Here is a 72089-nt window from a genome sequence, read left to right as displayed (position 1 = left end):
ACGTTTTTGATCAGATTGTAAGAAAAAGATACAGTGCAACTTAAATACGGTAACACAGATTAGATTCTCACCATTCATTACATTTCCTAGTTATCATCCTGTCTTTTTTTAACACTGCATTACTCAATACACTGAACCAAACTTCTAAGTGTTCACCTAACATTTTTTAAGTTTTGAAAAACAAATGCATACAATAAATAATTTCTTTAATTCATGGTTAATGATGCATATTTCAGTTCGATGTTGCGTAAATTTCGTGTAAGTATCTCGTCAGAATTTTAAGCAAAGTGTCAAGGACATGATGTACCCTCAAAATGAAAATTCGCATAAAACAATCTCTAAGGAATAAGACCACCACTCGCTTAAATTACTGCAAGGCATATTCTTTTCTCATGGATACCATGTACCCCTGAATAGGATATTGACCCATCTGCTGCCACACCTACTGCATGGATCTTTCTAAACCGTTGAAATTGTGTGGAGGGGGGGGGGGGTGCCTTGACATTCCTTACAAAAATCCCAAATGTATTCAATATGATTCAGATCCGGGAATTTGACAGTGCATCATCACAGATACCTTTTGGTCAATATTCTTGGGCGTTTCGCACGTAAGTGTACCTCTTTAAGGATGATTCAGACTGATTGAGATGATATTAGACTGCCACCAGCACCAATTTCTTATCATTTTCTTACCATTTAAGTCGTTTGTTTTAATGTTTCTAAAATTGTTTCAGGACAATGTAACAAACTATTAACCTAGTTGTGATGCGAAACTTAGACCTCAGACGAAGATCCAGATCACTTCCGGTTTGATGAAATTTTGTCCAAAACTTTCAAATTGTGACAAGCTGGTGATGAAAATGACGCAGAACTTATAGAAAAATGTGTTTAAATGGGTTTTTATACTTGTTGTTAATTTTTAAAAGTAATATCAAGGACAAATAAACACTAAAATAAAAGTGAGTAAAACATGGTGCAAGGATGATCCGGATAACAACATTCCAACGGCTCTCCCTCCTTTCTCAATGGTCATTTTGCCAATGTTTTGTGATTTTTAGTTAAACCAGTTTTCAAAAATTGAAAATGGTCACAAAAAGATGCTGATCTCACAAAACACTTGCCGCAAAGTACAGATTTATTGTTTTTACGCTTCGTCACGGTTCATTGGTTTTCATCGGTGATAATTGATTTTCTTTCAACAATAGTTGAGAAGACTCATTGGTATAATAATTTGAAAATATCATACCATTCTATCTTGTAGTTTTTAAATAAATACTTTTATTAGAGTGAACACTTAGAAGTTTTGTTAAGTGTATGTCGAAACGATCAGAGTTTACTTTAAATAAAAACGTGATTCGATTGCAGAAAAATACTGACACAAATAAATGCCTCGTTTAATGGTATACGTAAAATGATCGCTTTAAAACAACGGTGAAGAAACCCATCATACTCATAACCAGTTCATTTAGATGTTGATTTAAAAAAGTTAAGAAGCTTTAGCTTAGAAAAACGCATACTGCATACTGAGTAATTTTTCATATATTTCCCTTTCCGCCCATATGCTTTCAATACTTTGAATTTGCCCACAGTATCTTAACAAGTTATGAAAATGTAAATATGTTCTTTTTTTCGAATGCGATTAAGACGATGGAGGTATAAATATGTGAATAATAAAACACCATCATGGCAAAATTTCTTTGATAATAGTATTTTGTCTGCATAGTGCATTGAAATCTGAACAAATGAGAACAAGAATGTATGAAATCAAGCAGCTTCATGTGCCACAAATATACAGACAGCCAATACATCTAACGTATAAATTATTTTTTTTTATATATATAATCACATCCAACAGTAAGATAATTTCGTTTGTATAAAGTAGGTTTTTATAAAATTCTTGCAATCATTTGCAAGGCGATTTCCTAGCTAGGTGCTTCAAATACGTCATCTAAGTCTTCCTCTTTCTTCATGTGGTCATAAAGAGACGTATCATCGTTACCTTCAACAAAGTTCATGTCTAGATCATGATAATTTTCATCATTCTCTTTGTTTTTCTTAATCTTCTCCTTTTCCCAAAGGGCATTGTAGATATTCTGAGAATCTCTTGAAGAAGATTGTGGAAACGGTTTTGCTTCCGAATACACAGTTAATCCTCCAAACTATTACAAAAAAGTAATCCGTTTTATATAGTGTATGTTATTTTATACTATTAAAAATCAGTCTTTTGCAGCATAGAATGCTTGTTTGCAAAAATAAATAAATTAAAAAAATAACAATAATAATTTTAAATCATCAAATCTTCAAATTATCCAATATCGTTGATAATTAAAACTGCCTTGCTGCATAATTGACATTACTTATTTCATCAAATCAAATGAAAAAAGAGAAACTGTCTGAAATATTACCCCGCTGTCTACAGCCGAAAACTCCACAAAAGTGTCCTTTCTTGATTTTCCTTTCCTTCTGCATTTTGGTGCAAAAATGAGGCAAAGAACGATAACTACAGCCAGCATCAGGGCCCCAATAACACTAACGACGACAACAGGCATTTTAACTGAAGATTAGATGAAAAAATCATTTTAGTTATTATGTATTTATATTATTATGATTATCAATTATTATGATTATGTAGGTACTTGAACAAATATTACATGACGTGTTAAAAGTGACTTAAAAGCTTGCAGATACATTCTACTTGAATATGGCACTTCACCACCCAAATACATAGAAGTTTTATTTTCCCCTCTTCAATATTAAATTAATGTTTTATTTTTCCCCTTTTCAATATTAGATTAATGTTAATAAATGGCAACATTCAAGTTGTGGTAAATATTTCAGTGACTATATGTTTCTCGATCTTTTGCCACAGTTCAATATTTATTTTTACTGATTGCGTTTGCCGTTATATGTATTTGTCTTTAATCATTAGTAATCTTTTTGATAATAAAAGAGTATATTGTACCATATGCGCTGACATGATGTCAGTAAATAAACATTTAACCATGCTTCGACCAGAAAATCTTTTAAAACATCAATAATCGTATGGATATACCTTGAGAGGCTGTCGTAGGTATCGCAGGTGTGTGCGAGGTTGATCTTAGACAGCTATTATTCTTCATATAGCCCAAAGCTGTAAAAAGCAAATAATTCTGGATTTAAGACAGAAACTATTGATATGTATAAGAACCTTATCATAAAATATCTTAAAAACATAGTGTATCCATACAATTTCCAAAACGGAAATTTAAAATTATATCTACTTAGAATATTTGTCTTAAACTATTTTTGAACAGGTCGGTATAATATTACACAGCTATTTCCTAGCCCTCAGTCTCTCTTTTGTTTAACACGAAGCCAGATCTTTATTAAAGTCAGGAACAGATCTGTTGAAGTGTCACACAAAGAAACAGTTGTCCAAGAACCCAGTCGATAACTGTAAGAAACACATGCAGCTTCATTTTTTTTTTTTCAAATTTGCTTTACAAGATGACTTGGGACTTATAAACAGTAATACTGCATAAATTTATCATCATACACCAGTTTAAAAAAGGATTTTTTTTTTAAATTATCTTTTTTACTTCTTTTCTGATATTTGTAAAATGAATAACGTTCTTGCATATCCAATGCAAATAGGACAATAAGTCAACACTTCATTGATCGTAGTCAACAGATCGAAGACTATTGACCGAGGTCATGAATAAAGAAAAAAAATATTTAAAAGTCAAAATAATTACGTTTTGTTTTTTGAAAGGAAAAAAAAATTGTGTATGAAAAACGATACTGTGATATTCGCAAGCGCGGATCCAGGAATTGAAGTTAGGGGAGGCACAGAAAATTAGGCAGGGAGTCTGGGGATGATAAGGTATATGATAACATTAATTTATACATACGATTACACGCATGCCTCTCCAATTCCAATCCAATATTTGAAATGTCGGATGTATCATTTACAGCTCTATACTGCCGATGACAAGAATTATTAGGACTGGTTTTCGTTCCTTTTCCAACACTTACGAAATATATAAAAGGTTCTTGTTCCTCATCTGGCAAATCACCTAAAGAATTGAACATATCAGGTGTGTCTGATAAAATCAACGCCATGCCTGCTTCTCCATCTATAGGTTGGTATTTTGAATTCAAAGATTTTAATTCTTTTTGAAGAAAAGTTTCATTGACACTTTCATGACTGTTTGCAATAGAGGAACAGTTTTTGTATTTATTGCTGCCAGTCAGAATTTCTGCTGTTATGTTGGTTCCGTTGAGATATGAATATAATTGTTTACAAAAACAGTACAATCCGTTCCTCCATAGAAGATTGACACCGTTCTTTGAACTGTTATTCTCCATTATTATCAACAATTCACCAGCAAGTTCAATGTTACATCCTGTGCATTAAAAAGAAAAGAAAAAAAACAAACTGGAAATGATGACTTAAAACAATCTCTATGTTGTAATACATGTAAAGGTCCAATAAACCATTCTAGTATTTAAAATGCTCAACATTTTGAATAACAATTAAATAGCAGGAGTACATTATTTACTGTATATGTCACGACTAAATCACTTTCTCAATGAAACACCTCTTTAGATAGCAAATATACTTAAAACTCTAGATAAAATGAGAATTTCTTGCAAATTAAAGCATCTTAATCCGAATGCTGAATATATTTCATTGTGTCAACAATTGGATCTACATGAACATGTATTCCCATATCACCCATATCCAATGAACTTCAGAATAAGCAGAATAAGTTACATGTATCAATTATAAATATACCTCTGTTTTTTCATTATAGAGATATGACGAATAAACCTGCATTTTTTTTTTCGAAATAGCCCCTACCGTGGAATATTTTTTGTGCTATTAGCCCATTGTAAAATAGTCATCGGACTATTCACGGCAATATTCCATTTCCCTCGTGTTCCACCTCGGAACTCTTTTGGTTTTATCCGGATCGTGTCGTGACAGAAGTAAAGTCTGCTTCGGTATAATAAGACAACTATTTACAGACTATTCGGACAGTTGCAAGTTTATTGTCCCCCTCGACAGCAACTATTTCCATCGGCTGCGCCGCGTGAAATAGTTACTGTCTTGGGGGACAATAAACTTGCTATTGTCCTCATAGCCAGTAAATAGGTATGTACAATATATCATTACTTTGAGCAGTGGCTTCATAGAAAAAAAAGCTAAAAATCGCTGAAACAGAATCTACATTAGAGGGATTTTTCATATTTCTGAACTTTATTTCCGTGAGTTCAGTTATGGGAAAAAAACATAACGGTATGAAGACCAAACCGAGAGAAAATCATCAGAATTCTTGGAAGAATTTACAGCAATTATCTCAAAAAGAAGTATTTTTACTGGAAAAAAAGCTACACTGTGCAAATTTCATGCATTTTTACCAGTTGCATTGAAATTGTAGACGCTGCAATCCACTTCGGAGGAAGCCGTGGTTGTAGCTTTGCTATCTGTTTCTTTAAAAAATATATTGTAATTAGAAAATAAACCAAAAACCATCTTCATTTTAATAAACTAGTACTATTATATCAAGGAAATATAACAAAAGTATTATATTACTGTAATCACATTAATAGGTCCAACTTTCTACATTGCCATTTTTCCTTATCAATTATTATAATGAATATATTAATTAATGCTTCCTTTTAGACTGGATCCTATTCATTAGATTTAATTTACAGGTTTGCGTTCATAAACCTTGATTGTTATTGTCATCCGGTGGTAAGCAATGAATCATCAATTCAGGTCACTATCATTAAAAGTTTTAATCTTATATTGTTGATCCTTTATTTAAGATTTAAAACTTGGTGAAAGTAGCATTAATGATAAAATTATGAGTTGTATTAATGATCATTGAAGAAAAAGAATCTTTATGATTTTCTTTCAAAACAATATATTTTTTACCTTGTGTCTCGCTTTTTTGATTGCCTCCGGAGGTTTTTGCTTTTCTTCCACACATCCTTCCAGTAGTATTCTATTCTCTTTTGATTTCTCCTTTTAAAGAGTGTTATCTTGCTCTTGAATGATACACTATCACATGGGGCCTTCAAATCTTTCAATTCATGAAAGCACACCCTTTATGTAGCGATACGACGAGTGCTCAAACATCCCTGTTGTATGTACAATTGGAAGTTTCCGGTGTGCAACATCTACAAATTTGTTGTCGTATATATTTTTTTTTACTTCCTGGGAGTACCCCGTCAAAAGAAAAAAAAGAATTTAGAGAAGGAGTGTTATTTGTTAAAAGGACCTCTTTAGACACTTCTGCTATGAAAGAATCGATTTTCAAGATAATATTTTTAAATACATAAAATATTTTTCTAGGAATGTATTCAGGGTTTTCAGCGAGTATAACATTTCCATCTGTGCTCTTACAAATGACATTGTGAACAGCATGTTTTCTTCAATATACAATTCATTGTAGATATCCAAATGCAAATATAGAACAATAAAAAAGAGATTGTCTAGAAGGACTCTAATAACTCTCTGATAGGATAAGAAGTCTTGATCTCATGATAAATATATATGTGGTGCAATTAAGCTTCATGTACAAGAAAGTGTTTGAACAGAAAAGTAATTCTATATTATAGGCCATAAATTCCCCCCGTGTAAATCGGAAGTACGAAACCTCATTACTCCTGCTGTTACATGCCTGTGGTTATTATTGTAATATTTATATGTTTATGAAGTGCACTGGGGTTTTTCAAGTACTGTATATTTTAAAACTATGTTATTATAAACAATCGACGCAGAAATCGATGATTTTCTAGACAATAATGGTGTATTCTCGGAGATCATTTTGAAAGGACCACATTTGAAATTTTATGTTTTAACATTTACTACAAACGATAAATTTGATGCAGAAATCGAAGAAAGCTTTTGTTAAGACAACAACAATTTGTTCCTGGAAATCAGTTTTGAAAGGACATTATATTTAAAAAAAATCAAAGTTTTAGCATACCTTAACGATCAACGTCCGATATCTTTTGGGAATTCGAGGTATCTGCATTGCCTTCAATGCTATTTCTGTTTGATCATGGTGTTTGACATGTTATTTTCCTACTAGAAAGTCACTTCATGTAAAAATACACTTACACTTTAGAACGTTTGTTTTCACTTGATATACCAGTATAGTATATAGTTCAAACAGGTGATAAAATAAAAAATGATAAAATTTATATTAAATTTTGCCGGCCTACATCAAATCTGAAAAATAAAAACAAATATTTCAACCAAATTCATATTCTTTTAAATTGGATTGACTTTACCGCAGCAAACTGCCATGAGGGACACCAAAATGTCACATGTCCCCTATGATGGCTGCCTTAAACTACTGCTACATTTTCAAAATGGTCATTATATCGCTACATGCTTATTACACGTACCGCTAAGAAATAGGATACATTACAGCTACATTTACGAGGTTTATTCGGAAAGTTCGCAAACTCATACCATTTTTGAACTTAATGTCATATTATGTCAAAATTTAGTAGAAATTTTTAACAAGAAATTTGACTGACTGATTGATTGTATGTTGTTTTACGTCCCATTCGAGAATAATACCATTTACTGGTGAAGAGATTCACATTTAGACCTTTATTCGGCATTCAGGGCCATTGAGTAGTGAGGTTTCTTTATCGTGCCAACGCCTGCCGTGACACAGGGCCTAGGTTTTTAAGGTCTCATCCGAAGGACCCGCAACTTTCTTTCAAAGTGCCTAGCGCTTGGCGAAGGAACAGTTGCTACCTGTTGTTTATCAACTTAGGTCAGTCGCGGCCGAGATTCGAACCTTCTGATCACGGAGCGAGCGGTCCTACCGCTGAGCTACCGTGAAGGTCAACAATAAATTTGAGAGATGTGTACTAATTTTGTTTGTGAAAATCCTTATGTAAATAATTATTCAGAATTAGAAACTACGAAGAATATATATATATATATATATATATATATATATATATATATATATATATATATATATATATATATATATATATATATATATGAAACAACGACTGTCAAGGGGGAAAAAATGGAAAAAATAACTTTTCTTGATCATTATAAGTGTATTGAAATACAAAAAAATAATAATAAATAAATAATAAAAATACAAAGCTTGTTTCTGTGACACTCTTTATTAAAAGTTAAATCATAATTATTGAATGTTGTATGTAGTTTTCTTTTTTTCACTATCAATGTTTTTTTTAAATATAAAATGTGCATTCAAAAAAATTGTAATCAATGGGTCATTCTGAAAAAAAAAATCAGTTATTCCTAGGTAAACACACGAGTGACGGGGCAATGGCTAACGACTTTAATTTACAAAATGATAAACACATTTATTCAATTTTCCAGAAAACTTTTTGATTCTCCTTGATAGAAACAATGATGTTGTTCAATAGACTCTTTAATAATTATGGAAAAAGGTGAAGATAACGAAAAGTGATCGATCTAAAAAAAAATCTATAAAAAATACAATTCTTTGAAGAGGGCATAAAACACAAACCCCTAGAAATTCCAGAGGTGGGATCAGGTGTCTAGAAGAAAGCGAATTAATTGACCCTGTTGACCGGTCACAGCCGGTGTGAACCCTATGTATTTATCGGGTATACGGAATATTCCGTAGTCGAATTCAGATTAAAAACAAAGGCCTATCAATTGGTATGAAACAAGTCATGCAAAATACAACCCAATTATAGGATATATTTGCTAAAAGGGTCATTATAAAACCATAAAATTTACAAAATTTACGCTGACTTTAAACGAGGTTGTTGCCAATCCCTGTAACATCAACTAATCACTAATTAAGGTATTTCTTATGGCAAGTTTGATAAAAATTGGCCCTGTGGTTCTTGAGACGAATTTGAAAATGTGAAAAGACAGACGAAGGGGCGGATGCTAGACAAAATGTGATCAGAAAAGCTCACTTGAGCTTTCAGCTGAGGTGAGCTTAAAAGGCATCTGTTGATAATACTCAGCTATTTATATATAACACAAATAATTTTTGAAACAGTTGACAGGTATATTAAACCATGACAATTTGATCGTGTAATATAACTGTAAATTTTGCTTTGTTTGATTGTTTTGTTTATTTTTAAACCATTCTTGCTTTTAAAAAAGAAATGGAGAACATGACGTTTGTTCCCAGCACAAACTGATTGCAGCGTAAAAAGAGGTCAATTTTTGCATTATATTTAGTTTCTAAAGCTATTTTTATCGATATGAAAAGTTTTAAGTTTGGCGTGAAGTAATTTGAGCATAAATTCACGTAAAAAGAAAGAAACCCAGATTGCTAGACAGTTTCATCATCTCCATTACAGTGGCAATGTGTTGTACCGGAAGTTTCAAGTGACGGGAAGTGTTGCTGACTTTACAGTTAAGACTTCTAGTAACTATTGCTCGTCAAGATCGCTACATAATGATTTTGCATTTTAAGAAATCTGGATTTCTAGGACTCGAGCAGTTATTCGTGTAAATGGTGTTGATACGTTGTGTAAAGTTTCTCCATTAATGTCATTTAAGAAATAAATGACAAGTTTAAAAACTTCAATGGGAATTGAAGTGGGTCGGTCACGTGATCAAATCCTGTGAAGGCCGAAGGCCTTCTCAGAAGATTTGATCACGTACCGACCCACTTCAATTCCCATTGAAGTTTTTAAACTTGTTATTTATTACTTATATATACATTTGAGATGGACAATCGAATGTAATCGAATATAAATATAGCACTAACTGTGCGTCGTAGATTTTGACAAATTACGTTAGGTGTAAATCGGCTTGAAAAGCGGTTACGCTTCAAATTCATCTGGCAAAGGATTCTGTTTTGAAGGGAATATTCTGTGAAAGGCTACTTGTGATCAATTATAGTGAGCATATTGGTGTCTGGTATTTTTGTATTCATGAGAACCCATATTCGATGTTAAAAAACACAAGAAACACGTCCGATGTTTGATAATAAAAAATTGGAGGAATTTCGGTCGGAAAGGGATGGATGGAGACACTTGTCCGGACCAGATAACTTGAAATCAAGTACAAAATTTGATCAAAAACATAAAATCTACGATTTCAGTAAGGCATATTTATTAATTTATGATGTTGGGAGACACTGGCGACAGCTTACATTGTTAAGACAACGTCACAAAGATCTCGATGATAGAGGTGTGCCTACCGAACTTCCAAAGTGCAGTGTTTGTCAGCTGTTTGTGGCGTGATTGCATTACATTGATATTTTTCAACAGATTTTCAAATTTATTGTGAGTAAAGTTTAATGAAAAAAAAATATATAGCATTCAGAGGTCTGCGAGAAAAATAAGGGTAAACGTTGAGACTATGCAGCTAGACATGAAACCAGAGACATGGTTTTTATATGTCTCTGATGAAACTTATAACACGTAATTTTCCATTCTCTATGTAAAATCGATCAAGAACTGTATTAAATACTCGTTTACATTGTAAATGAAATGATTATTATTTTACTTGCGTATTTTGTACATTTTTATGCATGAAAAACATGCTATATTGCTTAGTGGAGTAAGTCTTTTTATGTAGATATTACTGCGCTGTGTGATTAGGTCACGTAATGACCTATGACCTTCGAAAAACTTCATACAGGTATGAAGATATTTGCTCTCTGCATGTTTATATAATAGAGAGATACCACAAATGTATATATTAGTAAATAAATTAATATCAATTAACAATAAAATAAATCATTTTAACAAATGCAAAATTCGTATAAATTGCTTTAAACAATTTTAGGATGTGACTGCTAACTAGAATCGCAAAATCAAAGCTGCACTGGTGCATGTACCTGTGCTGGTTAGAATACTTTAATATCACATTTGACGCAGATAAGTTAGTAGGCAAAAGTAATTTCTGTTAACTAAAATTTCACTTTTTGATTTTTTTTTTTTTTTTTTTTGAGGAATATGAAAGGTATCCAAAATTCAAGATGAAGTAGATAAACTTCATTTTAATACCTTTACCTGACAGAGTCCAATGAAATCTTTTATTAAAGTTTAGAGCATATATTTGATTGCTTTGTGTATGCACTACGACAGAATATCAAATTCAATTTTTTACAACATGAAATACACTAACTTTTTATAAAGTAAATCTTTTATTGACTATATGACGTCATTTCCGACATTGGCACATTACTTCCTGTAATAATTGCTACTACTCTCTTTCCTCCATTAATTTTTTATTACTTAAAATGACTGCCATCTTGGCACATCCTGATGGTTCAGATACCATTCTTAAATCAAACAGCCTCGACATGCAATCCAAAATTTCCCTATTTGACACGAGAATCACATCCTCCACATATTTCCGGCAACACTAATAAGTTAATTTCCCTGATATATGAGTGTAGAATTTTTTTCAAAGACTAGATTTACTGACGTGCGCGGGTATGTTAAGGAAGCATACAAACCGTTGCTCGGAAAATTTAGAATTTTTTAAGAAAATTAAGTTTGATAATTTATCAAAGTCGCCGATAAAACATAAACTTATATTAACTATTGCATAAAGACAACAGAGTATCTGAGGCCTAGAAGTGCACCACCACAACGTCATCACGTGATTGCTATTAATAGCAAAATATTCCTTAATAAAAACGTTAACAGAACAACAATACCCCGGAGTTTGATAATTTCTTTGACTAAATAATATAGTTGAAAAACATCTTTTATGCCTTAAAAGTGCTGCTAGAATCCCACTGTCTGGTCGAGAAAATAATTACTCCACATATCCGCACGAAACCCTACCCAATGTTTTGCATTTTATACATATAACCCGAGATATTTCTTCAAAGTTTACCTCACGATTCTAGCAGCACTTTCGAATTATTATATAACGCAAGCTTTCGATTTGTACAAATATTATATTTTGAAGTATCCAGCTTAGTGTTCTTCTTTTGCATTATTGTTGTCACGAATGACAGAGGGAAGGCCGACCGGGATACGTAAATAGCCGACTGTCTTCAATAGAAGATATAATAGATGAAAATGAATTAGCACACCTGTTTAACAAACTTTAACTTCAAATGAATCACACACAATATTCATTGTATTTGCTTCTAAACCACCTTTTCCGTATCTTTTTACATGCCGTTTTAGCCAAATTCTCGTTACACAACACGATCAATTCTGAAGTTACTTGTTGAGCAGATATGACGTCATCGGTCGGTGTTTTTAATTGAAGCGACAGATACAGAATAACAAAATTAAAACATTTTATTTTTGTTAATATTTGCAAGTTTCTATTCATTTTCATGAGTTAAATTATATCTCTAAATAACAATAATTTAATTTTGTTTGTATTCTAGCCTTTGATTGGTTAATATCCAAAAAGGAACACAAATTATTTCTGTATAACCTGGTTTGGTATGGGACCCCCCCCCCCCCCACGACAACCAGCTGTATCATCTTTATCCATACAATCCTCTCATTTCCAGTCCTCGAGATTCAGGGAAAATTCCATATTTAATAAATGTACCTTTAACTTCAATCAATAATTCGATCTTACCACATGTAAACAAACAACAAGGCTGCTAGGCCTATGTATCAGTTTTTACGTCCCCTCGCTTCCCATCACTTCCGTTACTTCCGTTACTACGGTTGTGTAATGGAGCGGCAAATTTGAACTAATAAAAAGCAACGAAACTTTACACCCATAGTTATTTAATGATTTTAAAATTAAATTATAAGGATTCTTGGCCAAATTATTCGAGTATAACCTGGTTTGGGTCAGTTTACGCTGTAAACTGACCCAAACCAGGTTATACTCGAATATTTACATTTGCAAATGTTTTCTTTTATATAACACTATTAAAAGCAACGCGTATCTATATCCCTATAAACACGGGTTCCTAGCGTCATAAACGTTCGACGTAATTTCTCAGTGACGTCATAAAGTGTCGACGCGCAATCAGTGGATCAAACACGTGCCGTTAAGTTTGAAAAATAAAACGTTTCACGCGCTAAAGAATATAATCAGGCAAATATAAACTATGAATAAGTCACAAATGTAAATATAAGTAATAAGGTATCATTTTAAAACATCTATCAGGCTATAAATACGGGTTGGTACGAGATCAAATTTACCATAAAGCCCTTCGGGCTTTATGGAATTTGATCTCGTGACCAACTCGTATTTATATCCCGATAGATGTTTTAAAATGATACCTTATTTCTTAAATAATTTGGCCAAGAATTAGAGTCATTCCTGAAATATTTAGAAAACTTGTGTTGTAAAATTGACGTCATCTTGCCTACTATGACGTCATATTGTATCACTGATAGTCAAGTCAGATTATCTTAGTGCTTTCTTAACACCCCTGCGTGATTTTTACATTGTATCAAATTTAAAAAAAACATGAATGCAAATAATATTACATGTAACACCAAGACGATTAAGATATAAAGAATTTAGAATGACCTAAGGAAGAGATAACCCAGAAGCTACAGATTTAACTGCCATCGTGACAGATTCTCCTTTTCGGAAGCTTTCGTACATTGTTCTCGCTGAATATATCAAATATATAATGTATTGTCAAACAATTAAGAAACTTTTCACATAGTAATATAAACGAATTACATAAGAATGGTATGTTTAACAGAAAACGATAGCCTTACATCCCTCGGGCTCTTCTGCATTTTATCCTTCAGCCTGCAAGTCCAGACTGTTTAATTCGATTCTTGCTGCAATCCCCGAAACCAGTCCCTCGCCACCAAGCACACTACAATTACGTCAGACCCGACGTCGTCTGCCAGAATTTCCAAAGCAATACTGTCCAAAGATAAATCAAATTCTTAACATGAAATATAGCAAAGAAACTTAACTCTTGAAAATGATTTAAATGTATATTTTTACTGTAAAAAACTAATATATATATATATTTTTTATCTGAATCGTAGAAAAAGATTTGATTTTAAATAATGGATCCAGTTTTTTATAAATTGATAAAGGATAGTAGATTTTGATTCCCATTATCCTTTTATGCATATTGTAAGCTCCCTATGGATGGCCAAACTGGAATAGGGCTATACAATGCACTTCTTCAGCATGTTTCAAGGTCACTCCTTAATTCTTGATTTATGTTACTCAGTAAGGACAAGGCTTGGTATCAGTTAAAGTATAGGTTTATTTATTGATCTTTCAACAGGATATGACAGTATGGTAAGCAAACACTTATATCGGATTTATGTTATAAATATTTGTTTTAGTGTCAACATACTTTTAAGAGTAAAAGGTAGAAAAGTTGATTTGGAATTATAAAAGCTCAAAAGATGTAATATCAGGTTCCAATGTGTTGGGAGATAAATGGCAGTTTTCCTCACTTAGTATTTAATACTTACAACTGATCTGCAACTTATTTGCCATAAACTGGCAAAGCGCTATTATGTATAAGTCTCTTAAGTAGTCATATGACACAAATTAACTAATGAAAAAGCTGTACGGTGATGCTCGACCAATCGCAGCATTGTACGGCGCCGTCCAAACAGATTTGTCAAACAATGTCAAACAAGTCTGCCGTACACTGTGGAATTTAGCTACAAAACAGAATAAGATTGACAAATACCATTATAAATAATATGACATGGATCTGGAAGATTTTCATCAACTGTAAATTAGCATTTCATGTGAATTAAACGTGTATTTATTGAAAGAAAACTACAATCGTACAGCAGAAGATATTCAAATAACCCTGACATAATAATATCGTGTATAACTACCATTAAATCCCATTTACTATAAAACTTCATAAATTTTAGTAAACATGTTCAAACATAAATTTTATGGATTTCACAAACAATTATAACATCGAGTTGCATAAAAAATATACCAGTTCAAATACGAAACTATCGTTAATACAGATACGATGTCGAAGGGAAATAAACAACTTCCATGACTCCAGCAATCTTGTGCAATTGTAACAATGTTAGGCACTTATCTGATTCAAATATAGTTATTCGAAATACAATTACATCGAAATGTTTTAAAGATATGTACTTTCATTTCATAGAATGTATGATTTCCTGTATAAATGCAAGCAACAAGTATGTCAAATGTGCTTTAAATAGACAATGGCATATTCAGTAAGTACTAAAAGGAATTAAGTGTAGCAGTGCACCCGGCCTGTGAATATTAAAATCAAACCCGCTAATAATCTCAATAAATGTTAACATATTTATATTTCAATCACATAAAAAATAAAATAATTAAGTATATTCTACTCTAAGTCCATTAAAATATTAAACAAATATGATTGATGGCATACAAATGTAAAATAAAATGAGCTTTTTAAACCTTTCTAATCTGAATATAACTGAGTATTCATAAAATAAACATTGTTCAGAAAATTAAATATGTACATAAATGTGAAGTTAAATTGTATGAAATATTGCATCTCTTTGTCGTGAATATTTAAATGAATACATATACGTATGTCATACCATTTAATTTTTCTGGCTTGCTTTATCTAGTTCGGTAAATATACATGTGCATATATGACTTTTCAATACAATAAAACAACTTTAAATGTTCGGTTGGCCAGAGTATATAAAATGTTTAAAACATAAAAACTTAAAAAAAAAAAGAATATTCAGGATAGATGTTATAAACAAACGTTTTTATCGAGAAAATGAAAATAAACATTAAATGAATGTTTCTATAAATAAAATTAATAAGTTTAGTCACATGGTTTCATTTTTCATTCAGAATTTCTCTATTACATGTATGTCCTATAACATGATAAAAATGTATAGATTTATCAGGATGGTGGCAAAAAGAAGAAATTTTAACATCATAGACAATCTACATTTTTTTAGTATTATAGTAGTTTGATGTAAGCATCATTTAAAACAAATTTGGTCCAAAAATTTATACCAAACCATGCTTCCATTGTTTTTTTTTTTATTGTAGCATCTAAATCCAAAGCATTATCTGTATCTGTTACATTGAGATTAATTACCACTTCTTCCATGCTGTCTGCAAATGAAGTTTGTTTTGAAGTTAAGTCAATTTGGAATGCTATGAACAATCTGAAATGTGGATTTAAATATAAATGTTTATAATTTATTTTTGTTAAAATACCCTACACAATGAATTATGATTTCATTGAATTCTAAAAACAAGAAATAGATTAATAAGTTTAGTCACATGGTCTCATTTTTCATTCAGAATTTCTCTATAACATGTATGTCCTATAACATGATAAAAAATGTATAGATTTATCAGGATGGTGGCAAAAAGAAGAAATTTTAACATCTACATCAGTCTACATTTTTTAGTATTATAGTAGTTTGATGTAAGCATCATTTAAAACAAAATAAGTCCAAAAATTTATACCAAACCATGCTTCCATTGTTTTGTTTTTTTTTATTGTAGCATCTAATGATATGTCCTTAAAAGCGTATTCAGCACGACTTTATCAAACGTTTCACAATCGTAACAACTTTTAAATCCAACAAAATGGCCAGAAAAAGGCAACGATGTAAGAACTACCAAGTAACAGGTCGCCCGCGTGCCGCAGTGGTTAGAGCGTTTGCTCTAGAGTCGCGGAGTAAGGAGTTAATCCTTATGTCGGGGGTTCGAATCCCATTGCGGGAAGTGGAGACCGGTCCTTCGGATAAGACCGTATAAACCGAGGTCCCGTGTCGCAGAAGATGCTGGCACGAAAAAGATCCCTCACTGCTCAATGTCCCTGATTGCCGAGTAAAGGTCAACATTTGCAGCTCTTCATGGTGGTGGCGTCTCCATATGAGTGAAAAATTCTCGAGAGGGACGGTAAACAATAAACAAACAAACAAACAGACTTTTTGCATTATAATCCAAAATCATAAAAAAAACAAGACATTAATGAAGTGTAGCAGTATATTGATGAAAATGGCAGGGTCAAAACTCGTAATTTATTTTTTCATATTAATTTTCACTGTGTTCTTGTGTAATCTAGATTCTTACGTTTAAAGAATTTTGAAAAACTCTTTTTTAATGTTGTAAATGAAGCCAAATGCAAGTTTATATCTGAAAATGAAGGGAAAAATTGAAATCCAAGCATTTTTGTACTAGGCAAACGCTGGGACAAATCCTTACGAAGACGTTTTAATTTTGTAACAGAAATTCTGTAAACCAGCTTTCGTGATTTACTTGAACACGGAAGCTCAATCCATGTGCGAACAAAACATTTTATCATTTTCATGCATTTTTATGTTTTATTCGTCTCAAGTGGCCAAACACTTACATTTATCCTTATAACATTTAAATTATTCAACAACAATCTTTGAATAACAATTTACAACTGTACAGTTTGATGCAATGAATAAAATTATCTATTAGTCAGCGGTGGTATAAATGAATATTGATTACCAAGCTGTGTGAGATTGCGTGAGATTTCGTGAGATTCTTACGTTCTGCAGCCTGTTTTAAATGACTGGTCGTCATATGTAAGAAAGACAGAAAAAATCTCTGCCGTTTGAAGTATGACTTCATCTTCCAGAATCTCCAATGCAAAACGTACCACAGATGCACTGAAATCCAGTAGCAAAGAACAGTAACTCTTTAAATTAATATTTAACCTTTGAGGAAACTCACATATTATTTATAATTCATATCTGAGTCGTTGAAATTGACTTAAAATAACGGATCCACAATGGGAATTTTTGATTAATTGGTAATTGATTGTTGATTGTAGTCCCATAGAAGGCACTACATATTTGGCGCTACTCTAACCTGGGAGTCGATAATTTGAAAAAAATAAATCTGAATCAAAATAAAAAAAATCTTTAATGAAATATGAAGATAACGAACAATCTCGAAAGTCTAATGAAACGATGCGAGTTTGGAGCAGAGCAAACACGGAAATCAAAATTTAGAGGTGGTGGGAGTGAGCATTCCCTGCCGACCGGTCACACCCGCCGTGTGCTCCTTGTCATGATCGGGAAACAAAAACCAGAAATATCCCTAGACAGTACAGTGTATAAATAATGGCCTAACAATCAGTATGAAAAACATCAGTCAGCATTTGACTTAATTGTTTTCCTTTTCTCATGTAGAAATTCTTGAATAAATTCTGCTCCATATGAATACAAAAATAGGTCTGCTAATAAGGGGGCGCAATTGGTACCTATGGGAATTTCAACAGATTTTTGGAAGACCTGATCTCCAAAAACTACATAGATATTGTCAATCAGAAACTCAAACATCTTTTTAATATCAACTTCAGAGTACTTGTGTGTACAATCAGAGTATGCCTTTTAACAAAATAATTTTGTAAATGACCAATGACAAGGTAAGTATTTTACGAGTTCCATTTTTATTGAAAAAGCAGCTGTCTATGATGTCAAAAAGCCTGGACTTCAATTTATCGTGGGGAATGGTTGTATAAAATGTGTTGAAAAGTCATACGTTTTGTTGCTATTGATTTTGGTAAAATTTTGTGATTTCAAATTTTCCAAAAGTTCTTTGGAGTTATTCAGTATCCAATATCTTTGTATACAATTATGATTTAATGTGATCTGAGGTAGAAGATACGTCTTAGATATTTCGGAAATTTTTTTTTCTATGCATTCACATGTAAAATTCTTCTTGCCTTCTGTAGTCACCCCCCCCCCCTTCTAATTATAGAAACAATGATTTGAAAAAATAAAACGAATCTGCACTATCTATGGATACGTACGTATTAAAAAAGGAATATTAGTCCTGCATATTTTGAGAGATAGATTTAAAATATTTCTTTATTTATATTCCCATTTAAAAATTTGATTCCCATTTTAGGCCTAACCCTATATATACTCCAACACAATTTTGAACAAATTTGAATCTACACTATCTCAGAAGCTTTCACTAAAGTTTAATTATTTTGAGCATTGATTCATACGAAGATGTCTAAACGACCCACCAAGTTTTCACTTTTTCCTGATTATTTCCCCTTTAAAAAAGACGTGGCCCTTCATTTGAACAAACTTGATTTTTTTCCACCCAAGAGTACTTTTTGGCCCTGGGTTTGTTTGAATTTGGTCCAGTTTTTCTTGGGAAGAGGTCAAACAAGTGAAAAGTTTAAACACGATACACAACACATAATAACAGGAAAGACAGATAGACACAGATACAGTACCAACCAGACCCAACCTGACACAAAGCAGTCCCAGAGCAGTCCTGGGGACTGCTTTCTGGGACTACTCTGGGACTGCTAAAGCAGTCCCAGAGCAGTCCCGCAGCGGTCCCAGAGCAGTCCCACAGCGGCCCCAGAGCAGTCCCAGCGGTCCCAGAAAGCAGTCCCAGTGGGCGGGGTTAATTAATTTAATGGGCGGAGCTTACTCAGAAATGAGATTACCAATAAACAATGTAACTATAAAAGGCAGTTGAAATTGATGATCCATTTCTTTCTGAGCAGTATCAATTCTCATGCAACAGTCATTTTTGAACTGTTAAGAAAATCACACTACGCGTATAGAAACAAATAATAGATATTGAACAAAAAAGACGTTCACACCTACTAATAACATGAATATTTAAACACAGTTTTGTGGTATATTAATTTTTCACCAAAATAAATCAATTTCTAAATTACTGTGATTGATATTGGTTTCCATATTTATTTTTTTTTTATATAGAAAATTAAACTTGATTTTTTTTTTTTAAATTTTCTATCAAAACTAGCTTTAAATAGGCCTTATAATTATAGAGCAAGGCCGATTTCCATACTATACTCTGAATGCAGTTTTCTTAAGTACTGGAGCTTTTGAAAAATTCTTTGTGTATTATATTTCAGTCACAATTATTTTCACTGACTTGCCAATTTAATTATCGTTAGATTATCTATGTAATAGAAAACAATAATACTTTTATTATAGAAACGTTTGAGTGTACATGTGTAAATCACGCGAATGGAACCCTCAGATTATGTTCAAAATTAATTAATCCCGAAATAAATTTATGCACATTTATTGAAACGAAGATTATTTGCAGTACATAGATTGAAATTAGTGTCATTGTTGACCAGCATGTTCAGTGATGTGTAACACTGATACCCAAATAACATGCATTGACTTTCTGCTAATCATGCCCGAAGGCGATTGAAACCTCAGGTGTTGACACCATTTTATACATTTGTATTGCTTTTTATTAATCGGCCAGGAAAACACAAACAAAACAAATAAGAAATAAGTCACAATTCCCAATATTTTAAATGTTTATAAATTTACTCCTTTAATAACCTGTTTATAAATCAAAAACAAATTCATAAATAAATCCCCCAATAATTGTTCACAAATATAATTGTTTAAATGACTGAAGAATGGTAGAATAACTTATTTCATGGTCATTTAATAAATTATTAGGTTTTATTTGAGGGCGGTAAAAATAGCATGGAATGCTCTTTTTTAGCCTGCATATGGTTTTAGCTTTTTCAATTTAAAAAAAAATCCAGTACAGTACGTCCCTCTGAATGTCTTATTGTAATGACAAGTTTGTTTGTTTGTTTTTTTAAATAGTGCTAATGCAGACTTTGAGTAATTCCGTAACTTGACAGCATTAATTAATTAAATAGGCCTCGATATTTTTTTTTCAACATCTGTATTAAAGTTTTAATTAGCATTAATTAATTAAATAGGCCTAGATATATATTTTTTTCAAACACCTGTATTAAAGTTTAATTTAAAAGATAAAAGTCATCTCCTGACTTCCCTTTTAACTACTTTCATATTTTAGAATTAATTCTAGACTACAATTGTGTAAATTTACAGCCCCTGAAGACATTTAGTAATTACATGTATATCTATCTCTACTTATTAAAATGTTGTAAAAAATCCTTGGTTTTTTTTATTCTTTATCTTAAACACCTCTCTGCTGAAAGTAAACAAAACAACAACAGGGAGCCTGCAAATTTAGAATACACAAGGGGCGGAGCTATCATGTCACTCAGAACCTTTTTCATGCATGAGTGAACAAAGCAGTCCCAGAAAGCAGTCCCAGGGACTGCTGGGACTGCTGGGTCTGCTTTCTAGAGCAGTCCCACAGCAGTCCCAGAGCAGTCCCACAGCGGTCCCAGAGCAGTCCCACAGCAGTCCCGGGGACTGCTTTCTGGGACTGCTTAGGTGTCAGGTTGGGTCTGGTTGGTACTGTAGATCTTCGATCAGAAAAGCTCACTTAAACATTTGGTTCATGCTCTAACAAAAAATACTATAGTTAACTATAGTTATTATAGTATCAAAGTTTTTACTATAGGAAATAAAACTTTTCACTATAGTTAATCAAAGGATTTTTACTATGGATTTCAGATTTTTATATTTTATGTCTCCAATTCATACCTGCACATATTTTATATTAAATGGAACTATTACTTGTATATTCATATATAATATCTAAATTTTACATCACTGTTATCGAATTTAAAGGTGCTTAGACAAAGATTTGAACTTTATATTTTGTCAAATTTTCTGTATAATATCACGACTTATATATTGCAATAGCATTTCACACGAAAATATAATTAAAAACTTATTTTATCTGGAAATTATTGGAACTACGAATTCCGGGACGCGTTTGATTAACACATCTTTGCACTTACACAAATTTTAACTTTATCCTTAATATTTAAGAAAAGAAGCGATTTTGTTATGTATTAATGAAAAATATTACATCTATAATCCAGAAATTTCAGAGTAGAAATGTTTAAAAGCAAAACCAAATCACTAGTATTGTCAGTCCGTGCTCTGTGATGTGGACAGAGTTTAACAAATTGAACACACCCGTGAAACGTAAACTGTTTTTGTAAACAGGGCACGAGCTCTGTTATCGTTAATGTTTACTATTCACCAGGTGTGTTCAATTGTTAAACTCTGCACACACCACTGAGCACGGACTAACAAAATACTGTGAGTGGGTTTTGCTTTCGAACATTTCTACTCTGAAATTTCTGGGTTATAGTTTTACTATTTTTCATTAATACACAACAAAATTGCCACTTTTCTTAAGTATTAAGAATAAAATTAAAATATGTCAAAGCGCAAAGATGTGTCAATCCAAAGCGTCCAGAAATTCGAAGTTTTAATAACTTCGAGATGAAATAAGATTTTTATTATATTTTAGTATGAAATGCTACAGCAACATATAAGTCATGAAATTATACAGAAAATTTGAGAAAATATTAACTTCAAATCTGTGTCCAAGCACCTTTAAGAGATTGTAAGCATTGAAATTCAAAACAAAAGGCCAAGGGGCCACAACGCTCACCTGAGTAACTGTGGCCCATCTTGTTCATCATCAGATTCTTTTTTCTATAAATTCCCATGTAAAATTTGATCACCCATTGATATGTCCCAGCCTTTTACCAGAGGTTATTATTTGAACAAACTTGAATCTACTTTATCCGAGGATTTTTTTATTACTATGATATATAATCATGACTTTGCTGGGAAAAAGATTTTTAAAATTATTCCTATGTTGAACTTTGATTGCCCATTGTAGCTACACCGTAACCACAGAGGTCAGAAACTTTAAACTACACTACCTGAGGACGATTTCATATAAATATGACTGATCAGCTTTGCTGTTCTTGAGTAGAAGATTTTCAAAAATATTTCCTATTACACAACTTGAGGATACTCTGTATCAATATGACTAATAATGGCTTTGCTGTTCTTGAGAAGAAGATTTAAGACGTTTCCTATATATTCCTATGTAAAACTTTGAATCCCCGATTTGAACAAACCTGGGTCTACACCACCTGAGGATGCATCTTTATAAATATGACTAAAAACGGCGTTGCTGTTCTTGAAAAGATTTTTAAATATTTTCACTATATATTTCTATGTAAAACTTTGACCCCCCGTTGTGGACTCGCCCTACTCCCGGGGGTCATGATTTGTACAAACTTAAATCTACACTACATGAGGATGTTTCTTCATTTCTATGACTAGTAGTAGCTTTGTTGTTCTTGGGAAGATTTTTAAAAGACATTTCTAATATATTCCTATGTAAAAATTTGACCCCTGTTGTGGCTCCGCCCTACCCCAGGGGTCATGATATGAGCAAACTTGAGTCTAGAGGTGTGTAATGAAACTCTCACATAAGTTTTATCCTCTCTGGCCCAGTGCCTCTTGAGAAGCGGATTAAAAAAAAATACCACCAAATTTTCACGAATTCTTAATTATCTCCGAGGGCGTGAATAACCTTGAATCTCCTTAACTCAAGGATGCTTTGTGGCAAGTTTGGTTGAAATTGGCTCAGTGGTTCTGAAGTGAAAGATGAAATTGTAAAATGTTTGCGACGACGACAATGCCAACGAGGACAACCACAGACAACAGACAATTTTTTTTATCTGAGCCTTCGGCTCAGCTGAACTAAAATATTCTAAAGTACATGTTAAGTTTCATAGTAAATCAAACTATCAAAGTATATACTATAATTAACTAAAGTAAACTATAGTTATCTATGGTTTTTGTTAGGGCAGTTAAGCTAAAATGCTACGATGAAAACTGTTTTATTTATCGAGTCACTACAAAAGTGATCAGTCGCCTGCGTGTCGCAGTGGTTAGATTGTTTGCTCTAACGCCGCGGAGTTAGTGTCCCAATAGGTGCTGACACGAAAAAGATCTCTCACTTCTCAAAAGCCGTGAGTGCCGAGTACAGGTCTAAATTTACAGCCTTCCACCGGCAAGTGGCGGCGTCTCAATATAAGTGAAAAATTCTCGAGGGGACTTGAAACAAATAAACAAACAAAAGTGTCGATTAACAGACGGACAGAGAGACGGAAAATGTTATGCCTATGTAGCTCCCGCATTTTATGTGTCTTACATGAATCTGCATTAGAGTGTATCCCCCAGTCTGACCATTTGCAGTTGAATTAAATAAATGAAATAATGAAATGAAATGAAATAATGCATTTCTCTCGTATAGATATTAAAATGAGATATCGCAAAAAAAGACCATGGCCACAACTCTCATCTGAATCACCTTGGTCCTTAGAATAATATGTTTACATGATTTTCCTCTTTTAATAACGAGGAATATTTTAACCCGAATTTTTACCCTAAACTAATCTCTAGAGATTGTATATCGAGCTTAAATCTATACAACATGGGGAAACTATAATATCAATATGACTAACATGACCTCTTTATCTGAAGAAAAAGATTGATATTTTTTTTCCTTATCTATTCCTATGTTAAACTTTGATCTATTGTACCTCCACCCTACATGACATTGCTATTCTATAGAAAAAAAAGATTAATAAAGTTTTCCCTATCTATTCCTATGTAAAACTTTGATCTCCTACTGTGGCCCCACCTTGGCCTAGGGGGCATTATTTATACAAACTTGACACTACAAAGAAGGTCTGCATTTACAATGGCTTTGCTGTTCTTACAAGAAGATTTTAAAAGATTTTTTTTCTATACATGCATACACTACACAAAATCTAAACTCCTATTGTAGTCCCACAATATCCAAGGATGTTATGGTTTGAAGAGTTTTGGACAATAATAAGTCTACAGTACATACCTGAGGATGCTTTCATATTAGTTTGACTAATCATTACCTTGTTTTTCCTAAGAATTGTTTTTTTAAAAGATTTATTTTATATCTATACAATGTATATTCCAATTCAAAACTTTGAATTCCAATTGTGTCCAACCCAAGGTCCAGTGCCATATTTTGAACAAACCTGAATCTAATTCACTCGATGGTGCTTGCACTTTAATATGACTATTCACTGTCATTTTCAAAAATGTTTTCCCATATATTTCCATATAAAAATGTGGTCTCCTATCATGAAGCAACGTTTCAGTGTGGTCTATAATTTTAAACAAAATTAAGTTCACATTCTATTAGGAAACTTTTACTTAAATTAATCTTTTCTTTTCCAGGTATACTTTCCCTAACAAAAATACTATAGTTAACTATCGTTAACTACAGTTAACTATAGTGATAACTTTGACACTATGAAAACTAAAGTTAACTATGTCCTAAACTAAAATAATAACACAGAAATTGAAAGCAACTTTAAAAAATATTTATCAGTGCTAAAAAAAATCATACATGCACCATATGTACGCTAAAAAATACAATTATATGATTCGTATGCATGAGTCTATAAATTTCCAGTTGCATACAATCCGTTCATCGTGTTTTTCTCTTGATAAAATGACACTTGTAATGTTTAAAAATACCCTAACATAGACATAATTGAAGTTTAATTCTAATAACCAGGAAGGAAGCTGTTTCAAGTCCTTTGATGATACATTTCCACTAAAAATGCAACAAAAAATGACATAGCTTAATAATGATGCGTTTTCGATAAAATGATTAAATGTTCTTTCATATTTGTGTTTAATTTTACCATTCTTTAAGCCTCAAACTTTCCTAGCCGGTTTCTTCAGTTGCTTCATCTGAGTCTTTCTTTCTCTCCATGCATTCCCTGACTGACGAATCAATGCTATCCTCAACAAAGTTCATGTGCAGATGACAATTTTCCTCTTTCTCTTTGTTTTTCTTAGTCTTCTTTTCCCACAAGGCGCTGCAGTTGTCTTGTGAATCTCTTGAAAAAGTTGGCTGAAACGTTCTGGCTTCAGAATACAGGAACTCAGATAATCCCCCACACTAATTTAAAAAAGTAGCCCGTTTCATCTACTGAATGATATATTATTTGACACAATTGCTTATAGATCTAGATAGAGTTCCTTACTTTCAACTTACGAAATACTGTTTAAATATTATTAGAATAATCCCATCTTACCTTACTGTTAGATTTACAACTGAATTTTGATTTTATTTTATTAAATAAAAACGCAGAGTAAAACTTTAATTTTACAAACAAAAACGATTGTAATCTTACTCTGCTGTCCACAGCTGAAAACTCTACAGATGTTTCCTTTCTTGATTTTCCATTCCTTTTGTATTTTGGAGAGAAGATGAAGCAAAGAACGATAACTACTGTCAGAATCAGGGCCCCAATAACACTGACGATGACAACAGACATTTTCACTGAAGATTAAATGAAAAAAGTCATTTTTTGTTTCACTGATTATGTAAGTACTTCAATAAATATGACCTTTCTTGTTAAAAGTTACTTGAAGGCCGGCTTGAATATACATTTTACTTAAATATGACCCCCTTCATCCCAGTACCCAAAAGTTTTATTTTTCCCCATTATCGATAATACCTTAATGGACTACAACCTTGAAGATGTGGTAAATATTTCAGTGACTACATGTATCTCAATCTTTTCCCACAGTTCAATTTTATTTTGATGTTGCTATTGCCATGCATAATATGTATTTCTTTTTAATAATTAGTCGTCTTTAAATAATAAAAGAGTATATTGTATCAAAGGCACTTCTGGCAATAAATATATATTAAGCATACTTAGACCAGAAAATCTTTTAAAACATCAATAATCGTATGGAAATACCTTGAGAGGCTGTTGTAGATATTGTAGGTGTGTGCCAGGTTGAACTTAGACAGCTATTATTTTTCAATAACCCATAGCTGTAAAAGGCGAACAATACTGTTTTTAAAACAGTAACTACTGATTTGGATTGTTTTCTTATCAAAAAATATCTCAAGAACGAATGGAAGAATCTACACAATTTTATAAAAAGTCCAAAAGGGGAATATAAAATTATATCTAATAATGATATGTGTCTCTCATCGATCATACTAAAACTTTTTTGAATATGTACATGTATGTTATACATTTATTCCTGGGTCCTCAGATTATTCTTTTTTTTTTTTTTTTTGTTTTTTTTTTTTTTTTTTTTGTTTTTTTTTTCAGATTTGCTTTATAAGATTTAAAGGTGTTGTTGACTTGGAACTTTTAATCAGTTATACTGCATACATTTTTCATTGTATGCCAGATTAAAGAAAAGAATCTTTGTAAAATAATCTTATTTACTGTTTTTAGAATATTTGTTGTACATGTATGAATAACGTTATTTGCATATCAAATAAGAGTAGGATAATAAGTTAAAACTTCTCAAGTCGTGGCCAACTGATCGAAGACTGTTGACTGAGGGCAGGGCAAGAGATAAGGAATAAAGGAAAATAGATTTTTTTAAATTTAAAAGTCAAAACGATTGCGTTTAGATTTTTGAATGAAAAAAATGAAGGTGTATAATAAAGATACTGTAATATTCGGATATAAAGGTTTGCTATGAAGTATTTAAGCTTTCATTCGAAGCTTGGTATTTGATATGATTATAACATTTCTAATACACATTGTACATATCAATTTAATGTATGAATAACTGATAATTTAAATAGGAAATAGTTACATGTATATTAGAGATAGTCACATTCTTTTCTTTTTTTCATGATAAAAACACTTTAATTCAAGCATCATTTCTAATGAAAAGGTGTATGATAACATTAATTTATACATACGATTACACGCATTTCTCTCCAATTCCAATCCAATTTTTGAAATTTCGGAAGCATCATTTATAGATCTATATTGCCGAAGACAAGAATCTTCAGGTTTGGTGTCCATTCCTTTTCCAACACTTACGAAATATATAAAAGGTTCTTGTTTCTCATCTGGCAAATCACCTAAGGAATCGAACATATCAGGTCTGTCTGATAAAATCAACGCCATGCCTGCTTGTCCATCTATTGGTTGGTATTCTGAATTCAAAGATTTTAATTCATCTTGAAGAAAGGTTTCATTGGCACGTTCATTCACAATAGGGCAGTTCTTGTATTTACTGGTTCCAGTCAAAATTTCTGCTGTTATATTGGTTCCGTTAAGAAACGAATACAATTGTTTACACAAACAATACAATTCCCTCCTCCACGGTTCATCTTTGAAACTATCCGTTATTATCAACAATTTACCAGCAAGTTCAATGTTACATCCTGTGCATTAAAAAATTGAATTGAAAATGATGATTCAAAAAAAGTTGTAATAAAGGGCAAATAAACAACACTAGTATTCAAATACAGCAGTATATCTCTTTAAATAGCGAATATACTCTTGACTCTTGATATTTTGAGAATTTCTTGCAATTAAAGCATCTAAATCCAATTAATGAGTATATTTCATCAACAACTGGATCTACATGAATATTCCCACATCACCCATATCCCATGAACTTTACAATAAGCACAATTACATATATCTACTATTATGCTTTATTATACCTATGTGAATTTTTCTTTATAAAGATATGACAAAGAAACCTGCTATTTTATTCTTAGCAACCCATGGAGGAATTGCGATCGAAACATTCCCTAGGGTTTCACCTCTGAACTCTTCTAATTTTATCCGGATCATGACATGACAGAAGAAAAGTCTGCTTCGGTATGATAAAACATCTATTTACTGACTATTCAGACAATAGCAAGTTTATTGTCTCCTTCGACAGCAACTATTTCCCTCGGCTGCGTCTTGGGAAATAGTTGCTGTCTTGGGAACAATAAACTTCCCATTGTCCAGGCAGTAAATATGTGTATAATATACCACGCAAAGTGGCTTCACTGAAAAGAAATGCAACTCTCGCAGAAAAAAAATCTACATTAGAGGTCTTTTTTCATATTTCAATGCAAAAATGTAAATAAATACATACACTTTACATCCTATTTCCGTGAGTTCAGTTAGCATAAGGAACATATGGAGATCAAAACGAGAATAAATTATAGCAATTCTTGTAAGCATTTACAGCAAATAGCCGAAAAGGAAGCATTGTACTGCCAGTGCTACTTTGTGCAAAATAAATGCATTTGTACCAGTTGCTTTGAAACTGTTGTCGCTGCAATCCACTTCGGAGGAAGTAGTGGTTGTAGTTTTGCCACTTGTTTCTGTAAAAAGATATTTCATTTAGAAAATAAATCATGAAGTTAAAAAAGAAGCATCTTCATTTAAACTTACTAGAATGAAATATGGAGATAACGAACAGAAATCAAACTTAAAAGCCCATAGAAAACATAGAAACTTGGAGCAGAGCAAACACAGACTATTAAAAAGATTAGAGGTGTAATCAGATGCCATGGAGGAGTAAGCATCCCCTGTCGATTATTCTATGAAGGAAATGTAACAATCTTATTATATTAATCATATTAAAAGGTCCTATTTTTTACGTTTCTCTTTTTCTTTATTAATTATCGTGGAGAATATTATTCCTTTTAGAGTGGATTCTATTCATTAGGTTTCATTTACAGGTTTATGTACAGTTCACTATCATTACAAACGTTAATGGGTGAATTAAAAAAAATGACCAAACACATATTTTTCAATCTGCATTAAAAGTACAGGCAATGAAAATAAATTTATATGTCTCAGCGTATGTTTAAGATAGTGTCTAGATACCTGCCAAATATCTCATTGATATCTCAATTCACAAAAAATGTACGCACAAAAATGATACTAAAAATGTCAGGAGTGCAACACCTTTTTGTGATATTTTTAAAATTCAATATTTTTTGAAGATCTGTGAAATAAATATTAATGGTTTATGGTGGAAATACTTTCCTGATAATATTCAAAGTATTGAGCTTTAAATGTAGACTTTAGCAACTTTTGTTTGACCAAGTTGTGGCCATGGCTGATGTTGAAAAAAAAGCGTTATACCATGTCAGGAGTGCAACAGAAAAAAATGTAGTGTTGCCAAAACAAAATCGATTTTAAATATTTGAAAGACAATTAAGTCAAAAAAGAATTTTTGAAGTGTAAAACAATAACTCATGCACAATTTAAAACTTCAAATGTTATATAAATCACAAGTAGCATTAATGAGAGTCAAGTATCTGTGCATACCCAATAATGTCAGGAGTGTAATATTTGATGTTTTGTTCCCCAGCATGAAAAAACTTTAATAGTATATGATTCTCTGATTTTTATTTTGGAAAATAAAGACATAAAGAACAGTTTTTACCAAATAGATTTATCAGTCACAGGGTCTGTCTGTGTTTCAGATATATATTTCTTTTGTCAGGAGTGCAACACATTGTTTTAAAGATTCAAGTTATATGATGAAAAGACTACTGCTCATGCTAAGGAATATTCTTTAATTAATAATGATCTATTTGACTAATTTGGTACTAAATTATTGACAGTTTTTTTTTAAATTAAAATCTCTCTCTTTTTCAATTTTATCAATTCAGATGTGTTTAAAGCTTTTCTTTGATTTTTTTAAGAATGTGAAAAATAAACAGTGAAAAATTGTTATAAAATTCAAGTAGTTCCATCTCAACTTCACTGAAACAACAGAACAAGTTCTGATATGATTTTCGCTTCAAAATTCTACTTTTAAGACTCCCATGGTCTTGGTCAGTAGTGCCACAAATATGTTATAATTTTTGCTGATCAAATATGAATAAATATAAAGAAAATATTGAAGAGTAGAATGTTTTAGTTGACCTCAGTTGCTTACAGTGTTTGTCCTGTGAAGGAAAATATACTATAAAATATATTTATCTTCTCAATATATATTTTAGCTAGTTTTTTTTTTGACATAAATAGGGAATAATTCAAGATATAAAGCCAAGTTTAAATACGTTCTTTTAATTATGAGTATTGGACTATAAATATGGCACAATTTCGTTACCACTAAATAGCCATTCTCTGTAACCACTTCAACTTTTGTGGCACGCATAGTCACAGATTTTTTTTCAAATTTTGCTGGAATTTACCACTTCAGAAACTACTCCAAAAAATATTGTTAGATCATATGAATGTTGAGTAGTTACCATGGAAACGGTGTCTAAAGTTGATTTTTTCTGAAAAAATGCAATTTTTGGGAATGTCATTTAATGAAATGTGGCTACTTCAATTCACGTTCTTCACAGAAATAAAAAATATGTTATCTAATTTTAAAAAACATTTAAAAACATTGTTGGTATTCAGTCTATAAATATGAGAAATCTATGATTAAAATAGCAGACATTCATTTAAAAATTGAATTATCTCCCTTTGATAACTGTGAGCTCTTTAGTGTGAGAGATAAAAAAATCATTGGACAAAACTGACTGGAAGTTGTTTACAAATGTCAACAAATATCCTTGATTTCAAGTAAAATCAAGTATTTTTTCTGTTTATTTAATGTGCATACAAATTTTAACCTCTTTGTTTATTTCCTGCATGCAAAAGAGTGACTTTGATGTGTGAACAATGGCGAAATGTACAAGACCACATGGTACAGAAAATCAGCTCTGTACACATTCATGATATTGAAGCCTAAGCCTCAAGGTTTTAGGAGTTTCAAAATGGGGAAAAAAGATAAACTTCAGATATCAGAATTACTTTGAATTGGTTGTAAGAAGAGGTACAGTGTCTCAGTCAGAGTGATATATTATATAATGAATACAGCCTTGGAAAGCCATTGTTTTTTTTTTTAAAACGAATGTAAAAAAAAAAGTGTGAAAAAAAACAACTGAATTATAATGTGAGAGAACTAGGCTGTTGATTTTACCTAAATAATTAAAGTCAAGCTACATTTACATGATCATACAAAACTGGAAGTTGAAAGTTGGATAACAAATAGACTTGGCAACAACAAAGTACAGGTGTATCATATTCGTATTGAATGATATGTTAGAAGTTGATACCTGTCATTAAAGGGATGACCATTTGATTCGAGGGTGGGGAGAGGGTTACAGATTTTAGAAACTAATAGTCTGTTCTTGAAAATGCTGAAAATAAATAATCTGTCCTCGACTAACAGGAAAATAAATAATCGATCCTTGATACATGCTACAACCCCCACCTTATTATACTATGGGTTAAAATTTTATAACCGGAACTAGCCCCCCCCCCCCCCCCACACACACACACACACACATACACAAACACGAAAGCATTTAGGCGTTTTCCTTTGGAGGGGGGGGGGCTCTTCAGACTTTTTTCAGTGAAGCTGATAATAAATAATCTGTCCTGGATCATCTTGGAAATAAATAATCTGTCTTTCACTACTATGAAAATAAATAATCTGACTTGGAAAAATTTGCCCCCCCCCCCCTTCTGAATCAAATGGTTGTCCCTTAAACCAAAGTCAAAGCAGTCATATTACGCAGTTTTAAACAGGATTTATGTCATTCATAACATAATTTTTATATGATAAATGTTTTAACTTAATAGGTTTTTCTATAAATATAAACTTACTCTCTTTACACCCCAATCCTAAAATTAAAAAAACGGAAAAGTATATGTTATCTCTTTTTAAAGGCTAAGTGTAAAAAAAAATCCACACCTAAAACCCTGTTTTTAGTGAGGGATGTAGCAGAAAACTCAATCTTTTTAATTCCTCTTCTGTTTGCCTTTATTTGTATCACAAAAAAGAGAGAAAAGTTATGTGGGTATATTTCAGGTCGATCGTTTTCTTTCATATAGATAATGCTTCTTAACGTTTAACAAAGGATCCGTGTTTTTCTTACAAATGACTCTTACCAATTTATGTGGGGTAAGTGATTTTACATGGTTCCTGGAAGGGGTGGAGTAAGTCCTGGTCATTGGTTACTTTATTATATTCATTTTAAAAATGAAAACTGTAGGAAGAAGGCAGGGACAGATTGCCAGTATTTATTATCAACATTTTCAAGGACTAAGGTTAAGAAATAATGTTTACATTACACACCATAGGGTGTACGATTTCATCAAGCTTACCAACCAACTCAAACTAAGCAACCGATATAAATTCAAGAAAGTACAAAAACAGATTATCTGAACAGTTTCAGTAGATTTTTACAACAGATTATTATTGAATAAAGTTTGGAAATAGTAGATCTATTACGTAAATCCAGGCATATTTGGGTTGATATATTTTTCATCAATGTCTCTAAATTTTCCAGTTTTTAAGAATAATATTGCGAAGTTAAATGGATTTAGGATTTTTCTGTCAACTTCTCTGAAAAAAGTCACAGGAAAACACATTTTGACTGTCAGTGGAAAAGTACGGAGTGTTGAATAGAGTAAAAAAAATGTACATTTTAGAACAAGGACTTAGTCTACAAAAACAACAAAAGAGTGTTTTACATGCATGTAGCACGATTCTCTATGTACAAGAAACTCTATATATCAAGTGTATATAGACTTTCAATATTTTGAATTGGCTACCTTTTTTTAATCAATAAATGACCTTAAAAAACCATTCTCATAGCATTTTCAAATTATGCATAAAGCTAAAGGTGAGAATGTAATACCAGTTTCAGTAAAATACATTGTATATAAAACAGGATACGACATTCACAAATATCCGAGTATAAATGCTATACTAACAAGCTATTTCTGAGAATCTGTGTCCCCTGCTTAAGGAAAAAAGAAGAGCATGTAGGGATCTAGAGGGGTGGGGGTTGGAGAGTGGGGGGAGGGACACTTTAAGAGCGGCGGGCGGAACCATAGGGAGTTAGGATATAAAATTCAATTGCAAAAACTTAAAAGTTTCTTGAGATATCGCACGGAAATAAAAGTTTTACATGCAAACAGAATGTATAAATTTTTGACCTTGAACTTTGACTTTTTTACCTCGAAATCAAAAGGGGTCTTCTTTAGGCCATAGGGAGTTGTGGTATAAAATTTCATTACAAAAGCTCCAAGGCTTCTCGAGATATTGCGCCGAAATAAAGTGCTAAAACAGACAGAATTTATGTATTCATGACCTTGACCTTTGACCTTAAAATCGATGGGTCTTTCTTAGGCCTCAGAGAGTTGTTATGTAAAATTTCACTGCAAAGGTTCAAAGGCTTCTCGAGACATCGCACGAAAGTGTTATAGAAAGACAGATGACGGGCGGATGGATGGATAGACAGATCCAAATTAATATCACCCACTTACAGTGAAAGCGGGGAACAAAAAAGCAAACTTTATATACCATTGTGACCTTGAACTTTGACCTTCTGTCCGTATTTACCAATTCATGTGATGCTAGTTATTGTCAACCAGAACTGTAATTTTGTTTATTCATATGTTGTTTAAAACACAAGTAATAGTTATGACACAGAAGAAAATGTGCCTAGTTTCCTTAAATTCCATCTAAATTGAGCCATTTTGACCTTGACCTTAGACATTTTGTCACGAAAATTGATTTTTCTCTTTGTTTTTGCTATTGTGTACCACATATCTAAATTTGGTTTAAATCCATTTTAAAATACTCAGGTATTTATATGTAAATCTGATCGTAGATACCTATTGCCCTTGTCTGGAATTCTTTAAAAAAGCCTAAGTTTGTAACCATGGTAACACGAAAACAAGATATGAATACCAAGTGTTTCTTTGCAGTTTATATTAGAACTATATGTGGACTTTCAAACTAATGTATTTATTTTTCCCCAAATGTCCGCAAAATTTTATACCAGGCATTTCAAAAGAGCCTAAAATCTACAATTTTCCCATAGAAAAATCCTACCTAAAAATGGGGGATATTTTTTTCTATGAGGTAAAGTTAACCAAATACTAGAAATTATCTAAAGAACTATCATAATGATGTATTTTGGCAAAAATATAAAGTCATGTTAATATCTTGTTCTATTAAAGACTTTTAATTAGTCAAAAAGGGTCATTTTTCATCAAAATTTAGCGTTTTTTAGGCCATGAAAAATGTATGTTGGTTGCCATGGTAACCATGACCATAGCAACCATTTTATTATGAATTTTAGTTTCATACATCAATATAGGAATGTTTGCCAAGTTTCATAAAAATCCAAGACCTAGCGTGCCACACTCCCTATATAAGAGTTTAAATGCTTACAGAGAATGGCTATTAATGTTCCAACACTATGATTTTTTGTGTTCTGTGGTTTTAATTTTTAATTTTACTGCAGTCAGGAGTGCAACAAAATGTTGTTTATTTATCAATCATCTTCTTCTATCTTTACTAAGATATAAATTGAAAAAAAAATGTTTAATACTATTTGATGTTCAAAACATTATGTCTATCAACTAATTACAGATATTTTACAGCTAATTCAGAGAATAGTTTTCATCACTAAACACATATTTTTAAATACAATGTATATGAAATGTGTGGAGAAAACAAACAGTATTCGAGCTCAAAAGTCCATTAAACAATACAAAATAGGAGCAGAGCAAACACAGACCTCTGAGACATCAGAGGTGGGATCAGGTGCCATGGAGGAGTGAGCATCCCCTGCCGACCGGTCACACCCACCGTATGCTCCTTGTAATGATCGGGAAATAACGGAAAAATCCGTCGACAATTCAGTGTGTAAATAATGGACTTACAATTAGTATGAAAAAAGTCAGTCAGCATTTGACTTAATGATAGATTGTATTTGCTGACTAGATCATTGTATCTACCATAGAACTTACGAAGTGATGACTTTAAACGAGACTGCTGATATTCTTGTTTCATCAACTTGTTTGTCAATAACTTACCTCGTTTTAGAAATTGGTCATATGTAGAGCATGCTCAATAAACTGAGAGATATAAACTCCGTATGCAGGTGATACAGGTATATTGCTGCATAGGTAAGGGAAGTTGACGATTGAAAAGTTAACGTCATCACGTTTATCATAAAGCTTTGTTGTTAGATTACCATTAACGTCTTTTTCTAATAAAATATTCAAATATGAAACAGATGTGTCAGACTCTGGTATCTTTTATCTCAAGCTCACCGGGATATATCGTGTCGACATAAGAATGAAAATAACCATTGTTAATTGACAATACGTCGTCGATATATCTTAATGTCCAGTTGAAGGCCACAGCAAGTGTTTTCTTCTTTTCTCGTAAAAGATTTTGAACAAATTCTGCTCCATGTGAATACAAATATGTCTGCTAATAACGGGGCGCAACTGGTACCCAAGGAAATTCCAATAGATTGTTGGAAGACCTGGTCTCCAAAAACCACATAGATACTGTCAAACAGAAACTCGAGCATCTTTTTATTGTCAACTTCAGAGTATTTGTGTGTACAATCAGATTGTTTTTTGACAAAGTAATTTTGCAAATGACCAATGACAAAGTAAGTAAATTTACGAGTTCCATTGTTATTGAAAAAGCAGCTGTCAACGATGTCAGAAAGTCTGGACTTTAATTTATCGTGGGGATAGTTGTATATAAAGTTGAAAAGTCGTAAGTTTTTAATGTTGTTAATTTTGGTAAAATTTTGTGATTTCATATGTTCCAAAAGTTCCTTTGAATTTTTTAGTATCCACGTCTGATTTACATCATTTTTCGAATATATTGTTGCAGAGTATTCTTGAAGTTTCTCCTTCACTACTGTTAATATCTTAGTGAGGAGTAAAGAAAGAGGTTTAATAGAACATTTACTGGAACCCGCTATGTATCTTTGTTTGTAAGGAATTTTATGAAGTTTCGGAATCCAATATAGATACTGTAATTCAAATTCATTTTGGTTGTTGGGAATATTGAAAATATTCAAAACTGACATATGATTTTGAAGAATTTCCTCGTTAGAAAGGGATCTATGGGTATAAGTTGGATTACCACTTGTAGAATTAAATCCCAGTTCCTTTAAAATACAATTTATATAATGAGCCTTACAAACAAAGACAATGTTCTTAGCTGCTTTGTCAGCAGGGACCAGTACGTACTGATCGTGTAATCTATCTAATTCTTTTTTTCACTTCTAAATTATTGAATACAGAAGGATAGATGGTTTTCGTACTGCCCCTCAATCGTTTAATGCGAGATTTTAATATACATCTGATACATTTAATCCATTCTGACAAAGTGTCAAGGTCTTCTATTTCATATCTGAGCCTACGCCTGGCGTAATCCTCTACATAATCCATTATATGTATGAAATTACGACGCCAGTTAAAGGATCGGGGTTCCCCTATATTTAGGACCTTTTAAAATTAGTGACCTAAGGTCCTCATTATTAACTGTACATGTATTTACGTCACCAGTAATAACGTGTCCATATATATATATATATATATATATATATATATATATATATATATATATATATATATATATATATATATATATATATATATATATATTACACATTGCAAATAATCATGTTTTGAACTCTTGAAAATATGAAAAAACTTGCCGTAAATTACAAAATATCAAAACAACGAACTGATAAATTTACAAATTAAGGTATGTCACTCGTGAAATTAGTTATATCAAGGATTTTTTGAGAAGTATATTTTAAATAAGTACTCATATAGCATGACTCAAAATCGCAAAGAAAATGGGGGGTCAGTGTGCATCCTACCGAGCTAGGGTACAATTAAGTTGACCTTTTTGCACTTAAATTGTAACTCTTTGGTCAATCACTTTAATCTTTATCATATTTTATCAGATGTAATTTTGGCAATAAATATAATCTTATTTTATGTAAAATAGTGTAAATGATATATATCATTGAACAAATCATGCAAATTAATGCGCAAAAATTATTGTGTGACTTTTTGCACTAAAAAAGTATCATATCTGGGGTATAAAATATCTAAATAGGCAATAAAATTTTTCTTGTATCAAACTTTTTATGACTTAAGAGGTGATCGGTTGGAAATATCTTGTTGTTTAAAATTATGAAAGAAAAAGTTGGGGTCAGTGATGTAAATTTTGAGATATTGGTCAAAATTTGCGATTTTCAGGCAAAAAACGGTGTAAATTTTATCTTGACTTCTTTAATATATCTTTATTTCTTGGCGAAGTCTGTTGAGTGAATGTGTAAAATTTATTCTAAAAATATAAATTGAGACCTATATTTAATATTCCTAGCATATCATAAAGGAAAATTTTCTCTAAGTAAAAATATGTGGGGCTATAGTTCCAAGACATTAGATTTAATCAATGTGGAGATTTGAAGAATTTTCTTCTAAATATCCTTCCACCACAAGAAATAGTCCCTCATAAATCTTGCTTCTTTATGAATTTCTGAGCAGTTTTTTCATTGAATGTTGAATAATTTGCATTATTTAATTTAAATATGTTATAAAAATTGAATTGTAATAAACAGTTTTGAAGCTAAGGGTTCTGACTGAACTTTTCTAAAAAGCTGACGAGTGACACACCTTAAGAATGGGTTATTGTGCATTATAATTTTTAAAACAATGTTAGATAAAATACATATCAGATTTCAGGAGTGCAACACAATAATGTAACATAGGGTCACTTCAAAATCTAGTATTTTTTTTAAAGAAAACTTGTATGTCAAAATTCTCTTTTGGCTTAAATTTAAAGTACTGACTTAAACGGACAAACAAAATGATTCGGGGGGAATCAAACAGCTAATTTTTTTCCACATATACGAGAAAAGAAACTCAATCAAGGTTTAGATCTAATTATCTATATCCCTGATACATTTTGAAGCATAAAAACTTTTATATATTTTGATTATGCATTTTAGAAAGTCTTTTAGGATATAGTGATATTTTCTTTTTTCAAATAAAGTTTTACTAATAAAAATTCTGAAACTTTTTTTATCCAATTGTCTATTCTATTGAAACTTCAGAAATTTGAACTAAAATGCATGTACAATATGATTATATAAGTGAAAAATATGTTATAGGTAGTTGATTTTTTTCAAAACATTTCAATTTGGTGGTCATTTTTTTTTAATTCACCCTAATCTGAAATTGATGATTCTTTATTTAAGATTTACATGTAATCCTAGGTGAAAGTAGCATAAATGATAACATTATTTTTCTGTCCAAAACAATATTTTTTACCTTGTGTGCCGTCCTCTTGATTGCCTCCGGAGGTTTTTTCATTTCTTCCACACATCTTTCTACTGGTATTTCATACCCATATAATTTTCCATTAAAGAGTGTTTTCTTGCTTTTGAATGCTACACTATCATACAGGACATGCAATTTTGCATGAAAGTGTTTCCTGAGTGAATTTCATGAAAGTGTTTCCTGGCTGTATTAGCATAACGTCAGTTTATAGGTCCCTGTTCTATATACAATTGGTTTCCGGTTTGCAACATCTACAGATTTGTCGTCAAATTTTTTGTACTTCCTGAGAGAATCGCCTCAAAATTAAAAAAAAAAGAATTTAGAGGCGAAGTGTTATTTGTTAGAAGGGCCTCTTTAGACATAATTGTTATGAATGATTCGACTTTCAAACTAATATTTTTAAACACATAAAATAAATTTTTATGTATATGTTCGGGATTTTCGGCAAGTCTAACATTTTCATCTATGCTCTAGCAAATAATATATTGCGAACAGCTTTTTCTTCAATATGCAAATCACTGTAGATATCTAAATGCAAATATAGAATAAAAAACGGAGTTTTTCTAGTTCTCTAATATCTCTCTGAATATAAGATAAGAAGTCTTGATCTCATAAAAAATACACGGGGTGCTATTAAGCTTGAGGTTAAAGAAACTGTTTGAAAAAATAGCTATTAAACAGTATAGGTTATAATTTCCCCCGTGTTAATTAGAAGTACGAGTCCCCATTGCTGCTGCTGTTACATGTCCGTGCTTGGTTATCATTGCAATGTTTATATGGTTATCAAGTGCAGTTTACTTTGTCAAGTATGCTGTATATTTTGAAACAACGCTCACATAAACAATCTATGCAGAAATCGACGGTTTTCTAATAAATAGTGGTGTGTTTTCGGAAATCGGTTTTGAAGGGACGACGTTTGAAATTTTAAGCTTGAACATATGAATACAAATGATGAATTGATGCAAAAATCAAGAAGGCTTTTATTAAGACAATAACAACCTATTCCTGGAAATCAGTTTTGAAATGACTTTGTTTTTGAAAATTCAAATTTTAAGTGTTAGCATATCTAAATGATGAATGTCCCATATCTTTTGGGAATTCGGGGTATCTGTATTGCTTTCAATGCTACTTGTGTTTGGTCATGGTGTCTGATATTTTGTTTCTCTTCTACAAAGTCAATCTATAAATATTTACATTTCCAATAAATTTCCTCTATTATTCTTTACAAAATAGAATACAGTTCATTTTCTCATGAACTACCATGAATGGGCATGAATATTTCCATTGTTACGTCATCATACCTTACTTGACGTCAAAACTATAGTGCAAACTGTTTTGCTTTAAAAATGACAGTTGAATGGCGTTATTTGTGGCAAATCATCAGAAAAATAATGTAAATATAAGAAATGAATTTAATTTTTGAAGATTCATGAGATACATGAACTACAACGCTTCACACCAGCATATTTATCACGAAGCGCTAACGCGCGTGAAGCGTCGTAGTTCATGTCCTCATGAATCTTCAAAAATGAAATTCATTTCTTAAATACACTTAAACTTTAGAACGTTTGTTTCAATTTGATATACCGGTATAATACATATTTCAAACATGTGATAAAATATAATAAAGTGATAAAATTTATTTCAAACTTTGCCGGTCCACATCAATTCTGAAAATTAAAAAATTAATAAATATATGAACCAAATTCATATTCATTTAAAAATTAGAATTAATTTGACTATACTGTAGCAAACCTAAGGTTCATCTGCCATGACGGTCACCTGATCCTACCTGACTCCTTAAAGATTCAATATAAATAAAAATTATCATTTAAGATCTGAGTGTGTGTCGTAGAAAAGTATGAAAGAATGAAAGATTTAGTTATTTCAAAACGTCATAGTAAAGTTTGAAAGATTCAGTATTATTCAATGAATCATTAAGTGAAGTATGAAATATTCGGTTATTTTAAAAAGAGTCATAACAATTAATTAAAGATTCGGAGTTATTTAAAGTGTCAAAGTATGAAAGATATAGAGTTATTCAAAGTGCCATAGTTAAGTATCAAATATTCAATGCAAGACAGTGTCGTATTTAAATGTAAAAAATCCAGGGTCAAATTTTCGCAGCAAAAGATCCCAGATTTACAGTAAATAATATAATATAGTGTCATTGTAAAGCATAGAAGATTTAAAGCAAATGAAAATGGCATAGTAATGTGTCGAAGATTCATATACAGTTCAGTAGTAAAATATCAAAAATTCATAGAGTACTTTTATCATCCTATTTAACCTAGATAATGCATACATGGCCGTAGGAACCGGGGGTGGGGGGGGGGGGGCACGGGGGTGCCCCAATAATTTTGCCGATATATAGATTACTATAGAAAATTTAGCTACTATATACTTGTGCCCCCTCAATAATAACATCTGATGACCTTTTTTTTTTTTTTTTTTTTTTGCTTGGCAAGGAATTTTTGGTAGTTGATAGTGCCCCCCCCCCCAGCTAGAAATCTGAAAATGTAAGGTTGTGCCCCCCCCCCCTCCCCCCCGACTGAAATTGCTTCCTACGGGCCTGGCATATATTTTCCAAAAGTAAGCAACAGTGATTACTGTGCACTAAAATTTCTTTGTCTTTGAGCGTTTTTACTGGGGGAACATGGAAGGTATATCCTAAGTTCAAAATAAAGAAGATAAACTCATTGACGGAACTTTAAATGAGAAAGTCCAAAACAAACTTTCATTAGTGTTTGGAGCCACCATGCATTGTGTATGTAATACGCTAGCATATGAAATCTGATTTTTTACAACATAAAAAAGTAACATTTGATAGGGTAAAAATCTTTTATTGAATATATGACGTCATTTCCGAAATTGACACATTACTTCCAGTTATAATTGCTACTACTTTCTTTCCTGCAACATCAGGTATTTTATTATATAAAATGGCCGCCATCGCCGCGCATCCTGAAGGTTCGGCTACTATTCCTAACTCAAACAGTCTCGACATGCAATTCAGTATTTCCCTATCCGACACGAGAATCACATCCTCTACATACTTCCGGCAACACCGATAAGTTAATTTTCCTGAAATATGAACATACTGTTGGATTTATACTTTTCAATAATAAAATAAATTGCAGTGATTTTTTTAAATATAGCAATTAATGACAACATCGTAAACATCATAGAGATGAATGAATTTAGAATAACCTGCATAAGGAGGAGATAACCCAGAAGCTACAGAGTTAACAGCCATTGTGACAGGTTCTCCTTTTCGGAAGCTCTCGTACATTGTTCTCGCTGAATATAACAAATGTAGTGCATGTATCTATTTTCCACCAATTCATAACACTTACAGTATATTATATAAACGAAGTTCTGCGAGAGAAATAAGAATGCATGGTTCATGTTAGAGAAAACGGCAGTCTTACATCCCTCCGGTTCTACTGCGTATATTCTACAGTCTACAAGTCCAGACTGTTTAATTCCTGCTGCGATCCCCGAAACCAGTCCCCCACCACCACAGCATACTACAATTACGTCAGGCCTGATGTCATCTTCTAGAATTTCCAAGGCAATGCTGACCAAAATACATCAAATTTTAAAAGCAAAGAAACGTAACTCTTGAAAAATAATTTTACTTTTTGAGGAAACAAACTACGTTTTATAAATACTATATCTAAAATATTTATCTCAACGTTAAAAATGACTCCTGATAATGATTCCAGAGTTTAATAAATTGATAAAGGGTTATAAAGTTAATTCTCATTATCCTTTTAAACACATGCATCTATACTTTGCACATTTAAAGGAAATCATTAATTTAATGGTACTAGTAATTGGATAAACCGGAACATTACGATAAGTTTTTTTTTTCAAAACCCTTTTAATATTAATATTCATAAAAGATACATTGTTCAGAAAATAAAATTATATCAGTATTAAAAGAACGTACATGTAAAGTGAAATTGTATATACATGTATATTGTCCTGAATATTTTTATGAAAACAGGCATGTGTGATCAATAAAAAAAATACGCTAGTTTTTGCTAGTTTGGTGATAATATATTGTTTTCAATGTATAAAACTACCTTAAAGTTTGGACTAAGAAAAACACATAAATTGTTTTTTAAAAAGATTTTAGAATAATTATCATTTTGCAAATGACCCATCATCATATACGACACTTAAAAAGTGTTACTTGTACATATGTTCTATAAAACACATCATATAGCTCAAGTTGATCACACAGGATGGATCTCTGCCATTCAGTCAACTGAATGGTCATTGAAATGTCTGGAAAGGTGACTGAATGGCTGAGCTCTGTCATTCAGTTACTTTTCAGTAAACTTTCAGTCACTTTTCAGTTAACTGAATGGTAGAGTTTTATCCTGAGTCACGCAGCATATTCCCGACACAGGCAGGGTCTGTAACCTCTCTTTATATTAATTTTTCATTATGTCATTGTGCAATGTAGAGATTGCTTTTAAGAATTAACTCTGTTTTTTCTTTAATATGATGCTAAAAAACTATTTTTGAAAAAAAGTAATATCTGTTTTAATATAATTGATTATGCACTACCCATTATTGTAACATAACTGTTCTATACCCTTGTAATTTTGACGTTCGTGGAGAGGACTCATATAGGTATGATGTCTGATGTCAAACCTAGTTATGTAAAGAGTCTTTATATAATAAAATATTCATTAAATTAAATTGAAAAGTCAAACGCAACTTTGTTATAGAAAATGGAGCTGCAAAAAATGAAATCCAAGCTAATTTAGTACAAAGCAAAATCTAGAACAAATTATTACTACAGATGAAATTTCTTTTACTGGAAATTCTGTAAACCAACGTTTCTTTCTATTCGTACAACTTAAAAAATCGCACGACATTGTATTTGTATCATAATTACACGAATACCGAAGTTCAATCAATGTGCTATATCAATGATCTGTATTTGAATGACTTAAATTTATCACAGCGGCCAAGTGATTATATCTGGACAAAAACGCTAGCATATTATTTACACACTGAATTGTCGACGGATTTTCCCGTCATTTCCCGATCATGACAAGGAGCACACGGCGGGTGTAACCGGTTGGCAGGGGATGCTCACTCTTCCATGGCACCTGATCCCACCTCTGATGTTTTAGTGGTTCGTGTTTGCTCTGCTCCTATTTTGTAATGTTTAATGGACTACTGAGCTCGAATATTCTTCGTTATCTCCACATATTTCATTCAACAGCAGTATCCCCCCCCCCCTAAAATGTATAACAAAATTTACTACAATTTGATGCAATAATTAAAAATTATCTAATAGTCAGCTGTGAAATCTGTGATTTATTTATTATCATTTATTCATTTATTATCAAGTTTATTTTTCCGCGAAATTTTTACCTGCCACAGCCTGTTATGAACGACTGGTCGTCGTACGGATGAATGACAGAAAAATTCTGTGCCGCGTACTGAGCAAAGGCTGTCTGCATTTCACTGCTTGGCAGCACAACCACCTCGCAACCCAAACTCTACATATTAATGAAAAAACACGACTTTTCAAACATATAGTTTGCCTATCTATAATTGACTAGCAGTCATTGCTGAATGCGGAGGTCACAATGACTTGAATGAACTGTCCCGTTTTGAAATCTGCAAAATCTCTTTTGTGAAAAACGAACAAAATATTAGTATGGAGAAAAAACAGGAAGTCATGCATCATGCTATCAAACATTAGGAAAAACAAGATTGTAAATATAGAATCTGGCACCAGATTCAAATGGTCAATGTGTGAGAAAAACAATGATTGACATTTCATCATTCTACATTTTTGGCGTGAAGCAGTACTTTCATTATCCCTAAAATATTAAAAAAAAAAACAAGTTTTAACCACCTTTAACTGGCGACAATTTCTATATCTACTAGACAGATAATAACATGAAAGATCAAGGTCAAGTGCTAAGTACCTTCCATAACCCGCTATCAACCTCGCATCATCAAACGAATGGTAAAAAATATAATTTTCTTTCTCAACATATCGGTTAACTTCACTTGTTAATTCAGAGGTGGGGCACTGCTCCACAGAAACCCCAAAGCTCTATATAAAAAAGAAATAATAATAATTTCATTTGAATTTCGCATATAAGAACATCTAGGAAAAGTTAGCAAAACAACTTGATTTACTAAAACATTCTTGACATGCAATGAGGCTGGCCATAATGAAATCCTAACATAAATGACGTGGCTTAATAAACTGCTTAAGGTATTAGATAATTTTGTTTCTTGAATTTAGTGGTCTGTTGTTGCATTACCAAAAAATAAAACGTACTAAAGTTAATAATGTAGTAAATTCCATATGGAGCGCTTAACCATAATCCTTTGAATTAATGAGAATAGTTATGTATTCAAACAACCAAATGTACATATTGCATGCTAAAACAATGCCATATTATTAATATTTGTCTATGGATTGTTTTTCGATCATGCAGGGAGAACATGGCGGGTGTAACCGGTCGGCAGGGGATGCTCACTCCTCCATGGCACCTGATCCCACCTCGTATGTTTTTGGAGGTCCGTGTTTGCTCTGCTCCCGATTTGTATTGTCTAAATGGACTTTGAGCTTGAAAACTATACAAATATAGCCCTTTGGTGACGTTGATCCATAGATATATATCGACTTCACATAAAAGCATATTGACTGAGCACGAAGTGCGAAATCGATATGCTTTTCTGTGAAGTCGATATACCTATGGATTGACCTCATCAAAGGGCTACATTTGGTTATATTTTTTTTTTTTTTGGAAAAGACAAACAAATTCATTATGTAGGAATTTGTAAGTTTTAAAGACTTATAAACACATCTTTGGATTTTCCCTATGTTATTTATAGTATTTCAAGTCAATATCGTAATTAAAATATAATTTTGCACGTGATAGCAAGCAAACCAATCAGATTTATTGAATTACACAGTAAAAATAATATTGTTTGTTATTTACATATTTCATTCTCTTAATAAGTTTTTTCCTGTGTCTTTTTAAATTTACCTTAATCAGTGCTATCCTGTTTGATGGCGCTGTCAGTGGCATAAGGCAAAGGCCAGAAAGATTCAGCTTGTTCAAGGTATACGCAAATGCTTTCCCATAATTCCCGGCTGACATTGTAATTAACTTCCTTTTACCGCTTTTTACTTCCTGTGGAAGATTCGCCATTTGATTCACTACTCCACGTATTTTGAATGAACCTGGTAAATGATATGAAGGAAATATTATTTTACTTTACTCGATAACAATTTTCTTCATTAGAATATAATTGATGATATATGTATATCCAAAACTAAATGGTGAATGACTTTCTGTCCATTAATACAGAGTTGTTTTATAATTATGATAGTTTTATAATAAAGGGATGTAGGATGGTGCTTAAATTAACTTTTAACAAATTTATTTATTATATGATTGAACAATTTTTTTTTTTTTGCTGATTGGCTGTGGTCCAACATTGTAGAAAAAAAATAATATCTTATGTTCACTTGCACTTGACCTTCTAGGTGAACATAAGGATTTATTTTTTTTCCTACGTTGGTCTAAAAATATAGATTCAAAACTTCCTATCAGACACAGTCACCGTTCACGGTAGCTCAGTTGGTAGAGCGCTCGCTCCGTGATCGGGGGGTCGTGAATTCGAATCTCGATAAAAAATGGGTAGCAACTGTTCCTTCGCCATGCGCTCGGCACTTTGAAGTGAAAGTTGCGGGTCCTTCGGATGAGACCTTAAAAACCGAGGCCCCGTGTCACGGCAGGCGTTGGCATGATAAAGATCCCTCACTGCTCAATGGCCGTAAGTGCCGAGTAAAGGTCAAAATTTGAAGCCCTTCACCGGTATATGGTGACGTCTCTATATGAGTGAAAAATTCTCGAATGGGACGTAAAACAACATACAATCAATCAATCAATCAGACACAGTCTGAGACCACTGTTGAAGACGGAAATTTGATGAAGAAATGTAATGTGACATGGTCAAAAGTCGTCTCTTAAGCAGAGAATATTTCTCCTTTAACTGTTTAAGTTTATAAATCTATTTTGAAATATGTAATATGTGTCAAATCTATATGCATAAAAGAAAAAATAAATGCAGTTTTCAGTGTCATAGTACATGTATGTTACAATTTACACAAAACCTAAGATTACCTGTTGTTTGCATGCTTTCTAGTTTCATGTTCAGATTCATACTTTGTTCAATTTCAGGAAAATATGACGTCATATCTTTTAAGATGGGTGTTTTATGGACGTTCAGTGGTGACGTCATTATTATTTCCCTAGCCTTCTTAATGTCGGCCAAGGTCACAACATCATCGTCATCGGAGGTCATCTTTTGAAAAGACTGAAACACATTGCATTTTAAAAAATTTTTGTAGTTCAACATGCTTAGCTATTGAATGCAATTGGTGTACCTTGCATATATTGGGGGAAGGGGTATTGGGATTTGCCTATATAGTTTTCAACCATTCGAACAAGTGCATTATTATATGTATAATTTATGGTAAGATATTATATGACAAGGCATTACTTTGATTGATTCTTTAAACATTTCTGGTGAAGCATTGAAATTTCACATTTGATGGGAAAATTATATTTATTTTATCAAGCAAATCTCATGTAGAGGAATAATTTTTCAGGAATTTTGAGTTCAAATCGTATCGCATATTACAGAGCTAAATTGATATATGTAGGAACCATTTGTAAGTACTTTAGAGCGTAATTTCATCAAAAGTCGTTATTTAAGCAACATTGATAAACACATGTATTATACATATATGTTACACAAATAAAAGACATATCAGTGAAAATATAAAAATGTACGTTTAGAGAATCTTTAATGCAGATATAAAATGTCAATACATTTTATGCCCCTGGATCGAAGATTCGAGGGTATATGGTTTTTGCCCTGTCCGTCCGTCTGTCTGTTTGTCTGTTTATCTGTTTGTTTAACATTGCTAATAACTTTTGATTGGTTGGAGCTATAGCTTTTATATTTCACATGGGTATTCCTTGTGACAATACCTTTCTTTGGGTACCATCATATTTGACCTTGGAGTTTGACCCAGCTTTACAAAATTTTATCCAACTTTAACCTTGGCCATAACTTTTGAACAGTTGGTGCTAGGGCTTTCATACTTCATATGTTTAATCCTTGTGACAAGATCTTCCTTTGGATACCATCATATTTGACCCTTTGACCTTGACCTAGGAGTTAGACCTACTTTTGAAAAACTTTAACCTTGGCCATAACTTTTGAACAGTTGGTGCTAGGGCTTTCATTCTTCACATGTGACAGTGTAATCCTTATAACAAGACCAAGCAGTTTGACCTATTTTTGAAAAACTTTAACCTTGACCAATATTTTGAGCAGTTGGTGCTAAGGCTTTTATTCTTTACATGTAATCCTTGTGATATGCAAGACCTTCCTTTGGATACCTTTGGAGTTTGACCTACTTTTGAAAAACATATCTTTTGAACGGTTGGTGCTTGGGCTTTCATATTTCACATGTGTATTTCTTGTAAGAAGTCCTTTCCTTGGGCACCATTAATTTTGACCATTTGACCTTGACCTTGATGTTGGACTTACTTTTGAAAACCTTTAACCTTTTCCATATCTCTTCAATGGTTGCTGCTAGGACTTCCATATTTCAAAGGTATATTCCTCGGGATAAGACCTTACTTTTGGTACCAACATATTTGATTTTCATTTGAGAAAGTTTAACCTTCGCTATAAGTAGCCGTACGAGGGCATCAGTGTTTCACAAACACATCTTGTTTTTTTTTTTTTTTTTTACTTCTATTTACATTTTCAACAGTGAAATACTGTAAAGTATAATAAAGAGAAAATTCAATGTTTTCTATAACTTTGGATTTGGAATTTATTTCACTCGTGAGACGGTAATTTTTTTTTTTTATATCTTCATTAGTGTTTTGTGCTCGTGAAAATATATAATATATATATTAAAGAAATAATAATAATAAAATTCCTGTCCCACTTGTGAAATAATTCCATTTTCAACAACAATTATTGAATATTCTCTGTATATTACATGATTGTACAAATAAACAAGTCTAAAAATTACATATTACGACCAGTATGAAATAATCAGAATGCAAAATAAATAACAGATATACATGCCTGACACCTGTGTTAACATCTCTGATATAAGACATCTGTGTTTATCATGTTTATATCTCAGGCTAGGTGTAAATGTAGGACTTATCCTATAACCAGATGTTGATTACGTAAATTATCTTCGTGAGAACCCCCTACCCCCCCCCCCCCCCCCCAAAAAAAAACCCTTTGGTCTTTTGGTCAGTAAACAGCTGACTAACCTTTATACGCACAGAGTGATCATTATTTATATATATAAAAAAATATATATATTTTCAACATGCACCAAAGGCAAATGACATTTAGGTACACGATCACAGGGATGTATCCGATACCCACTTGAAAATGTACATATATCTAGCGATATTCATGTCAAGGTTCAAAGGTTAATTTTAAGGCTTCTTGCTTTATCTTTATCATTCTTTTTATTTTTTTTTTCGTTTACCTCTATTTCGGTTTGAAAATGGATTGCAAAGTCTGTCTGGGTACCCTTATTCCGAGAAGATGGATTGAAACTACAATGTAGGAAGTGGAGCGCGGGGGAGGGGGGGGGGTAATTGTTTTAAATCGCTATCATCCATGTGAACCTCAAATTTTTGCGATTTTGTGATTAATACCACAATTTAATTAAGTTACAGAAAGTATAATCAGGGACGTATATATACGAAAGTCAGCTGGCATAAGTACATGTATTATATTTCGTGTACATGTAACCAGTCCAGTGGTACAGTGCGTCGCAAAACTACAGATCGACACATTTTGTATAAATATGCAGAATAGCACGTATGTGCATGTCTATAACCAGGTTAATATATAGGTCTCTGCTATGTGCACACGTCCCTGGAATATATAATACTTTTAAACTATTTGGATGTTTTTAAATCTGTTAATACCATATCCTGTTACATGAAAACGCAATGGGACTATAAAAACTAAGTTTAAAAATTGTGCCACAGACAGATAAAACATTATGTATAACATCGCCTGTATGAAAATTGTCTTCAGGCAATATTTCCACGTGTAAGATACCCTACATGAACATGTGCATACATAGTATGTATCCCAAGATACTAACTTTATATATCGACTGATTAATAGATTATCTAAAGGACTTATTTACCTTGAAAACAGGCTGTAGAAAGTCTTCGAATATTTATCAGTCACCTATGCTACCTGCGTTCCGTCCTGCAGGATCATTATCAGTATTGTAATGTTGTGCAACGTTTTGTTTACATTAAAATAATATAAGGGAAGTTACTCAGATTAAAAAAAATAAAATCGGGTGCGGCCTTCATCAAATCTCACCACAACAACAAACACCGATAGCCGAAGGCAGAGAAGACGCAATCATTTCCACATGAGTAAATTACTTCACTGAGTGACGGTTCAGCCATGTCGACGGTACAGAATGACACGAAATTTATCAAAACTAAGGACGACAAGAAAATATTTTGCAAACACTGGTTTTCAGAAGAAAAACCCAAGTAAGAGTTCATTAGCCTGATACACGTTCAGAAAATTAGCTTATTAACAAATGAAGTCAAATTATCTATAGTTTTCTGATATTTACATTCTTAAGTATTAAAAGGCATTATGGGATATTGTTGAAACGTTTGTTTATACAGGGTTTATCACTACCTTACTTGTAGTAAACACAGGTGTTTGGGTCTCCAATTAACAGATTGACATCCAAGCACCTGACATTAATTAATGATTATTAACTATATTTAGCTATGTAGCTTGAATTACCTACATACATGTAGTTTATTCAGGTCCAGTCCAAAGACTATTTCTACCTACGTAGCTATTAATAGCTACCTAGGTATTTAAACCTACCCAAAGTAGGAAGTAATCATTTTTTGGCCAAAATTTTGTCATATTCATCATCAGTGTGACTGTAACAAGAAATTTGGTACTCACCATTATGCGCCGTTCAGCCATTTGGCCACAAAATGCAAGTAATACAAAAAGTAGGTAAAAATAGCTACTTTGGGTAGGTTTAAATACCTAGGTAGCTATTAATAGCTATGTAGGTAGAAATAGTCTTTGGATTGGACCTGTTATTAAGCTACTCGAAATTACCTTTATTAAACTCCTAAATCATACTTATTTCTTACATCAGCATTTTTAAGCATGTAGAAAAAATTCCACATTGATGTAGTCGATAGTATCCAACGTTAAACTGTGCTGAAAACAATTCATGAAAAAAAAAATCACTTTAATTTCAAGATGTGTCTACTTCAGAGCAATTGCAATCAAAATTCTGAAACTTGGGAAGGGGGGGGGGGCTATATGCAACAGTTTGCTTTTGGTCAGACAGTTACTTCTTGAATGAAATAACAAAGAAGACAAATTCTGGTCAACATGATAATTGATTGGTAATTATTCAGCACAATATGAAGTAATCATACTTATCCATGCCTCACTGCACAAAAGATGGTGTACAGTTACTCAAACAATAGAAATACATCTTTTTCTAAATAGTGTTCAAAAGCAGCAACATTTAAAATACTTTTTTTCTCTGTGTTGCATTTTAAGAAGTCCATATAACAAATATGACTAGTCATTAGAAGTCTTTTTCTGTGGGTCTGAACATATTCATCAATATCTGATGAATACAAGTGACAAATGATAATGATATATGTTTTGATCTGACTAGAACATTTTTATTGACAGTAATGTCAGTGTGGGATTAAACACAAGTTCTCAAAACTTACAGTTCTCTCATTTATGTATTTTTAATAACACTCTAAAAATGCATGAACATAAATTTGCATATGTTGTAGATAGAACTTTCCATTAAGTAGTAATTGCATGTATGTAAGTTCCTGCTTTTACATCCTAATCCCTTTGATTTGAACATAAAATGTCAATTTTTGCCATTTTGATTTTTTTCAACAGGGCACTGATTTTCCTTTGTCATGGTTTGGGAGTACATTGTTTGTGGTATGATGATCTAGCCGAAGCTCTTGTCAACATTGGATTCTATGTATTTGCTCATGACCATGGTAATTGTTTTTTTAAGGATTTTCATTTTATTCTCCTTCAAGTCTTTGAATGTCATATCAATCAAATGCTTTAATTCCATAATATTGATTAAATTGAATTTCAGAGTTTATTTTTTGTTCATAGGATTTTCTTGGTGTTTCTTGACAATATTTCTTTTTTAGAATATCCATGGATCAATGCATATGTACCAGTATTTCCCTTTCATAAAATAATTAAAACAAGCCTCACACAATGCATACCAAAACTGTTCTCTAGCTATGGACTCAACTATTGCTGACAAGTTATCATTTCATTAGTTATATCACAGATTAGTAAAGGGATCAACAACTGGCATTACTCTAAAATGTTCATTAAGACTGAAAATAAAATACATGTACTATACATGTATTGTCTTACTATTTTATAGGTGATATAAGATTGTTTTAGTCTTCCTTTTATTATGTAGATTGTTATATCTATGTAAAGCGCTTTAGAGTTCACATAAGATAAGGCGCTATATAAAATTTTATTATTATTATTATTACATATACTGTAGAGCTGAATCAAAAAATTAATATTATCATTAATTAATTACATGTATGAAAAAAAATTAATCAGCCTTAGGCCTGTTGGAACCTCAAGCAGTCTGATCATAGTTTTTTTGGTCCATATTCATTTATTTAATAGACACAATACATGAAGTACATATATATGTCCATTACTTGCAATTTGCCTTCTTATCCTTCTTATCGTTCTTATCCTTCAAAAATTTCATGCACATGATTCTAAACAAAAATCCCAAGATTAAAAGGGGAGGGGGTGGGGGTAAACTTGGTCATCAGAAGTTAAACTTTATTACAGAATATAATTTTATCAATATTTCAGAAATTTTAAAAGTGATGTAGATAGTAAAATCTGTTTTAATTATCTTAAATTTAAACCTTAAAACATACTTCTAAGAAATTTGTTAAAAATTTTTAAAGAAAATTAAAAGTTTTCATTTTATGAAATTAATAGACAGAATTATCTGAAAATAACGAGATATGATTATCTACCAAATTAGCAATCTGGCCGCAATCAAACTTAACAGATGGCTACACTTATATGTAATTATAAAACTTCAAATTTCAATTTTCAGTTGGCCATGGACAAAGTGAAGGAACTCACAATCATGTGAATGATTTTAGTGAATACACATCAGTCATCTTTCAACACTGTGATGAGGTCAAGGTTAAATACCCAGACTTGCAGCTGTTCATTTTTGGACATTCCATGGTATTAACTTTTGAAAAATTATATTACAGCTAAATGCTGTGGACATTCCATGGTAACTTCTGAAAAATTTATATCACAGCTCATGCATTCCTTATTAGCTGTGATTTAGGTATACATGTAATATATGTATCATGTTTGATGCTGTGTATGGTATGAAATACTTTTTTCTGTATATTCAGGGAGGTGCCATCGCACTATTGGCAGCAACCAGTCAGCCAAACATCTTTCAAGGAGTTATTACCTCAGGACCTGCCATAATGGCCACACCTGGATTATTAGTCTCAATCAAAGTATGTGAATGATTTTTATCAAGTATGTTTTTTGGTAAACCTTGTGTCCCGAGTTGCCCATGAGTTGACAGTTTAAAAGCATGTTTTTATCCAATCGGTCATTTGTCAGTCTGCAGGACATACTCTAGATATGTCCCTATTTTTATTAGCTCTTCTGAGCCAAAGGCTCAAAGAGCTAATGCTATGGCCATTTGTGTGGTGTGCGTAAACTTTTTAGAATATGGGCCATAACTCAAGAACCCCTTGTCCAATTATTGTCAGATTTGTCACAGGTATCCTTGGCCCAAGGGCTCCAGTTTGTACTAAAACTAGGGTTGTGACCCTTAAACAAGGGGAGATAATTAGGAAAATAGAAACAAAAGTACTGGTTGCTAAAAAATCTTCTTCTCAAGAATGACTGGGCAGATTAATACTAAACTTACACAAAAGGATGAGGATATGTTGTAGATTAAAAATTGTTCAAGGCATCACCCTGGGGCAAAGGGCGTGGTCTCAAAGTCACTTCATAGTTGACCAAAAATTACATTTCATTAAAATGTTGTTATTTTGCTTACTATAAGGACTAAGATCATCAAATCTTGTCAGTTGATGCATCTAAGGACCTCATATCATGTTGACTAAAAAGTAGGTCACAGTGACATACTTTTTAAATTTTGTGGCCATTCTTTTTCAATATGATTTAGAGGCATATTTTGAACAATTTAAGGCCTATGATCATCAAACTTTGTCAGTTGATGTATCTTGGGTCCTCGGAGTACGTCAACTAAAAAGTAGGTCACCTTGACCTACTTTTTGGATTTTATGGCTAGGGGTGCAACGATACACTAACCTCACGATACGATACGTATCACGGTATTCAGTTCACGATACGATACGTATACAATACATGACAAGGTTAAAAAGTCTTTCAAGTTTGTCACCATATTTTTTCTTTAACTTAACAGGGTTATATAAAATGTTCATATTTTTTTGATAATAATTAAAATAAAATTTTGTTAACTTGAATTGGATTATTGGGTACATCTTTGAGTTTTGACAATATTCTAAACCAATGATGAACATTTACAGGGAACTACGGTGACCTTTCCTAATAATCTTTTTAAATTGGAATGAAAAAGGAAGACATTCATTCTTTTATTCCTTTTATTTACATAGAAAACCAGTTGTCATATTTCTCGTGTTAACACGTTTTAGTCAACAAGACAGTGAATTCTCATCGAAATACACACGTGATGAAATATCGTGTATTACCAAAGAATACGTTTAGATCTAAAGGGTTTATCATTTGTCTTAACATCTATAACATATAATCACATTAAGTCTTTCTCAGTGTTAAATCTGAGGTCTATAAGATGCTGGAGATGAGTTTAACTTCCGTTAATGCGTTATCAGTGACCTCACGTTTTGCGCGGAAGCCATTTTGAAATTGTAAAAAAGGAAACAAAACGGACGATTCGGATAATTCTGCACCGATTGAACCGAACTGCGATATCAGTTTAGCGTATCGTGAATTGAACCGTGGAAAAATATACTGCGATATACCGTCAAACGGTTTATCGTTGCACCCTTATTTATGGCTAATCTTTTTCAAAACAATTAAGGTCATTAATTCGAATACTGAGAGGTTTAGAATCATTAAATCTTGTAAGATGATGCATCTTGGGGCCATAAAACGTATTTATTGAAAAGTAGGTCACAGTGACCTACTTTTTGAACATTGCAGGCATTCGGTTTCAAAGCATTTTAGAGGCATAATTTGGACATTTTAAGGCCTCTGATCATAAAACTTTGTAAGGTGATGCATCTTGAGTCCTCGAAAAACGTCAACCAAAAAGTAGGTCACTGTGACCTACTTTTCAATTTATATGACTTTAATTAAATATTTAAGGTACTAATTGGCTTAGAATCATCAAACTTTGTCAGTTGATGCATCTTGGGTCTTCAGAGTATGTCAACTGAAAAATAGATCACCGTGACCTACTTTTCAAAATGTATGGCTTTAATTAAATATTTTTCAAGTACTATTTGGCTTAGAATCATCAAAATTTGTCAGTTGATGCATCTTTGGTCCTCAGAGTAGCCCAACTGAAAAGTAGGTCACCGTGACCTACTTTTCAATTTATATGACTATAATTAAATATTTCAGGTACTAATTGGCTTAGAATCATCAAACTTCGTCAGTTGATGCATCTTGGGTCTTCGGAGTAGGTCAACTGAAAAATAGGTCACCGTGACCTACTTTTCAAAATTTATTACTTTAATTAAATATTCCAGGTACTAATTGGCTTAGAATCATCAAAATTTGTCAGTTGATGCATCTTAGGTCCTTAGAGTAGTTCGACTGAAAAGTAGGTCACCGTGACCTACTTTTGAAAATTTATGGCTTTAATTAAATATTTCAGGTACTAATTGGCTTAGAATCATCAAACCTTGTCAGTTGATGCATCTTGGGTCCATGGAGTATGAAAACTGAAAAGTAGGTCACCCTGACCTACTTTTGAAATTTTATGGCTGTATTTAATATTTTGGGTACTATTTGGCATAGAATCATCAATCTTTGTCAGTTGATGCATCTTGGGTCCTCGGAGTACAACAACTGAAAAGTAGGTCACTGTGACCTACTTTTGAAAATTTATGGATTTAATTAAATATTTCAGGTTCTAATTGGCTTAGAATCATCAAACTTTGTCAGTTGATGCATCTTGGGTCCTTGGAGTATGACAACTAAAAAGTAGGTCACCATGACCTCCTTTTGAAAATTAATGGCTTTAATTAAATATTTCAGGTACTAATTGGCTTAGAATCATCAAACCTTGTCAGTTGATGCATCTTGGGTCCTCGGAGTACAACAACTGAAAAGTAGGTCACAGTGACCTACTTTTGAAAATTTATGGCTTTAGTTAAATATTTCAGGAACTAATTGGTTTAGAATCATCAAACTTTGTCAGTTGATGCATCTTAGGTCTTTGGAGTACGACAACTGAAAAGTAGGTCACTATGACCTACTTTTGAAATTTTATGGTTATAAATTTAAAAATATTTTGAGTATTACTTGGCTTAGAATCATCAAACTTAGTTGATGCACCATGAGTCCTCAGAGAACGACAAGTGATAAGTAGATCACCATGACCTACTCTCAGGTACTAATTGGCGTAGAATCATCTTGGGTTCTCAGAGGGTTTCATCTAAAATGTAGGTCATGATGACCTACCTTTGGAATTTCAAGGTTTTATCCAAATATACAGGATACTTAGAGGCTTCAAATAGAAGTGATAGGTTGTACAGTTTATCAGAAGAGCAATTCAAGGCCCTTGGGCCTCTTGTTCCTTGATCATAATTATTCATAATTTTAACAGTTTGAATTAAGAGTGATATAGATTTAATACATGTACATGTACTTGATGGTGGAGAGGATTTAATGAGGTTTCAAATCTGGAGAAATCTAATAAGATCTAGGATACGTCAAAGAAATTATAACAATTGGGAGTCTTGTGTTTCATAGAAAAAAAAATAAATTTAGATTACAGGACTCTGTATATTGTAACAGAAAAGTAATGAAAAATTTTGTTTTGATTTGAAAATATTTCAATTACTGATTTTTGAAGATTACTTTTTTTTTTCAAATCTTGACTCCTTGGGCATAGGTGGATCCTTGATGGAGGGTCAATGTTTTATAAACCATAATATTAATGCTTTATAGAAAAAAACTTGAGAACACAAGAGTACAATTGGTCAATTAAAATAAAATCATCTCTAGGTACAGATAGTAGTTTTGTAGATTTGAATAATTTTTTTTTAATCATGTCCCCCAGGCTTTGGCAGGACCACAAAAGAATATGTCAAATTAAAAAAAATAATATAATGTATATGGATATTGGTGTTCAGCAAAATGATAAATGAAAAAAAAATTCAACCATATGTATATACTGTGGCTGCAACATTATTGTTGACAAACCAATCGTGTAGAATCGTTCGTGTAACATGCGTGATCGTTCTTGTAACGTGCGAGATCGTGCGTGTATCAGACTCAATCGTTTGCGGTTTTAATCATGCGTTAAGAAACGTGTAAATTTCGTTTTGTAAGTTTTTATCGGAATGTTATTTGTTATACAAGCATTTCGCTTGTCTGTTTTTTTTTTCAATCCAAATTAAAAAGAAATGAAGCGCGATTTACATTTATAATTGAAAACAGAACGAACTAATTATCGCTTTGAAATAAACAATATAGTAAGTTGTACAATATTGTGTTCTCGTCAAATAGCATGCTTTTTTTTCCCCTGATAAACTGTACTTAGATGTTTGATTTTTTTCTTTGATGTTAATTATATTTATTGCTAATTATGGTCAAGATATTTTTAAATTCAATAGATCAAAAATAGACATTTTTAGAAATAAATAATTCTCAATGCTTACATAAGTATTTAGTCGGCGAATGTACATGTACATGACATGATTCTCGGGGTTTCGTTTATCAGTGTTATCTCTGGAGGTTACTTTTAATTATTTTTATAATTTCTGCAAATAAATGATTTGTAAAATAATTGTTGATTTTAGAGATTCACATATTGAAACATGGATATAACTTATAATTTAATTCATTTTCATGCCATTTTTTTCAAACTTATCCCTTTCTGAATATTATGAAATCCAATTCAATCAAAACTCACGTACATGTACATCTTCTGATAGAACGAAAAAAAGATCAGTTTTCTAAAGTCGGAGAATGACGTAAATAATTATTTGTAATCTAAAATAATTCATAAATCTTGCATGTATTTAGTTCCAGAAATATCCATTTCTATTTTTTTTCCCATTTTTCAAAGTCGATGAAATAATATCACTAATTATTTGAAATCTAAAATAAGTATTAAGCATTTAGTTATTTCGTTTTGAAAATATCCATTCCTAAAGAATTTGAACTATTTTGCGTGAAGAATCGTGCATTTGCGTAAGCAATCGTGTAAGATCGTGTAACATGTAGAATTGTGTGCGTGAAGGATCGTTCTTGTAACAGATTTTATCGTGCGTGAATCGTGCGGAATCGTTGTGTAACGTGATCATTCGTGTAAGTTGTCAACAATAACGTTGCAGCTACTGTAGTTATGCATATTTACGTCTATCTTTCAGGTATTTCTAGGGAAAATTTTGTCTAGAGTAATTCCTATGTTCAAAATTGCTCACATACAGTCAGGGCAGATTTCACGAGACAAAGAGCAGGTGAGAGCTATTTCAATGATAGGTTTTCTTTATAAGCAAGAAAATTTCATGAAAGATAATTGCTTGTTTCACATGTTTCAGTTAATTAACCATACTGTAGGCTATTTAATCTTTGCATACCTCTTGATCAGAGGTAAATCTGTATATAAAGAACTAGCCTCACTTGTCTACAGATTGTTTTTAAAACATACACATGAAATGAGTTCTCACAGTATGACTAAGAACATCAACATTCTATTTGGTTAATTATCGTAGATTCCATTTTTTTCCTGCATCAAAATTCTGCTCTTTAAAATTTTGAAGATGATAAACTGACCAAAGAAATAATATAACTAAAACAACTTATTTTACCCAGTATATTCACTTGTACATTTACAAATGTAATACCTCTAACAATTTACAGTGATGGATCCAGAAATTTCAGAATGAGAGGGGGCGTCATTTCAAGGATGTTATTTATTTATTTTTTTGATAAGCAAAGAAAAAATATGTCCATTCTTGAAAATACTATATTATTGTGAGGGTGTGTGCGTATGTGTGTGTGTGTTGGGGGGGGGGGGGGGAGGGGGTATAGGTTCAACAGACTCTTCTTTGACAATTTTTTTTTCAAATCAGTCCAGACGTTACATGTAAGTGCCTGAATGTTATTTGTGGATAAATTGAGAGCATTTACATTTTACAAACAAAATCTAAAAAAGCAAGAAAGATAAAAGAAAAATGAAAAAGAAATAAATTTTATTTTTAAAATTCTAAAAGGAGTGTCTGTGTGTGCGTGTGTGTGTGTGTGTATGGTGGTGGTGGTGGTGGGGGGGGGGGGGGGCATGTGCAATGTTCTGATACTAGATCTGCTTATGATTAGAATTGATTTCACTATTATTTGTACCATATTACTGGTGTACTGGTGCTGGATCCACCTTTCATTTAAATTGATATAATCATTATTTGTTTTAATATGAGAAATAACACAGTTTTAAAACATTATCACTAAAATAAATACATTGTATAACTTAAATAGCATAATTCTAAAGACTGTAATCAGTAATTATATATTTTGAAAAATATAACCCTCTCATGAGGTCAATCCATAGATATATCAACTTCCAATCATAGAAAAGTATATCGACTGAACACAATGTGCAAGGGTGATATATTTTTCTGTGAAGTCTATATGTCTATGAATTGACCGTATGAAAGGGCTATATTTGTAATATATTATTTTTTAAAGAGATTAACAAAATAAAATAAGAAAATAATGGGAATGAAGTTTTCACTCTATTTTAACTCATAGAGACTAGAAATAATGTTAAGGAAGTAAGGTCAATCTGAGTTTTTTAGCTCACCTGAGCCAAAGGCTCAAGCGAGCTTTTCTGATCAAAAAATGTCTCTTGTCTGTCATTTGTATTGTTGTTGTTGGCATTGTTGTCTTCCTAAATTTTTTACAATTTCATCTTCTCCAGAACCACTGGACCAATGTCAACCAAACTTGGCAAGAGTGTCTTTGGGTAAAGGGGATCCAAGTTTGTCCAAATGAAGAGCCCAACCCTCTTATAAGGGGAGATAAGAAAATGTAAAAATTGGGTGGGATCATTTAAAAATCTTCTCAGAAAAGATGAAACTTACATGAAAGATTCCTGACATTTTGTAAATTTAAATTTGTTCAAATCATGACCCCAGGGGCTAGGGTGAGGCCACTATGGGCGACTAAAGTTTAACATGGTTATAAATAGGAAAAAATCTTTAAAAATCTTCTCAAGAACAGCAAAGCCATGACCAGACATGTTTATTTATATGGAAGCATCCAAAGGTAGTGTATATTCAGGTTTGTTCAAATCATGATCCCCTTGGGTAGGATGGGGCCACTATGGCTGATCAAAGTTTTACTTAGGTATACATTGGAAAAATCTTTAAAAATTCTTTTCCCAGGAACAGCAAAGTCATGATTAGTCATATTTATTTTAAAGCATCCTTAGGTAGTATAGATTCAGTTTTGTCCAAATCATGACCATTGGGGTAAGGTGGGGCCATGAGGGGCAATCAAAATTTTACTTAGGGAAAATCTTTCAAAATCTTCTTCTCTAGAACAGCAAAGCCATATTTAGTTCATATTTATATGGAAGCATCTTCAAGTAGTGTAGATTCAAGTTTGTTCAAACAATGGTCCCCTGGGGTAGGGTTGGGCTACAATGGGGGATCAAATTTTTACATGGGTATATGTAAGAGAAATCTTCTTTTCAAGAACAGCAAAGCCATGATTAGTCACATTTATTTGGAAGGACTTTGTGTTTGTAGATGCAAGTTTGTTAAAATCATGACCCATGACCCCTCCCCCCCCCCCGGGGGGGGGGGGGGGGGGGGTAGGGTGGTGCCACAATGGGCAATCATTGTTTAACATAGGAATACTTAGAATATCTAAAAAAAAAAACTTTTACTCAAGAACAGCAGTCATGTCAGTTGTATTTAATATGTGGAAGCATCCTCAGGTAGTGTAGATTCAAGTTTGTTCAAATCATTACCCCTGGGGGTAGGATGAAGAGAATATATAGAAAAATCTGTAAAATCTTCTCAAGAACAGAAAAGCCATTATATTGAAGCATCCTCAGGTAGTGTAGATTCAAATTTGCTTAAATCATGAACACTGGAGGTAGGGTGGGGCTACAATGGGCGATCAAAGTTTGACATGCAATGTAGAATATGTAGGAAAAAAGAATTGGCTGATGAAGAAAAAGAAGGGTCATAGTTACTCAGGTGAGAGTTGTGGCCCATGGGCATCTTGTTTATGTTTATAATTAGAAAGGCTCTATCCACATTTGTAAACCTTGACACATGATATCAAACAAACAAATGACAAACTTGTTACAGGGTATGAGAATAATATTTTAAAAAAGTCAAAGATTCAATGAAAACCTTAAAGTTAACTTCAAATATGTGCATGCTGCCTCATGTTTAATTGGTTTTACATTTTGTGTAATGCTTACATCTAGTTTCTCTTTAACATCTGCTTTTTGTAGACTTAGGTTGATGACTAACATTGTTTTACAGTCATTGTGTAGCTGTGCTGGTACTTACATCCTGGTTACAAAAACTTTTGGGTATTGTTATATATTTAACTTATGTTTATCCTTTTCTTTTACCACCATCCTGCTTGTTGCTTTGATTAAAGTATTACTTCCTATGTAGCATGTAGCACAAGATTTGATTGGTTAGCAAGCCAGGTGTAAATTTCAGTACACCTGCTGGAGCTGAGTGTAAAAAAAATCATAACATCACAATGCATTGTCTCTCTCTCCAAAGCTAGAAAAAAAGAAAAGGAAAGAAAAATAAATAAATAGAGTAATCATAAAACTTAAAAATGTAATATAAATTACAAGCAGCATTAATGAGAGTCAAGTATCTGTGCATACCCAATAATGTCAGGAGTGCAATATTTGATGATTTGCTCCCCAACATGAAAAAAAACCTTTTATCAGTATACAATTCTCTGATTTTTATTTTGGAAAGACACAAAGAACATTTTAATCAAGTAGATTTATAAATTACAGGGTTTGTCAGTGTTTTAAATCTGTTTTTCTTTGGTCAAACATTCAAATCAAGTAAATAGATAAAGTAATCATCACAATTCCAGACTTCTATTAGTTTTCTTGAAAAAATCAATAAAATAAGTAAATATCTTTTTTTCTTCCAAACAATCAACTCTTACAAACATCAAATGTGACTTGCAGTAGCTTCAAGGTTTACAAGAAACTGTTTGAATGAAAAGCATATGTTTTACATAGGAAAGAAATTCATTATTCAGGTCCAATCAAGGGTGTAGGGGGATTTACCTCAGGTTTTGTTCCATACACCTCTTGGCCTTCAACCACAGAGTGTATAGAATACAACCCAGGGTAAAACCCCCCACACCCATGATTGAACCCTTGATAACTAATACATGTAGTATATATGTTGTTTTTTTTAGCCAGTTATTCCCAACTGCATTATCAACTGCCTGTGGAAAAATGCTGAGCAAATTATATTGAAATTTTAAGATGAGGTTACTGTAAATGTATTATCTTTAGCGTGTGTGATATTTGCCGAGTATTGATTTTCCAATGAGTTAGCATAAGACTTGATTTGGCGCTTTCTGAAGGTTTTTAAAAGTATAAATGTGTATGCACAAGATATTTAGCAATGTACTTGATTTAGCAGTAGCTACTTTTTGCCAAAGGTGCTTAATAGAATACACCACTAAATGTAATACATTTACAGTATATTCGTGTTAACATGCTTTTTATCCACTAGTTGTAATGAGTATACTAGTACATGTATGCATATGCACTATATATGGAAATTCTGAACACAGTATTGAACTTTATTTGGTACATTATATTTTGATTTTGCATTTTCATTGTGTGTTTATATATATCTGTTTGAAACATGTAGCAATCACTATAAAGGTTTCAGTTACATCATTTACAAGTATTTGTAATTTTGTCCTTCGTTTCACATTTTTTTGTTTATCTCTTTGAACTTTCCTAGCTATAATAAACCATGGAATTTCCAAGCAATTTTTTCCTTTTTTTATATTTCTATCATTTTTTAATATTTTCAAAATTAGCTTTCTAAAAGATTTATAAATTGTAAAACATGTAGAACCAATTTATAGCTATACTATGAAAAGTGCATTAATTGTTATTTTCAAATTATACATGTAGCTTCTGAATGTCTGACTTTATAATAGATTCTGAGAGAAAATTAATTAATTAATTATATTGTTTGATAATTTGCCATTTAATCAATGCAGAGTAATTCCTTTAAATCATAAACAATGATGTACATCAAAAGTGATTCAATTCAAATTATTTTCTAAGTTAAAAAAATATTATACTAAACATAATGTTTAAATAATCAAAGGACTGATATGACTGTTTGTTTCATGCTTGTTCTTTTAAATCAAAAATTTGAATTCTTGACTTTTAAAACAGGTAAAGAGATATGAAGATGATCCTATGGTACATCCATACATTAGAGTGAAGTAAGTGTTCAGTTAACAATGAAATGATAAAATCAGGTAAAAATTCCCTCTGTACAGTGTATGCTGTATTTAGAACATTATAGAATTTGGTAAGGTATCCAACTGACACATTTAATGACTCCTTGTTTTACTTCATGAATGATTGAACCAGGGTACCGTATGTTCAAAAATGATATTTGAAGAGATTTTTAAAATCCTGAATCCTGAATTTTGCTTATAACTTGGAAATAAAAGGTTAAACCTGTCAAGAGATCCAGGTAAAAGGGATGCAGAAATTCATTATATAATTAATACATATACCATGAGAAAAATGATAAGAACCATGCAAAATAGTGTTTTACAATTTCTCAAGAAGAGCAGACATCTTAGGATATTTTTGATAAATTCAGTCAAATCATCTCAAACCCAAAGGAACTGAGAAATCCAATGATTTGAGATATGGAAGTTAAAATACATAAAAAAAAGTTGGAACATTTTGACACTTCTACATATCCAGGATATTTGAGATAACAAAGGTTGAGAGAATGAAGTTCAACTGTACAAAGCCAGAGAAAGAGAGAGTTGCTTGTGAATCTTGTGAATATCTCTTGCATGCATATCAAATTTGATTTACAAAATATGAATTTTATTTCTTTTAGATGGGGTGCTGCTTGGATAGAATGTGTCAAAAAACTGGAAGAAAGAATGGACTCCATTGAGTTTCCATTTTTAGCCCTCCATGGAGATGCTGATTCTTTATGTGATGTTCAGGGGTCAAGGATGTTGTATGAAAAGGCAAAGAGCAAAGAAAAAGAGCTTAAGGTTAGAATGATGGTCTTGGCACATATACTTGATATTGTACTATTAATATTGTCAGTTTGACAATTCCATTTTTAAGACACACTTACAGAAAATAACAAGAGAGAGTCTTTATCAAGATATTTACATGACTGTATACCTCTCATTTTACACACAGGCACAGTACTGTATGCAAATTTGAAAAATAAATTCATTAAATTCAAGTAGGATAAAAGAAAGTCATGATTGCCTTCAATAATATTATAAATAAATATATAAGATGTGCAATTTCATAAAGACCAAGTTTGAAACAAGATGTGTTTGTGAAACACTGAAGCCCAGTATGACAGTTCATGGCCAAGGTTAAAGCAACAAAAGTTCAAAAGATATGGGCAAGGTTAAAGTTTTTCAAAAGTAGATCTAACTCAAAAGTCAAAGTCATGAAGTCAAGCATGTTGGTACCCAAGGAAAGGACTTATCACAAGGAATATACATGTGAAATATAAAAACCTTAGCACCAACTGTTCAGATTGTATTGACAAGGTTAAAGTTTGTTAATATTTTTCAAAAGCACATGTAGGTTAAAACTTGAAGGTCAAGGTCATGAGATGAAAATTGTTGGTATGATCCAAAGAAAGGTCTTGTCACTGGAAAGAAAGTGAAATATGAAAGTGCTAGCATAACCATTTAAAAGTTATAGGTAAGGTAAAAGTTTATGTGGCACATAGACTATAAACAGACAGTACAGGTGAACAGACAAAGAACATATATGCCCGTAAACAACTGATTACGAGGGCATAAAAATATTCATGAAAAAAGGGGAAAAAGTCAATGATTATGGATACGACTCAAATACTTGCTCTTAAGGAGTATCTAACTAATGAAAATGACAACTCTGTATTTGTTGACATTCCAGATTTATCCAGGGTTTTACCACTCATTGCTACTGGAGCCAGAAGAAGACAGGAAAAGAGTTCAAACTGACATATTGGACTGGCTCAAACAAAGGATAGAATAAAGTGTTGGTAAAACTGACATATTGGACTGGCTCGAACAAAGGATAGAATAAAGTGTTGGTTAAAAGAAAGTTTGATAATGCGCAGGGATTCCAATGTTTTTATTTGATTAACAGATTCAATTTTGACAGGATATTAATTGAAAAAAAAAATTGGAAAGGGCAGAAAATTTTTTTTAAAATGTTTTCTTTTAAATGAGGATTAAATCACTCTGTTACATTCTTTATAACTTATCTGTATTATTTGATGTTAAAATTCTGTATTTTAAACTACATGTTTATATCAATAATTTTACTTTATTCGTAGCTATAACTATTTTAAGATTTATGAATTTTTATGAGTTATGCATCAGATTTGTTTTAAAAAATTTTATACTGTATAAAATTTCATGTCTTAGAGGATTTTTGTTTGACTTTACATACATGTGTTTTTTGTAAATGTGTTCAGGTTTAAATGTAAGTATATATTATCAAGATGGCTAAATTTGTCAAAATATTTTTTAACATTCGTCACAAAAAATATTCAGACATTGTCATAATTAAAAAAAAAAACTAATGGTGAAGTTTTTATTATGTATTTTTTACACCATTATGTACACGTATATTCCATATGTTGTATAGAAGTAGACCATTTTGTATTTTTGGAGAAATTTTTAAGTTTTTCTGGATTATTTTAGACAAGGCACCATATTTTGTTGAAACTTGATTTTCATTCTTTATTTGTAGTGTAGATATATGTAATTTGTATGTTGAGCACAAGAACATATCCTTACCATTTATATACATATAATGTGTATCAAATGACAAAATTTTTATGATTGATTTATAGACTGTCATATATGTAATCTTCAGTCCTCTCATAATGTGTAAAACATGTATAGTTTGTGAAGAATTTACTATCTCTTTTTGAACTGAAATGTTTTGTATGGGCTTGAAGAACCACGCACACTAACTCTCGATTCCCGCCTACATTTTACACCCATTTAATTCAATACTAATGGCAATTTGGCAATAAAATCTTTGTTGAATGCAAGGAACGGTTCAATGGTAATTGATTAATAATTTTAGTAACAGTGTTAAATAATTAATTATTCTTAATTCCAGCTCTTTTTGTAAGGGGGGTAGATGATTTTTTCCATTGAAATCAGGCTTGAAAGCAGCAGCATATTTTAAAATATTATTGAATATGGATAAATGTTCTTTAAATCTTTTCTTATGTTTTATGCATATAAAATTAAACATATGTAATTGATTAAATACAACGTTTAAGATGTAAACCCATTTGAAATTGGTTAAAAAGTGAGCATTTTTGTCGGTTTTTTGTCTGTAAACATATGTTCCCCCCTATGAAACACAAAAAACTTTGGCATGAATTTGTGAAATAACAATCCATATTACCTGTAAAAAGGAATTTTTGTTTCGGGGGGGGGGGGGGGGGGGGGGGAGATGTTTTAAAAATGTTTTCCGTTGATTTCTGTAGTGAAAAATACAGGTTCTACCAAAATTATAGAGTTATCTCTCTTTGTTTTCCCAAATTAGTAATGTTTTATGAAAATTCATATAAATATCCATATAAATATGAAAAATCATTCAAATATGTTAACTTTTGAAAATTGACTTGGAGGTAGGTGGGAGAACAATACTCTTTCTGTTATCAAATGTACAAAACTTTTCTGAAAATTGAAAACAGTGCAAGTGGGAATAGAACATTTTATAATTATGTTGTAAGAATGTCTGAAGACTTCATTGTAGAACGGAATTGGTAATGCTTCTAGGAAACTAAATTCAGTGAAACCTTGATATCTTGAATTTTTTAAGTTAAAGATATCAAAGATGTTAATAAGGCCAAGACTACTTCAACATAACAATATATGCCAGATGCTGAAGTTCTATTTGTATTTTTCCCTTTTAAATAAAATGGTATTTAACCGGAATTGTTGATCAACCACTTTTTCCTCAGGAAAATTATATAATAAACAGCATAATTACATTTGCATATCATTTAGAAGTATACATTGTTGATTGCATATACATTATTCTTAGAAAATATTCATATCACTTCTCTGTCTTTTATTGACCACATACACATTTAGTCATACCGGTACATATATGTTGCTCATGCTACTTTTAGATAATTTTATTTATTTGATTTAATCTTATAATTTTACTATTATGTCACTTTTTGTGTAATAAATAGATTTTATGATAAATGTTTTTGGTGATTACTGCTTAAAACTCTATTTACTTTCTCCACCAAAAGCCTGTTCAATGTGAGACCTTTAAACCATTTACAAGTTGGTTTGCATTTGTTCACCACATTTATACATGGTTATGTCAGACTGTGGTAATTCTGGTTTTCTAATGAGTAATACGAATGAACATATTCGCAATACATCACATCAAATCCAGGGATGGCAAGAAGCCAAGAAATACTCATATTTCCCAGGATGATTCGATAAAATGGTTAATTCCTTTGTATTTCCTGGAAAATAAAGTATAAATACATGTTTCACAATTCATAACATGGGGTATACACATGCATGTACATCTTATGAGCTAAGATATGTCTTTGGTTTAAACATTTCTGGTATCATGTAAAGCATCTTCTTACAATAATCACTACACACTTTACTCATAAACCCGTTATTTTCTGCATTACTTGATTAGATACAAATCCATAACTGAAACCGAAAATTCTCATTAGGGTGGGGTTTTAAACTTTTTTAAGTAAAAAAAAGAAGGATCTACCAAAAATACATAAATGTGAAGAATGTGCTCAAAATGATAATATACGTGTACCTACAAGTAAGACGAGGCCCAACTTCTCTACTGAGATCTCTCAAATCTCAGAGGACACAATTCTCAGGAGTCAATTTGGCTAAATATGTTTGATTGTAATTTCTACTGTGCTTATAGAAGGACTCGAAAGCTTTATTTTCTTCCTGTAATGATGAAAGAAAAGAAACTCTATTTTGAAAATTTTGCATTAATTAAAAAAAAAAAAATGTTTCCCGTTACAGAAGGACATGGAATAAGTGGACACACTGAATATGTTGAAATATGAATTAGTTTTTAAAAAATCAAAATAAAAAAATAAAAAGAAGTAACCTTGTTTTTCTTTAAAAAAAATCACAGTGTGGAGATAATCTATAGTACTTTTCGGAACAGGAAAGACTGTAACCTTTTCGGTGATCATTACTAAAAATTTTCTTTCATTTCCAAAAAAAATATATTAGATATCATCGAAAACTCAAAATGAGATACCGTTTTAAAAAGTCCTACAAGCGAGACAATGAAATATATGGAGATAACGAACAGTATTCAAGCTCAAAAGTCCATCAAACAATACAAAATAGGAGCAGAGCAGACACGGACCTCCAAACATTAGAGGTGGGATCAGGTACCATGGAGGAGTGAGCATCCCCTGCCGACCTGTCACACCCGCCGTGTGCTCCTTGTCATGATCGGGAAGTAATGGAAAAATAAAAGTTTAAAACTAGGTCTTGAAGTACAGTGACTGTATATCATGGGCATTTTATTCCAGTTTGGACTCTGAGTACCCTGATGTAACTGGTATGCGAATTTTCATGTTGAAAATTACAAGCGTTTTAGTCCACTTTAAAATCGAATGTAAATAATGCTGATCATTAATTTAATTCTTTTAAAATATCCTGCTCAAATCAGGGATGGGCACGATTACTGAAAAATGTAATCGATTAATAATCGATTACTTAGAGGAATTTTTTGTCCTGTAATCGATTGTAATCGATTACTTTGGAAGATGTAATCGATTAATAATCGATTACTTCCAAGTTTTTATACCTTCAAATATCAAAGCAATATTTAAATGTTGATCTTATCCACTGAAGTTTGAATGTTTTCCTGCAGTTTCAGTGCAGATTCTTTTAAGGTTTTATTCTGGCTAACATTCTCACTAAATGCCCAAATGAGGGATTCTCTACCATGGAAAGTGGAGACATGATTCCTACAATAAAATATGCCAAGGAATTAATTATTCCTTTCAACCTTGGATCTGAACCTCCATATTTATTGACTTGTTGCAAAAATTATTTAATTTTTTATTGTGAATTACTTCATTAGAAGTATTTGGGCTGCCCGTATGTTGACAGTACACATTAAACATTCCTGTATGTGTCATTTTCAAAAAAAATAAGTAAATTAGAACTCTTAGTAATAAACATGTAAATTAAATGTTTCTTTAAGTAATTAAACTAATAGCACAATTTCATTCTGTATTGAAAAAGTTTTTTGAGAGCTATTAATTGTTTTAATAATATTGTTTGTCTTCAATGGTATGAAAGTTAAACACTAGGTAGTTCACAGTTGACACCTCATTATCTGCAAATCAGGGATGTCTCAGTCAATTAATTAGCCAATTAAAGACACTTATAACCCCTCACTGATATAAAATCAATCTTACAATTTTGAATGAAAACATGAGAATGATTTTGCAAATTTTAAAGTTACTAAAACACAAGTTTGAAGTTGTATAAACATTTTTAGATAAGTATTCCCATCTTCTTCTTTTTTTTCGAGTACAATGTAGTTTACTTACCAAATTATTTATATATAATACAGCACTTAAATCTATTTTTGCTACTTATAATTTTCTATTACAAGACAAAGTTTTTCAACATCTGAAATATGAAAAAGTACATGCAGCAATAGGACAGTGAATCAAATGTAAAATGCACACGAAAAATCTGTATATTTTATTAATAAATGGTTGAATACACTTCTGCATTATTTAATACTAGACCAGAAGGTCTATAATGCAAATTTCATTGGGAACATTATTAAACTTATGATAATAAAAGTTAGGAAATCCAAACATTATACTAGGTGGTTTACATTTGATATTTATGTGTGACTGACTGGAAATAATTCTCCAAAATAACATCCATTTGTGTATAAAATAATCGAAAGTAATCGAAAAAGTAATTATAATTACATTGAAAATTTTAGCTGTAATCGATTAAATTACGATTACAAGTAATCGAAAATATCTTCGATTACAGATTACTGTCGATTACTTGAAAAAAAGTAATCATTACAATTGATTACGATTACCCCATCCCTGGCTCAAATTGTCATTTATTTCTCTGTAGTGAGATGGGGGAAACAGTACAAATTGGCAAACGGAAGAGGTATTAAAGTTAATTTATTTTCGGACATGCTATATATGATTCTATAAAAAAAAAAAAACTAATTAAGTTTTCAGTAATGATATTTTAAATATTTTTGGCATTGAGAAGAAAATCAGCTGTTCATAAAATATATTTTGTAAGCACAGCCTGTATAGTAGTAATTTTATCACATTAATCCAGAACGTTTTGATAATCCCTCGTATGTAGGTTTTGGAGATCGGGTCTTCCAGAATTTATTCAAAAACTTCTACATGAAAAGAAGATGTCTTTTGCATGACCTTCAATTCAACATTTAGATATATCGGCGACATTTTATCAATTAATAATATTCATGTTCTTTCAAACGTTGATTTGATATATGTCATTGAGCTCAAAATAAAAGACAACACATGCAGAGTCTAGTCTGTCACATCTCTTTCGTACATGTATTTGGATATTTTCCTAGAGAAATACATTGATAGCAAACTTTCCTTATTTATGTAACAAATACCATTATCATCTGCTTTTGGAGTTTATGTCTCCCAGTTGATTCTATAGGCACGAACATGTCCTACGTACAAACAATTTCTTAAACGAGGCAGGCTACTTACAAATAAATAGATGATACAAGATATCAACAGTCTTGTTTAAAGTCAACATTTCGCTAAATCTATGGCCAGTATATTGACCATGTTTGCAAAAACAATCGGTATTTAGGTCAAATGTTAACAGACGTCTTTCATTCAAATTGTTAGACCGTTTTGTTTTCACACTAAAATGTCCACGGATTTTTCCGTTTATCCAATCATGACAGGGGGCACACTGCGGACGTGACCGGTCGACAGGAGCTTGCTCCTCCGTGGTACCTGGTTCCACTTTTCTTTTTCAGAGGTCTATAGTGGCTCTGCTCACAATGTGTATTGTTGAAATAAACTTTTGAGCATGGTCACTGTTCGCTATCTTCACAAGCCATTATTGCTGCAATTTATAGCAATATTGATTTCATAAGAAATAATCAAGAAATTTTTAGTGGATTTAAATTCCATTGCTTGACTGGGACAGCTGTTGCTCATACATGCATATATCAACTATCATTTTTTTCTTTTAAAGTTTAATAAAAGTCTTTTCTAAATTATCTAAATATAAACTTCTGAACTCAAACAAAATTCTTTCTTAAGTCAAGTATTTTATCATATCGCTGTTAACTGATGTCAACAAGAGTAATCTTTCATGCAATCAGAGAACTTCTTCAAAATTAGTGCTACAGTTTCTAATTTTGAAAATTCTTATTATTTCATATTCTTTTCTCAAGCCATTGTTTGATATCAGAGAAAACAAGCTGCCTGTCCTCTTCTGGCTCGTAAAGTGGGGCATGAAGAAATCCGGGATATATCTGAAAAGGTACAGAGCCACTGACATCAAGATTTGAGATATAACAAAAGTATGCATGTTTAAACAAAGACGGTTTGATCGAAGATGGTATTAATTGCAAAATTCAAATAATGGTGAGAAAGGGACCAAGATAATGTTTAATATACAAATTGCATTGTTTTGGTTCAAGTATCAAATTCCAATTTCAATTTGCACATT

At 32.0% G+C, this 72089-nt stretch overlaps 5 protein-coding genes across 6 annotated transcripts in view; 1 reads left to right on the top strand and 4 right to left on the bottom strand.

Moving 5' to 3' along the window:
* Window positions 1–1777: 1777 nt before the first annotated feature.
* On the bottom strand, window positions 1778–6065 carry LOC133195860 (uncharacterized). The gene is made up of 6 exons (XM_061331827.1): window positions 5924–6065; window positions 5404–5475; window positions 3891–4385; window positions 3053–3130; window positions 2406–2554; window positions 1778–2159 (listed from the first exon to the last, which is right to left on the bottom strand). The coding sequence occupies exons 1-6, from the start codon at window positions 5976–5978 to the stop codon at window positions 1923–1925; spliced, it is 1086 nt and encodes a 361-aa protein (XP_061187811.1). The 5' UTR covers window positions 5979–6065; the 3' UTR covers window positions 1778–1922.
* A 21243-nt stretch (window positions 6066–27308) lies between these two features.
* Window positions 27309–38676, bottom strand: LOC133195231 (uncharacterized). Its single transcript, XM_061331089.1, has 3 exons — window positions 38622–38676; window positions 28742–28813; window positions 27309–27871 (listed from the first exon to the last, which is right to left on the bottom strand). Exons 1-3 carry the CDS (start codon window positions 38674–38676, stop codon window positions 27309–27311), a joined length of 690 nt encoding a protein of 229 aa, XP_061187073.1.
* Window positions 38677–41467: 2791 nt separating this feature from the next.
* On the bottom strand, window positions 41468–50036 carry LOC133195861 (L-threonine dehydratase catabolic TdcB-like). 2 transcript variants are annotated; one of them, XM_061331829.1, is made up of 7 exons: window positions 49900–50036; window positions 46814–47006; window positions 45671–45867; window positions 44031–44158; window positions 42062–42210; window positions 41841–41930; window positions 41468–41714 (listed from the first exon to the last, which is right to left on the bottom strand). In XM_061331829.1, the coding sequence occupies exons 2-7, from the start codon at window positions 46992–46994 to the stop codon at window positions 41473–41475; spliced, it is 987 nt and encodes a 328-aa protein (XP_061187813.1). In that variant the 5' UTR covers window positions 46995–47006; window positions 49900–50036; the 3' UTR covers window positions 41468–41472. The 2 variants fall into 2 exon arrangements, with proteins under 2 accessions (XP_061187813.1, XP_061187812.1); XM_061331828.1 differs by lacking the exon at window positions 44031–44158 and adding an exon at window positions 44594–44724 and having other exon boundaries at window positions 49900–50033.
* Window positions 50037–50121: 85 nt separating this feature from the next.
* LOC133194753 (monoglyceride lipase-like) lies at window positions 50122–65564 on the top strand. Its single transcript, XM_061330658.1, has 8 exons — window positions 50122–50263; window positions 51681–51787; window positions 52906–53042; window positions 53222–53332; window positions 58460–58549; window positions 63511–63560; window positions 64199–64361; window positions 65254–65564. Exons 1-8 carry the CDS (start codon window positions 50172–50174, stop codon window positions 65353–65355), a joined length of 852 nt encoding a protein of 283 aa, XP_061186642.1. The 5' UTR covers window positions 50122–50171; the 3' UTR covers window positions 65356–65564.
* Window positions 65565–71793: 6229 nt separating this feature from the next.
* LOC133195230 (monoglyceride lipase-like) overlaps window positions 71794–72089 on the bottom strand; it is a 5240-nt gene continuing 4944 nt past the window's right edge. The window contains exon 8 of the mRNA XM_061331088.1: window positions 71794–71892. Coding sequence (XP_061187072.1) covers window positions 71794–71892 — 99 coding nt within the window. The remainder of the gene's footprint in view (window positions 71893–72089) is intronic.

Source organism: Saccostrea echinata, unplaced genomic scaffold (assembly GCF_033153115.1).
Source record: "Saccostrea echinata isolate AGI-Se365-2 ecotype Australia unplaced genomic scaffold, CSIRO_AGI_Sech_v1 ptg000029l, whole genome shotgun sequence".
In the NCBI taxonomy this organism is placed as follows: Eukaryota; Metazoa; Mollusca; class Bivalvia; order Ostreida; family Ostreidae; genus Saccostrea; species Saccostrea echinata.
This window is presented reverse-complemented; position numbering and strand designations above follow the sequence as displayed.

Excerpts from the sequence above, each read along its gene's own strand:
- LOC133195860 (XM_061331827.1), bottom strand. The coding sequence starts at position 5,978 with ATGTGTGGAAGAAAAGCAAAAACCTCCGGAGGCAATCAAAAAAGCGAG. Across the intron at positions 5,476-5,923 it reads TCAAAAAAGCGAGACACAAG|AAACAGATAGCAAAGCTACA; the intron begins GTAAAAAATATA and ends TATTTTTTAAAG. Across the intron at positions 2,160-2,405 it reads TTTCGGCTGTAGACAGCGGG|TTTGGAGGATTAACTGTGTA; the intron begins GTAATATTTCAG and ends TTTTTGTAATAG.
- LOC133195231 (XM_061331089.1), bottom strand. The coding sequence starts at position 38,676 with ATGTGTGGAAGAAATGAAAAAACCTCCGGAGGCAATCAAGAGGACGGC. Across the intron at positions 28,814-38,621 it reads TCAAGAGGACGGCACACAAG|AAACAAGTGGCAAAACTACA; the intron begins GTAAAAAATATT and ends ATCTTTTTACAG. Across the intron at positions 27,872-28,741 it reads CAACAGTTTCAAAGCAACTG|GATGTAACATTGAACTTGCT; the intron begins GTACAAATGCAT and ends TTTAATGCACAG.
- LOC133195861 (XM_061331828.1), bottom strand. The coding sequence starts at position 46,994 with ATGACCTCCGATGACGATGATGTTGTGACCTTGGCCGACATTAAGAAG. Across the intron at positions 44,725-45,670 it reads ACAGGATAGCACTGATTAAG|AGCTTTGGGGTTTCTGTGGA; the intron begins GTAAATTTAAAA and ends TTTTTTATATAG. Across the intron at positions 42,211-44,593 it reads TTGATAGCGGGTTATGGAAG|CATTGCCTTGGAAATTCTAG; the intron begins GTACTTAGCACT and ends TATTTTGGTCAG.
- LOC133194753 (XM_061330658.1), top strand. The coding sequence starts at position 50,172 with ATGTCGACGGTACAGAATGACACGAAATTTATCAAAACTAAGGACGAC. Across the intron at positions 50,264-51,680 it reads TTTTCAGAAGAAAAACCCAA|GGCACTGATTTTCCTTTGTC; the intron begins GTAAGAGTTCAT and ends TTTTTTCAACAG. Across the intron at positions 58,550-63,510 it reads TTTCACGAGACAAAGAGCAG|GTAAAGAGATATGAAGATGA; the intron begins GTGAGAGCTATT and ends CTTTTAAAACAG.